Consider the following 72,089-nt stretch of genomic DNA (forward strand, 5'->3'; position numbering starts at 1 on the left):
GTGAAATAAATCAGTTAAGAACTTACTGTATAACTCTATACAAGTGATTTAAAAACCTCTCCTTGAGAAGCAGTAGCAAGAAGGAGAAGAAACTGCACAGGTAGTGTGAGCAGTTATGGTGATTGAATGTCGGAGTCTGAAGAGACTCTGGGAGAAGACGACGACTTTATTTCAAAGTATTTATGGCATGCTTACATGTGCCGAGGACTATTTTTTGTTTGTTGTTTGTTTGTTGTTTGTTTGTTTCAGGAGGTACCAGGGATTAAACCTGGGACTTCATACAAGGGTAGCAGGCACTCAGCCACTGAGTTGCTTCTGCTCCCCATGGGGGCTGTTTTAAGTGCTTTATAAATAAATATTCATTTAATATCCATAAAAGCACTGTGCCATAGACACTATTTGGAACCCAAACTTGTAGATGAGAAATTCAGGCCATTAGCAGGTTTAACCAGATTGCTTATGGTCACATGACTTGTACATCGTTAAAACTGGATTTTAACCAAGAAATGGGATTCCAGAGTTTATGCTCCAAACCACTCGGCTGTTCTGTCCACCTAGGCTGGCTGCTAGTTTTCTGCTGTGGGAGATACTGGGAATCATGACGACACTGAAGGAAGAATGTTTGGAGAAGAAGGTGAGACTACTTTGGATAAGCTGCATTTGGGGGGCCTGTGAGTTATTCATGCAGAAATGTTTATGAAACTCATGGGTATTGGCATCTAAAGCTTTAGAGAAGGGTGAAGATAAAAACTGTGCCTGTCAGTGCACAGAATAAAATTGAACGAGTAGTTGAGATTCCTTTGGAAGGGCATATTGAGAAGGTCATTGGGGAGAATTCTGATAAACATCAACGTTTAAGAAACAAAGAAAGAATAAAAATCACACTAAGTTTAGCATTAGCAGAGTTTCTAATGTCCTTAGAATTAAAGGCCAGATTTTAGAACATGGGAAAGTAAATAAGGTCATGTGAAAATAGAGGGAAGATGGAGGGCAGGGCTTGGGCTAGAGAGAAAACATGAATAAAGTATCAGTTTTTAAATGAAAATGCAAAGTCTGATGGTAGTAGTGCCAAAGTAAGAGATGTCTTTTGTAACAAGATTGATGTATAATGGTTTGAGAAAGAGGGGGTGGTGACACAAAGCAGAATCAGTGTCACCACCCCCTCTTTCTCTGTGACCTGTGAATCACAGAAGTCTAGGGAGGGGAAAAATGGAAGAATCAATCAAGGAAAGGGAAGCATAGAGTAGCTTGGAGGCAAGACTTTCCATTATAAGTTCCTTTCTGGTGAGTCATTTGAAGGTTAGGGAATAAAGGAGTGATTTGTTCAGGGAGTAATCCTTAGGAGGATGTTTATGGCTGTGGATTGTTAAGAGCTGAAAGCAGACAAGAAATGTTTATAATGGTCTAAATCAGGAATTCTGAAAATGTGGTCCTCTAAGAATCTTTCAAGGAATCCACAAAGTCCAAACTCTTCATAATAATTCTGAAGTTACTGGGCATTTTCACTGTGTGGATGTTTGAACCAATGGTGCAGAAGGAACAGTGGGTAAAACTACTTGGACTTACTTTGCACGAATCAAGGCAGCGGCACCAATCTGTACTAGTCGTCATTGTATTCATCAGCACCCACAGCCACAGAAATTTTTTTATAAAATTTTATTGACATATATCATTCATATGTGAACATACATAAAGAATAAGTGTGTAGCAAAATCTGTGAACTTACAGAACAAACATGCATATCATCCTACAGGGCTCCCATCCATCACCCCTCCACCCACACATTGCATTGTTGTGAAACATTTTTTACAAACTCTGAAAGAGCATCATCAAAATATTACTAGTTACGATAGCTCGTCTCTTACATGTGGTGTATTTTTCCTCCAACCCACCTGATTATTAACATCCTGTATTAGTATTTTACATTTGTTATAGCTCATGAGACAATGTTCTCATATTTGTTCTGGTAACCACAGTCCATCTTCCACCACAGAACTCCCTGTGTTATACAGCCCCACACCTTGCAAAATCTATTCAAAGTGTACAGTCCGTAGCTCTCAATTTCAGAAAACTTTAAAATTCAGTTTCATTTTTAAAACGTCATTGATGAAGCAGTAAAAACCTTGGAAAACTTTTTGTCCACCATTGTGACTTTCTCAGCTTTCCAATAATTACTGACATTTCCTATAAGATCAGTGTTGATATTAACAAATGTGATTTTTTTCATACTATATAATGAAATGTTTTTGGCTCTTGGAAATTTGACATGTCAGTGAACAAATACTTTCAAAATGATAAATGCTTGCTATTACAAAATCATGCATGAGTGTCTGATTAATGAGTGGAGATAGAATGATGGATTTAATGTGACAGAGTACAAAAAATTTCAAATTTCACTTTCCAACTAGTTTTGAACAAACTATCACTTGCCAAGGTTGGATTTAGTATTAAAGAAAAATACCCACAATTATTTGCAAAGGGCATTCTAATACTCTTCCCTTTTCCAACTACTTATCTATCTTATCTAAGTAAGGCCATAGTTTCTTCATAGACTGAAACCAAAAGAACATATTGCAAATGATTGAAAGCAGAGCATATATGTGAGTCCAGCCATCTTCTAAACCAGACATTAAAAGGAATTGCAAATATAAAACAATGCCGCTTTTCCCTTTTCACTAAATATTTTCTTGTTCTGCAATTTAAAGAGTTTTTTCCCTTAGAAATACATCCATGAGTTTATTTTTGTTATTTTAAGCGAATTAAAAGTTTTTTAAATTTATCCCCAGTTTTAGTGTCTAACATAGTAACCCACAAAAACAAGAGCTCCTTGGATGTCTCAGTAATTTTTAAATATGTAAGTGTCCAGAGACCAAGAAATCTGACAACTGTTGGTCTAAATATAAAATAATGACAGACAGTACTTTGATAAGTACTGGTCCTCTGTAACTAGGAGCTGAAGAGCAATACTCAAACAGAAACGAGGTTACAGATTTTAGGAAAGAGGTTTGAATGACTTAATCAAAAAGGTTGATTTAGTTGGGCCTGTCAACTCTGCCTTCAGATTCTCAAAAAAGCAGATTTTTAATGAGACCTATGTTATTAACTATAGTGATATAAGTCCAGTTATTACTCTTGCTACTTTCTAGGTCACATAAACAAAATGTAAGTGCCACAATGCAAAGGATAAGTTATTTTTTATATATGTAATCCTACAAAACCCCTTTGAAGTTGTCATATTATTATTTTACAGAAGAGGAAACTAAATCAGGAACCATAAGTAATTTAACTAAGACACGAGGAAGTAAATAGCAGAAACTGGATTTTGAGATGCTTTCTGATTAAAAGTTCAGGGCTTTCCCCACCTTTATTCTAGATGACTCTCTCTTAGAGGTTGTATTTTTATACAACCTCTTATAAGGTTGTATTAGGACTTTTTTTTTCCTATCTGTTTGTTTGTCCCATGTAGATAAAGGGTGCCTTTTCCTCTTCAATGGATGTTTACCCAACACTCCAGCGATCAAGGAGGATATTGTCATAATGCGTTTACATTCTCATTAGCTGCATACATTTAGATGTTAGATGGCACAGAAAATTTCTGCAAACAAATACATAAAATGTCCTTCCAATGAAACCTTGAATGCCCCTGTTTTTCTATACATCAAGTCACTGTAATAGTTTCTTGCATAGTATTTATGTCTGTTCCTGATTAATAGCTATTAATCATGTGTTCCATTAACAGCCACTCTAAAAAAATCAGGGCTATTAAAATAAATGTAGGATGATGGCAATTATATGAATAACTAAAACCAATATATCTAGCAATTCAAAGAGGATTGGTTTTTAGCACTTGCCTGCAATCCATCTGTGCTATGACTAAATGCATTTCTTTGAAACAAATAATTTTATGAAAAATGTTGTGTGATATCAGTTTGAAACCCTTGTTAAATCTAGACAGATAGATGATATTTTTCCTTGCTCCAAATAGCAAATCTATTTTAAATTTAGAAATATTTTTAAAAGACAGATATTCCTGGTTTACAGGCAACACATTAAAACTCAAAGAAATTAAAAGTTGAATGGCTAAAATCCATGTTATATAAAATGATTAGGTTTGTAACAAATTGATTCATTTACTTATGGTCAATCTTCTTTCACAAGAGACCAAAGATCTTTTCAGCTTAATATACATGAATTGATATATTAGTTCATGAAAGAATATGCAGTAAGGTATTTCTATTAGTTTCTAGAAGATCTCTGCAGCATTGTAGTTCTGAAAATTATCGCTTTTAATGTAAAAGGATAGAAATAATGCTGAACATTGGGAAAATAACCTAACATTAGTATTCAGCCTATGAGTTACCTGTTTTCAAGGCAAATCATCATGGAATTAAATGTTCCTTCTAAAGGCTACCCTCTTGCTCTTCTCTGAGTATGCGGCTAAATTTCTACAACCAATTAGGGCTGTAGAAATTTCTAATGCTTTGGGTTGAAAAATGTGTACATGTATACAAATATATACAGACATAAATACACACATACAGGAATGAGAATTACTCCAAAATTAGTGTTAACATTACCCCCAAAAAATAACATGACTCCTGGGTCATGCCTCTTATAGAAGCATTTGCAGACTCAGAAAAAATGTACAAAGTTCAAAAATGTACCAGTGTTCATCAAGGACCTAGCTTGAGGACCCTGCTACTTCCAAACATCTGTGTAGCTCCCCCCTGGAATTTCCAAACCAGAAAACAGACTGAAGAAATGCACATTTTGTTTGGTTTTGACAGCCTTCTTCTCAGAAGCGTGTGTCCATGTAGTGAATCTAGGGAAAAGGTAAATAAATAATAATTTCGAAATGGCCCGAGAGATTTGAAATGTAGAGGATCAGTTGACTTCCCTGGATGTCACAACCGCCTGATTTCTGCAACCACTTGAGGCTTTCCCCTACCAGGACAGAAATCAGAATGGACTAAAACTTCTACTGTAGGAAAAATTGGGGAAATGGGGAGCAAAGGGAGCACGTTTCTTCCACCAAAGTTTATCATCTCTTTTCAGAGAAAGGATCACTCTTATTTCAGGTAGATTTGAAGAGTTGAAAATTCTCATTTAGGGACGTGAAATACATCCTTCCCTCTTCGTGGACAGTCGTACTGAGGGCTACAGAAGAGGACTGCGTGTCTCCTGCCAAAATGATTGCGGGAGGCGTAAGGGCGAACAGCGTTGGGATGTCAGGGTTGTAAGGCCAATGCTTTCCCCGCCAGATTATCAAGAGGAAACGGCGCTGGAAACAGAGAATGATGTCAGCGCCCTTTCTTCTGCTCTTCCTCTGCCAAAAACTAACTCCCGGTCTGTCTCCCTCCCCACCACTTCCTTTCTTCTCCCTCCCGTCCTCCCCTCTGCCCCTCCTTAGACTTAGAAGTGTTTGCACAAAGAGTGCCTAGCTGGAAGACCGACTCCTCGGATCGCTTTGCGCAAAATCCACCCCGCGTCTGCTCCCCGCCTCCAGCCCGCGGGGCGCCCCGGCCTCCCTCCCCGCCCCACGGCGGTATTGGCTCGGGGACGCGGCTCCGCGTACTACTAAGGCGGGAGGGGGCTCCGAGCAGAAGACACTGCCAGAGGCTGCGCTCTGCCTCCTGCCTGCCGCTCTCCTGCGGCTCCGCCGGCGTTGCTCGGAAAGGACGGGCGCCGAGGACGCGCGGGGAGCCGGCAGAGTCGCGGGGCTCGCGCGGACCGCCCCGCGCGCGCCCCAGCCGGGCGTTCAGCACCATGGACAGCGGCGCCGGCCCCGCCGCTGGCAGCAACTGCACCGCGCCCTCGGCGCTCTCGGCCGGCTGCCCCCCGGCTCCCAGCCCCGGCTCCTGGGCCAACCTGTCCCACTTTGACCGCAACCTTTCCGACCCCTGCGGTCCGAACCGCACCGAGCCGGGCGGGAGCGACAGCCTGTGCCCTTCGGCGGGCAGTCCATCCATGATCACGGCCGTGACCATTATGGCCCTCTACTCCATCGTGTGCGTGGTGGGTCTCTTCGGAAACTTCCTGGTCATGTACGTGATTGTCAGGTAAGGAGGGCGCCGGGGACGACGAGGGGCAGGGAGGGACACCTGAGCGCCAGGGCAGAGTGTCTGGAGGGAGCGGGAGAGCGGGCAGGTGAGTAGGGTAGGCTCTGGAGACACGGGGGATGGAGTGGCTGCAGTTGGCGAGAGGACGTCTACTTTTCTGTTTTTCCCACCATTGAGGAAGAAAGGACCCAAATTTTCAGGAACAGAGAAGTTGCTTTGGTAAAAGCCATAAAGCTCTGACAAAAAAAAAAAAAAATCCTCTAGTTTATTCCACTTTTAAGGAATTGGGAGAGGGTTCTTGGGCACAGTGTCACAGTGCTTTTGCCAGAGCTGTGGAACCAATAATTCAGGGGTCTGTGAGCTTGAATTGAAATTAAAAAGAACATTATTCTTGGGACGTCTTGGTGCGGGTGTGATATATTTTATTAAATACCACACAGTATTTAATAAATGCTGTGGTTTTCACCTGACTGGCAAAGGGGTCCATGGAACAACAAAAAAGGTTAAGAACCCCTGAAATTTGAGAATAAGGGGAGAGCAATTCTAGCCAATGGGCTCAAGGCTCACTCTGAGTTCTCTTAGTAGGCAAACCTTGGCAATTTCCTACTCCTGCTGATTTAGGAGAGCCTCACCTTACCATGGCCCCACCTTTTCTGTTTTTTGTTTTTGTTTTTGTCGTAGTATCCTTTATCCCACTCTTCTTTCCTAGGGCCACATTTAGTAGAGGAAGCTTTTCCTGGTGTCTCTCTCCAGCAAACGGTATTGCTTTGTTGTAACCAGCCTGACAGTGTGTTGCCTAGATCCCGTCACAGCTAGCATCTGTGGATGTACCAGGAAAGTCACAACTGGTGTCTGGAATTGGGAGGGTGGTTCAGGAGAACCGGAAGACATAAGTGTTTTTCAGTGCCTACAAAAGTTGGAACCAATTAGAAGTGACCCAAAGCAGCATAATTCTGCACCGTAAATGATGGTATAGGAAGTTGTAGTAGGTGCTCTGAAAAAAATTGTGACTTTATCCAATGCAATTATTTCTAAAGGAGTTTGCAGTCTCCTCTCTGTTTACCCAGATGTTTTAGGTTTATTTGGCAAGGAGTATGACAGTTCTTACTATTGATTGAGACTGATGTAGATCGTGTTGGTGTTGATGTGTGCATCCGAATCCCACATGTGAACATGAAAATACTGTAGTTTAGAAATTAAGAGCATATATTCACTTTTTAAAAAGTAGTTAGCTATTTTAGCACTTCAAAATGGCTTCTGATTTGGGGTTTACTTCTTATCAGGGTTATATGTATGTCAAGAACATGGCATTTTCATATTTAGTTGCAGTATTTCCTTCACCTATTCAGCACATGTTGCAGGTTTCAGTGAGCTCTTTAATCATTTAACAACCTTTCTGTCCATTATGTTTTCATTACCAAGGTGCTGCAAATTGCTTGTTATCAATTCTTTCTACTTATACGACTGATTTCTTTAATTAATGGTTGTTAAAGAGTAAAACTAATTTTCCTGGTATTTTGATAAGGAATAAGATGAGTAGTGTCTCTGAGAAAAGAGCACCATCTATTGAAAGGAAGGTTAACAACAGAAGGAAGAATCCAGCAAGGAAAGGAAGGGAAGAATTTACCTCTAAAAGCATTTACTTTACAAATCCAATACAAATATTCAAAACAGAGATAAAAGCCAAGTCTTATTCTGCAGCTAGGATCACAAAAAGCATGAAGGCCTGCCTTGAGAAAGGAGTTTCCCATTTTCCTGGGTTAATTATAGATTCATAAACTGGTAGAGTTAGAAGGGACCCCAGAAATTACCTATGCTAGATGAGTAAACTGAAGCACTTGGAATATAAATGGATTCTCTAAAGACAGATTAGTTTATAAGTTCAATACCACTGAATCTTTCTTAGTCAATATAATTTTCTGTTTATTAGAGTGGCAAATCATGATTTGAGTTAATTCAACTATTAGATTGGCAGAGCAGATTTAATTACTAGCGATCAGTTTGATAATTTGGGAATAACTGATTACATTTGTGTCTGGAAACTTGGAGGGAAAAAAGGCTAAGGAGAAATTCCCAAAGCATCTAGAAATCTTGCCATAGAAAACATCATTTTCATTCCCTTCCACTGGTTTTCCTTGGTATTTTCTTTCTTCATTTTTCCTCCCTCTTGTTTGTGCTTTTCTATGAAGATAGAGCAACAGCTAACTGTGAAATAAGCAGGCTGGTCTTCTCTTATTCTAGAGTTTAAGGGGATCCTGGGTAGGTAAGTTTGTTTTAATGGTATTACTTCTGACTGCCTGTTGACTTGAAAAAGGACGGTGGCATCGCACCTTACTGAGAATATATTATATGTTCAGAACATCTTTGCACCAAAAGATCTAACAAAATGCAGTGCTGTTTGAAAGGTCACCCCAAACACCCACCTGTGGCAGAGTGGGTGCTTAATTACAAGGCTAAATATCATTTTGGGAATATGACTGTGAAACCAACAAAACAGACATTTCAGTGACAGACGAAAGTGATGGGGAAATTGGGGAGGGAAGGAAGTTTGTTTAGCACAGAATATTAACTGAATTGTCTCCAGGCTCTGGAGTTCTAAACCAGAGGATATTATTGCACTTGTTAAAAAGAAGGGTATGATGTTGCTGCTATTAAAGTATTGAAATGAAATGCTCACTTCCTGGTGCTATTTAAAACTCTACAAATGTTAAAACTTTTGAATGGTTAAGTAATTGCAGGCTTCTGAGCAGATTAAGGTGGCAATTATTATAACATCTTAACATTGAATGAATCATGAGATTCATGTGACCATGGCAACAGCAACAACAACACACTGGTAACACAAATGCTGAGTTACATGCTTGCCTGTCCTGTGTCTCCTCACACCACCATCACCAATCATCATCAGGCTTCATGAGCAACATTGTAAAATAGTACCTCTTAGAGATGGTTCTTATACAGTAGTATTCTAAGTAATATAAGGAAGGGAAATACTGCCATATGATCTATAGTTTAGAACCCAGATATTAAACGACTGAAATGGTGAAAGCATTCATCATTTGGAAGCCTTTAGGTTTTAAAGAAAAAAATAATAATTGCAAGAGAGTAATATAAAATCACCACAAAGCATCTAGAAATATGATAATTAAAACTTGCAAACAGTAGCAGTCATTTTAAATGAGGAACGGAGTATACTAGTGCCCAAAATTTTTCAAAAGGAAAAATATCAATCAACATAATACATGAAATTAGAGCCACTATGGGTCTTTCATTTACTGGAAATATTGGACGAATATAAAGAATTAACCATAACTGTAAAAACTGATATAGTTCCTGACGTGGTTACCTTGTGATTTTTTTCCCCCAAATGTTTGTCCTTTAGTTATGAATATGTCTCTGAAGACACTGCTGAAAGAAGTGGAAGGCTAGAAATTGTTAGGTTTCCTCAGTTTGGATAAGCCATCTTTCCAGATAATAATGAGTGACAAATTATATTGTCTTAATTCTCAAGATAAGTTCTTAATTTACCTAGATAAATGCTTAATATTACTATTTATCAGAGAAGAGCTTTTAAATATATGCAAGATGCTACTGTCATTATTTCTTTCACTAAGAAGTATTTCTGATTATAGAACAATCCTATGAGCTTATTTCTACTTGCTCAACTGTTAAATACTTGACTTAGGAATAAACTGAAAAGTGATAAGTCATGTCTGAATGGACAGAAATATGAGATATTATACTTAATTCAGATTTAGATAACTGAGAGAATAAAGAATGCTCAAATATTTATCTAATTTAGGAATAAATGTATATATTTGAACTGATTTGAAAGAATAGATCACTGAATATGGGTACACTAGTACTTTTCATAAAATAAAAGTAACTTATTTAGAAAACTCAAATATTAATAAGGCTCACTTTTTTAAACAATAAAATATCCTAATTGCAGGATAAACTTAAAGGCAAAATGCCTTCTAAATAAATTTCTGTCCTTAATATAATTGTTGACAACACAGTATAGCAATATAATTGTATGCCTTTCTTTTAGCAATCGAGAGCTACTGGTATCATCTAGTACAATTTATACTTTAACTGTGATTTCCTATACAAGGGCAAATTCTGCCTTGAGCACCTCTTTCTCTGTGTGTCCTAAAAGCACACAAGTTGCTTTTAGTTTCTTCTGTTGTAAGATGCCCTCTGTCTTGGCATTGAGTTATCATTTGAGTTTCTTTCCCTCTTCTCTTCGTCCCTTCACTCCTGAAAGAATTAGCTAGCTCATATTTTATGAAAAATTTCCAACCTACAAGAAAGTATAGAGAATAATATAAGGAAAACCATGCTCCCATCATCAATACTTTTAAAATCCTAACATTTTGCAAACTGTCTTCAGATCCTTTTCTTTCATAAGTTATATAATAATAGAAGTAAAACATGATGCCTATTATAATAATTGTATACACTTTTGGGAATATATACTATATATGTATTTATATAGTATACATCTCTATCTATCAAATATTACTGCTGCAATTGATGAACAGAGATGAACACCATCAAGAATTTGGCAGTTACTTGGCACACACATATTCCAAAAATTTTATTATATATGTGTGTTTCCACAAACAAGCTATAGCCTTTTTGTATGCTCTTTCAACTTCGAATAATTGGTGTCATACTGTACTTTAAAGTTTCTGCACATAAGTTCACTATTTTTATTTCCAGAAGGTCAGTACTAGAACTAGATGTCAGACAATACAAACATACAAACAAACAAACAGAAACTCTGACCATTGAGTGTCCTGAATACTTTTAACTGATCCCTCTAAGAAAAATACATATGCTAAAAATTGTTATAAAGATTTCTTAGAGTTTTGTATTAATACTATGCTAATAGTACTATAGTAATATTAATATGTTACTAGCCATTATTAATTATATTAATCCAATATAATATTAAATATGCAATATCATAGACAATTATTTCAGCTATTACTGCAACAAATAAATCTGTTCATGAATGTATAAACCCAGCATAGTTTCTTTACATCCAAGAAGGAAATAAAAATCGTTGGTTTCCAACTATGTCAAAATGTCATCCAAATGGCAAATGTTAGCATCCATTACTTTGATAATTTAAACATCTTGGAGGATTCCTCACACATAAAAGATAAAAATGTTGCTTCTGATATTCCATTTTAGGTATTAATTGAAATAGAATTTTGTAAGACCCTTAGGAAAATTTAAGCTAACTTTGAAAAATAAATAATATGAAACATTTTGACATTTAAAAAACATTAGTGATAAATATCAAGAAAACATCTTCTGTGAAATTACCAAATATAAGAATTAAAATCTAATTCTTCCAAAGTTTGATGTATATTTAACTGAAATAATGGTTCATGAAAGTGATTTTCAAACTTGTTTTTCTTTGTAGACATTTATTTCAAGAGCGTGGAAGCCGATATATAAACCAGATCAAATCAGATCTGTTCTGGTCAGGCTTACCACGCTTGGGGCTCTGAAATCACTGGTTAAATGCCACCCCACTAATCCCCATCTAGAGAAAAAACTAGTCATCTCAAAATTAAACAATCTTAGCTCCAATTTCATCCCACCTCAATGGGTTCAACTTAAACTCAAATGGGGCATCTCTCTCTCTCTTGCTTGCTCTCTCTCTCTGCCTCCCCCCACCTATGTGTGTGTGGCTGTGCTTTTGTTTGCATCTTTCGTTCTCTCTTTACTTTAATATTTAAGTATTTACTATTTCATATTAAAGATAACTTTAATATTTACCTTCAAAAATTAATCATACTAATGCAGAGAGATGTTGGTTCCACCGAACCTAATCAAATGAAACTGCCAAAGATGCATTGGCTTTTTACTGGTGGTGGAACACGTGATGGGTTCCAATGGGAGAAAGACACTTTGGTCTGGATTTAAGTTTCTGTCCAGGCAAGAATATTGTCAAGTACAGTTTTGTTTTGTTTTTCAATCATGTGTCAGCTTACCAGTTGCATATAAGTGGGTGTCCTAAAATGATTCTAATTATAAGCATTCTGATAAACTAAAAAGTATCAGTCTAACTTAAAAGGAATGTTTGAATAAATTAAACCAAACTGTTCCAAGCACTGTCTTCAAATATGCATATTTTCCCCTTTATACTTTTTTCTCTATGTTTTCTCCACTTCTTTTTTCCTCTACTTCTTACTTCCTCTAGTTGAGGAAGTATCTCTCTACTTCCTTTCTTATCAAAATCCTCCTTATTCTTCAAATTCCAACATAATCTGTTCCTCTTTGCATCTTCCCCAAGTTACTCTTACAGTTAACTTTCCTGCACTGAAATCCATAATATATGCTGTTACTCTGAAAACTATGTGCATTTTCTCCTAGCCTTGCAAAATGTCACTTGATCATTCCTGAAGACATGATGCACAACCATCTCTCTGCATCTGCTGAGAAAGTCAACATTTCAGATTTGTGCAACAGAATTTTACATTTTACAAATACTGTGTAATATGAAGTTTTCAGCAATTTAGATTAACCTCAGATTATTCAAAGCTAATTCTAATTCAGACAATTCCTTCAATTCACTGCTTTCTTCATGCATATTTAGCTTTTAGAATTTGAGTTGTGAAAGGTGATCTGTACCAGTGGATTAATATCAGCAAAGCACAAACTCAAACACATATCTCTCTGTATATTTATACACACATAAATCTGCTAACTTTGAATAGGGAATAGATTGCTACTGATAATAGAAATGTAGAAAGTAGAATTTAAAGATGTAAAAAAAAAGTTAATACAATATTTTCCTAGAAAATATTTTTTAAAACTCAGCTGAAGAAGAAAATCAGCAAACTATGTTCTATATTAAATACTGCAGTAAATTTATTCTTGAAGATGAATTTTGTGGTTTCATTATCATTTATTATACTCAGAGGGAATGGAATCATTTGACAACAAAATGGACTGCCATCCGATTCAATAATTGCTCTGTCACCAGATATCTCGGCAAGCCATACAAATAGGAAAACATACATGGCACACTTTGCAGTGCATATTGAAATAAAATTCTCAAAGTAAAATCGATTGCTTGTGTTTTCAAAGATAGAGTTTAAATAAAATTGGGGTTATGTAATGTAAGTAAGAGAATATCTGGATTATATTGCCATTTTGCATTCAGCTCTGTTGTCTAGAATCTGATGCTCTCTTATCTTTAGTAAACCTTTAAATTACAGAAAGGAAACTTTCACCTAATAAATAACATCAAACTACACTAGAGTTCTACAGTCACAAAAATCACTTGATTCTTAGAGTTGGCAAATTTTGGAATAATTTGAAGGCCATGAAATCCTCACTCTAGTTTTTCATAAGAAACTAAGAAGGGCCCTGCCTATAACTTAATTCACTGGAGTGAATTGATCTGAGGATGGCAAGAAGGCACAACTGAAATATGAATACAATCAGTACAAAAGCATCTATTTATACTACGATACTTTCAGAAGCAAAGTAAAGTTGAATTTAAAAGATCTGAGGTTTTGGCCCTGTTTACACACACGACTCACTTCCGTTGGATGAAGGGTGCTCACTTTACTTGGTCTGCCTACCTCTGCTCTCAAGGGCCGGGGAGAAAATAAGGTGCTCTTGGCAGGTGGCCCACGCTGCAGCTCCTCAGCTCTGCTGTTGTAGCACAAACCAGCCCTAGACCACACGTAAACAAGTGGGCGAGGCTGCGTTCCAATAAAATTTTATTTATGAACCACCAAATCTGAATCTCCATGTAATTTTCCCATCTCAAAATATTCTTCTTCTTTTGACTTTTTTTCAATCATATTGAAATGTTTAAAAACAGTCTGAGCAGGTCTGCCATACAAAAGGAAGTGGTGAACTGGGCTGGGCCCAGTTTGCCAACCTCGGGAACAGGGCATGCCAAATAAAATTATGTTTATTCTTGCAATGGTCGTGAAGTAAGTACCTATTGCTTTCTTTGGCCAAATTGATTACACATTGTTTAATAGATGGAGACCATGTATTTTGTTAAAATAATCTGGTTCCGACTTGCAGTATTTTTCTTCATCAGAAAGTGGCACTACAAATATGAAGATTAATGCAAATTGGCACAGTTGCTATGAATTGCCACAACAGAGAGTACTGCTCTTCTGGAACACAGTTGAAGTTGGAGTATAATGGCAATCACACGGGATGTCCCTAGTTTACTCCAGGCCCCATTCTCCTACTACAATACCCAATACATTTGATCTCTACAGCACTGCCCATTAACACCCATCACCAGTGGTTAGGGAGTCAGCGCTCTGTAAAAAATAACATTTCTGAAGAATTTCCCTCTGCTGGATATGCTTTGTGGTTATCTTAAGTTAGTACAATTTTCTAGGCTTTCTCACTGTCTTTTCATTGTCAATCATTCGGAAGCTTTCAGGAAAAATTGAAACTGTCACCTGTGAATTCAGATGAACATCTTAGCAACTAGAAAGTTTGTCCTCGATGACACACGCCTGCCCACCAGCCACATGCACCCACCCCCAGCAACCAGCTTTCAGGGGCAGCTTCATTTCACGCGCTCTCATTGTTTGCCTTTCCAGGCACAGAAACTCATTGCTTGGATTTTTTTCCCTTTTCTTTCTGACTTATACACCTTGCTCAATTAAAAAAATACATAATGTTTTCTGCAAGGTTGCAAACTGTTGCTCTGTGTGCTTTAGAAGCGAGACTGTGTACCTGAATGAAAAAGGGGCACTGTGGTGGACAGGATGACCTGTTCCTTAGTTTTGTTCAATGATTACCTAAAGATTCCCTGAAATTTCCTTCCTGTCCAACTCCACATCTCAAACGGCTCTCCCGTTGATTTGTGTGCACAGAGAAAACTGCTTGGCGTGTATTGGAATTCTGTGGATTAGGCCATATGACCATCAGGCAGAATTGTGCAAGGAGTACTAAGCTGAAGGAGGGTTTTAAAACTCGGTGACCCTGAGTCCAACTGAAACAATCTCTGTTTCTCAGAATCTTTTGTGTGAGAATTGGATCTAGAGTCTAGCAAGGAAACCATAAAAGATAAAATGAAGAAGAAAATTTAAGGGGCCTTCAAATTAGCTCATGGAACGTGAGCAGTTACATTACTCCTTACCGGACATGTGGACACATGGAAAGAGAAGGCCCTGCATCTTCCAGTGCCATAGCTCTCAATCCCCGTTGCACAACATTGTAATTAGCAGAACTGACATTTGTCTGAATATGACTAAAAGGGGGAAATGTTAGATTGTGTATATGAAAACCTAATAAAAATTTAAAAATAAAATCCATGGAAGGACACTACACAGTAAACCATGGGTTTAATTACTATACATTTATAAACATGCGCTATCATTAATTGTACCAAATGTTCCACCCCAGTGCGAGATGTTGGTGGTGGGGTGGTATGTAGAAATCCTACATTTTCTTTATTTTATTATTATTTTTTAAGAGGTACTGGGGATTGAACGCAAGACCTCGTAGCTCGGAAGCAGGTGCTCAACCACCCAGCTGCACCCTGTGTTTTATGCATGATTGCTCTGTAAACCCACAACTTCTCTAATAAAGGGAGGAAAAAAGAATCAATTGGGAAACTTTTAAAAGCCCCTTTTATGGCTAATTAAATCAAATCTCTGGGGAAAGCTCCTGGGCATAGGTATTTCTAAAAGGTCCCCAGGTGATTCCAATGTGAAGCTTAGGTTAAGGTCACAGATCGGGTCCCATGTATCCATTTTTTTGGCTGAAAAACTGAGTCCCAGTTTTCAAAGGGAGTTAAGAGTTTTGTCCGTGTGTTTTACTTCTCTGCACTATAAGAAGCTACTTATAGAATAAGTAGTAAAGGAAATTACCTCACAAAAACTGAGGCTCAGGATATTTTAAAATTTTCCCTAATGCTAACCAATCAGCTCCCTTATTAGAACACTAAATTCCATACGAGCAGACTCCTGTTTGAATCTCGGTCCCTTGTGGGTTGCACACATCGCTGGACTCCCTGAGTCTCTTTTGTTAACCTCTGATAAAGGAATCACAAGCACCTTCAATTTCACTTGGGTTTTAGGTCCAACTTAGATAAGATGTGTGAAAGTGTGTGGTAAGCTACGAAGAGCTGAACAGAAGGAAGGAGCTTTGTTACTCACTCCCAGTTCAGCTCCTCCCCGCCGCCCAGCTCCACCATCAGCCTGTGGCAACTCAACGCTCATCCAGTGCTTGTGGCTTCCCCTAAGTCAAGTATACTACCCATTATCATAGTGCAAAATATAGTTTCTCTCTTTAGAATTAAAATTTCTGAATAGACTGAAGAGCTATTTTCTCTGCAGAGACAAGGCAAGGAGTCCCTGGCCCGGGTCTCTCTGGTTCACTTTGTTCTTCCCAAACCAGCCAACTCTTTTCCAGGGCACAGGGTCTTTTCAAAACCATCTTATGGATGACATGATGATGTGAAGACAAATCTAAGGACAGATCCGGAAACTTCTTTGGTTCCCTATTGATAGGTCTTTTATGTTATCTAATAAATTCAGTGGGACAAAAAAAAAATGTCAAAGCCATTCATTTTGTTAACAAAACAGCTATTTTTTAAGCAAGTGTATCACATTTAAATTAGTGTCACAGCCAAAGAGTCTAAAGCAGAATCTAAGGCAGCCTGTGATGAAACTCCATTTTACCCAGCAGAGTTGTTCGTTTGAAATAGATGAAATAGCATAACAGTGGTGTTCTCTGAACATTAGATCTGGAAATTCTGGCATTTAATATGCCACCCCTGTGAAGGGTCCTGACCCGTGATAGAAATCAGATGCTCTAAGCACAGTGTTGTTGGTTCAGAGATGGAGCTCTTCATAAGGATGTATCTGATAATTCAGTGAGTCTGTGGAAATGTCTGCCTGTCCCTAACACCTCCATGATGATGCGAAAAGATATCTGTCGCCTTCGGAAATCGGGGTGGTAAACCCTATGCATAAAGCAAGCACAGGGCATAGTGTAGAATAGCATTCTCGAGGCTTACATAGTCCTTGGGAGCTAAGTCTGCCCCAAGCTGACTCTGGTAAACAAGATCAATGAAAGCGAAGGCCTTCTCTGTTTCAGAGCATTTTTTCACTGAAACACTGGGTTCAGTGCCAGCAAAGAGGTTGAGCATTTTGTGGGGGAGTATTAAATGTTAATTGAAAAATGTTGCCGGCAGTATAACCTGAAGAGCAGAACCTGGCTGTGCCTGCCAAGAAGAACAAGGGGAGTTATTAACGACATTATAATTTTGTACTTATTCAGCCCCCATCAATTCTGGAAAGGAAACTGCATGAGCGGAATAAATTAAATAGGAGCATGTTTCTGATGATGTTGGTGATCCAAAGCCACTAAAGGAAGAGTTCCTATTAAAAGGTGACAAGTTGAGATCCTTCTTTCCTTCTGATGACAAAATGTATCTTATTTAATTTCTTTGTAAAATAAACAAAACTATGTCTAAGGAATAAAAATCATGCCTTAAAATTTTGTAGGACTTTACATTTTTCTTTTTGAGTAATTTGATTCTCATAAAATTATTGTGATTTTTAGACCAGGAAGGAATTGTTAACTGAACTAATATTAAAGAAGATGAAACTGAGGCTCATATATCTATTTGATATATTTGTAGAGCACTATGTGCAAAGCACTCTCCTAGGAGCTCAAGATACACGAGTGAGTAAGACAGGCTCAGCCCTAACTCTCCCCAAATGTACAGTTGAGTGGGGAAGAAAATTCAGTCAGTTCACCAGCTAATTAATGCCAAGGATAGGACTATACTAACTAACTGTGAGTTTTTTTCAACCATACCATTGAATGCTGTTCCCAAGGTTTACTACAGTTAATTCCTGCAGTCCATCTTCCTCCATTATAAAGCCTACCCATGGGATGACGTCTGAGGTAAGTCTACTGAACTGTTCAAATTTCGTTGGCGGTATGATTGATGTCACAGAACAAGAGAAAGAAAAGAGAGTGAGTAGAACGAGCCTTAGTCAACCTTCATAAAACAATGAAAGAGAACATAGTTGACTATAACATACGAGTGCTTCTCAAAGTAAATATTTTAAACCTTTGACAAATACTGAGGCTATTACAAGGGAAATGTACAGTCCTGGATGAGGGGGATTGGCAGGAAGAAAGTCATGGGAATCATTGCTTCCTGGCATCCAGAATCTGTACTAAAGCCACTCTACTTGGGAATACCTCATCACATGAGCAAAGGCAAAAGAAAGTTCAAGTCAAAAGTCAGAACTGAAAGTTCTGTTCTTAAAGTAACTCTGTTTTCTGTGGAATTTAGGACAGAAGTATCAAAGGAGAAATTGGTGCCATCCTTAAAAGTAGAATTATTGTTCTGAACAAAGGAGAAATTGCTTGTGTATAAACAAACACGCCACATTTCCACAGAAGACATTGGGTACATGAGTCAATGCCACAAAGTATATCTTAAAACACACACACACGAATCATCATTTCCACACTAAAAAAGTATTATTTTCTCAGCATTTTAGAAAAGCAAAATAATAACATATGAACAAAGGAATTAGTATGTCTGCTATGCACCCTTGCCTTTCTTAATACAGTTTGTGTAAAGACATATATTTTCTGCCCTAAAAATAATTTTCTCTACCTCTAGTGTAATGATAATACATTCTTGTACAATGAAATCATGCTTTGATATAGTTGAGATTTTTTGTTTTCATAAGTGTTTGAGGTTAAGTTGATAACTGAAACATAAAATATTAGCATTCTAATTGAAATAGATGACGATATGAAAGTTAATAAATCGTTTTCTGGAACAATTGGTCAAAAGCCCTTTGAAAATGGTTGGGTTTTCAGAACAATCCTAGGTCAGGATGCATCAGTTCTCTAAGACTTGAATCAATTCTCTAAGATTTGAATCAAGCTCTATCTACTCTGTAATTTTAGCTTCTCGATACTGCTACATTTAATTGCATCAAAAGAGATTTTTAAGCCAGTTGTTGAGGCTTCACTTGGATGGCTGATAGGCCCATTATCCTAGCTTCCTGTATCTTACTTGCCAGAATGTTCACTAATTGGAAACCCGCTCATGACTTTTCCTTTATTGGCAGGCTCTGGCCCAATGAAATGGGAAAGAAGGAAATAGGAAGCCTGTCTCCAAACCTGGAGTTTTCCTTCATTCTAGACTGTGGCAGTTTGAATTGATCTTATGTCTCTAGACTAACTAGATCTATATCTCTAATTGAGTCAGTCTTTCAGCCTGGAAAAAGTAGAATCCATTAATTATTTGTGGAAGTTCTACTTACAAAAGTTAAATTGTGATCTAAAGCTGCTCTCATACTCTATCTTCGACAGTATAATTACTTACGCTGTGCTCAGTGGATACTAACAACTTGAATCAACAAATGTATGTCCAGAGACCATAAGTGTGTCAGACTCAGTGAAGGCAGCTGTAGACCTAGTCAATATTTCTTGATCTATTATTCCACCAAGCACCAGGCCAATTTCACCTTTCCATTTACATCAGTGATAATGGTTTACATTTTGGGGAGAAGGAAATTTCCACTTCGGAGAACGCAAATTCCTAGAACACAGAAGCTTTCTGTTTTCTTCACTCCTTTATCTCAGAACCCAACAGAGCAATGAATTGTCATAAGACATGTGCCATAACTGAAATCTTCCAATTTAACTGTCATGTGTTTATGCTAGATTTATTTCAGCCCTCTATGCTTCATTCTCCCACTTGCGTTTGTGAAAATAGGTTTTATTTATTTATTTTTTTAAGATTTATTTATTTATTTATTTATTTATTTCTCTCCCCTCCCTCCCCCACTCCGGTTGTCTGTTCTCTGTGTCTATTTGCTGCGTCTTTGTCCGCTTCTGTTGTCGTCAGGGGCACGGGAATCTGAGTTTCTTTTCGTTGCGTCATCTTGTTGTGTCAGCTCTCCGTGTGTGTGCAGCACCATTCCTGGGTAGTCTGCACTTTCTTTCGCGCTGGGTGGCTCTCCTTATGGGACACACCCCTTGCGCTTGGGGCACCCTACGCGGGGGACACCCCTGGGTGGCACGGCACTCCTTGCGTGCATCAGCACTGCGCATGGGTCAGCTGCACATGGGTCAAGGAGGCCTGGGGTTTGAACCGTGGACCTCCCATGTGGTAGACAGACGCCCTAACCACTGAGTCAAGTCTGCCGCCGTGAAAATAGGTTTTAGATCATAGTTCCTCTCTCTCTGGGAGTTCAGTGATAAAAGAAAATTATAATTCTCAAGAGTAAAATTCTTGTAATAGGAGTGACTATTCTTATAATAGGAGGAAGGAGAATTTACAAAGGTTAGAAACTCAAATGGGACAGGACAATGAGAAGATAATAATGACTGAGGAAAATTCTGGAAGAAAAACTGAAATCAATATTATAATGGGTAATGTACTTTGAAAGGAATCAATGCAGAAGAAGTATAGTTACATATGTACACAAGTACTTTGCTAAGGAATCCAATTACTAAATTCAAGGAGAGGCATCCCACTCTTCAGCACAAACACCAGATGGACAGGCTAGGAGCAAGTTAACTGGAATTACTGCCAAGTCAAAGTAAGCATGCATGCCAGTGTTACTACACAGAGCCTAAATAAAGTAAAAAGTATTAGGAAACTTCCTTCTAACTTAGAGCTCTAACTCATGACTCCATGTTCTGGCTGACAGGGGCCACTCAGTGAAAAGGATGAATGCCTCATCTGTTCAACACCCATGCCAAATTCTTCTCAGAATATTCTATTCTATTCCAGTTCACACCCCACTCCATGATTTAGAAGCAGATTGGAGATGGGAAATGAACACGAGGTGTCTGTAGAAATTACTGGTAAATGGCATTTTGCTTCTGGCATCAATGTAACAGAAAACTGACAAAAATGAGGAGCAGAGTCATTTGCAGTGATATTTTTCCCCTGAAAAGACCATGGACGTGTGCTTCCCCAGGGGAAGGAGGATGAGGAACCAATGGCCATAATCCCAGGAGAACAATAGGAGTGAGATTCTTCCCCAGTGTGGGGGGAAAGGTAGGCTCAAGGCAATGTTGTGTCTAAGGAATCCAGATTCATCTTAGACATGAATTATACAAGGGGCTTACATTGGGTGAGCAAATAAAATTTTCTGCCCCCTACTATTCATTCACAGACATTTGAAAGAGCAAAATTGAGGTCAAGAAAAGGAAGTCCTACTTCATAGAGTAGGAAATAAATGTAATAAAATGTGATAGGTAGTAAAAGTTGATTATTTAAATTTATTTAATGGAGGTTTGTTTCTGGAAAACGGATGTGTGACAGGCTAATTGGAGAACCTAGATTTAGACTTGTTTCTCATACAATTTGGGGTCAACCCTAAACTAATCCCTTCCTACCACCATTAGAGACAGAATCCTTGATAGAATGAGTGGAGCATGTAACCTGGGACACAAAAGTAGTATTCTCATGGGAATTCCACATATAAAGAGGCAAGTGTGAAGTTGAAACCTTTTTGTGACCTAAATTTAAGTTAGGTACTTAACTCAACATTGACTTACCATCCCTTACCTTGCCATAATATATGACATACTGCTTTGAAATCACCTGGATCTGATCTCTCACTGGCCTGAAAGTCCTTTCCAGACAAGAGGGACACATCTCATTTGAGAACCAGTCTGTCCCCAGTGCTTCCCACAGTGCTTGGCAAAAAAAAAGTGTTAAATGTATGTTGACTCAATGTTGACAATGGGAAGATTTTATGGTGAAAAAAGTAATTATGAAAATAGTTAATATTATAGCATTTCCTCTAGAAATACAAAGGTATTCCATTAAATTTAAAAGGTCCCTATAATTCTTAAGATATTTTATTTCATCCATAAAGCCCAATACAATTTTTTATTTTTAGCTAGGAGGTGTTATGAAAAAGGTATAACTTTGATCACAAAGAGTATTAAGTATAACAAAATGTTATTCGTGTTTGTCTCTTCAGGTTAAGTTTATGGTGGTTTCTGATTTACTTTTTATATATTTCAGCATTCTTTAGACTTTTAAAAATGTAATAGTATAATGAGGAAAAAATAATTAATTATATGAAAATAAATAAATAAAGGGGAGAACATATCAAAAGGAATAGATGTTCCTAAAAGGCAATAAAATTTCGCATTAATAGGTTTTTTCACTAAAGTATAAATCAAGGTCACGTTTGGAGTTTTCCTATTAAAGACACAATTACATATGCTAATTTGTAACTAGAAATGTGTTAATGCTAAATGAATTTATTCCAAGTTTAGAAGACAACTCTATATTGATTGAATAACCCTTGTTGCACCATAAGTCTAAAATTTTAGGCTTTAAAAACTAATGGAACTTATTTGCTCTGCCAAATTACTGGTTTATTCATGATTCATATTTTCTCCTAACAAGTGCTATTGAATTCTCCACAGGAGAAGGAAAATACCTTCCAAAAATCTCTCAGCCTGAAAATACTCAGAAAAAAATCTCAATAAACTGCTTTCTGTTTCCCGGAAAAGTCCCAAGTCAGCATGGTAACTAAATTATAAAGAATTGTATAATTCTTGAATGCAAACAGTCTCAATAAACACACAGTTTGTATAACTCAAGATCTACAGAAACTAATTGCCTTACCTTTCCTTTGCCTGCAATTGGTCCTGAAAATTTTTGGACAGCTACAGTTGTAGAAACTAATTAAATGCCCAAATATTTCCATATCAGCAGGTGCTATTCACTAAAAGGGATAAAGAGGGAATGCTCCTCAACAGTTTTGACAAATGAAATGTGAAATGAAGTCCTCATGGATCTTAATGAAATCTCTCTTTCTCAAAACTTAGGAGCATTGAGGACATTCCTATTTCATCTCCCCACATGATATTCTAAAATAATTCTCTCCAATATGTAGCACATTGAGCACTGCTAATGGTTATATCTACAGTACACACACACACTAAACTACAAGTAAAACAAAGCTTAATTATCCGGGTATTTTGCTTGTGTGATGGCAACAAAGACCCATGTATTTCAAGGCACAATGTTAAACATTTTTGGCTTTGCAAATTCTTCTAAATGTCAGTTCTCATCTCTTTAAAATAAAGACAATAATCAGAATTGTTTTAGCTGCTGACAGGGTTTGTGTGAGCATCAGTTTATAAAAATGTATGGAGAAAAGCTCGGTAACCTTACTGCACTTTATAAAGGTTATCTCTCACACAGCTAGCTTATGTTATAGGATGTGTATTATAACAGTGTAGTGTAATAGCGAAGACCCTAAACCCTATATAATAAACAGCAAAGATTTATGGCTTTAAATTCTGATTCTGCCATTGTTATTCTTAGTAAGTTATTTAATCTCATTGAACCTAAGTTTATTCACTTATAAAAGAAATAATAGTAATGTGTATAAGTCTGTTATGAAGATTAGGAAAACCAATTAAACCACTTAGAACAATGCCTAACACAACGTAAGCATGCCATAAATGCTGGCATGATTATTATGCTAAAAATAGCATTTATCCTCATTTAATTTGATTTAAAGGTAGATTTTAGTGGTAATACCATCACCTCTTTACAGATGAGGTGACAGAAGCACAGAAGGTTACAACACAACACTCATATCCATGTTTCTTAATTCCAAACACAACCAAACAATATGCTAGAGTGTTTTTACAATGCTCACTGTGAATGCTCCTATCTTAAAAGAGCTACTGCCACAGCCCCAGTTTTGTTTCTCAATCTCTTAACACCTAAGATTTTAATTAAGAGAACATTGGATGGTCCTTTCAAAATGCAAAATACAGCTGGAAGATATTGACAATAAGCATTATAAATATAAACCCTTTCATTACAACTGAACAAGGAGAGTTTCACTTTGATGATTTCTAGAACATAAAGACCGTGTTCAACTAGTGCGCAAAGGAATTGAATCATAATAGGAAAGAGAGTCAGCAGAGCACAGCCTAGGGCAAGTGAGAGGCTAGCTAAGGGAACACTGCAGGGTGGTAGGCCTTGAAAAGGGGAGGACTTGAGCTTTATTCACCCCACATTCCACCTCTAGTGAGTCCTGTCTATGATAGATCGACCTCGGGTGGGGACATATGCCAGGCGTTCTAGTGGGCAGGCAGCTGTTGTAGTTGTAAATCCCGTCCCCTAAGTAGCCTGACCTCATCTGTGGACATGATTGAAAAATTCCTAATGTTCCCCTCCAATTATTGCTTCCAGTTGGTCTGCTGGTACTGGTACAGCCTCCTGATTCTCATTGTTATCTCCAAGCACACTCTACTGTCAATGCCTGTGAGCAAAATGTCCCCAAGAATACACCTAGAGCCCAAGCAAAATTAGATTTATTAAGCTTGCCGCAGCAAAGGATACCTTAGGGGTTTTAGTTTGCTTGGTGATTTGAGCAAGGATTCAAGGAAACAGAGTTCCATCTGGATTGGGAGCTGTCACAAAACAAGGATAAGTTGATGAATGGGTATTCGTACATTTTGTTTTTGTTTTTTACCTAGGAGGCAGGATTAGAAGAGTGGGGTCGGGGCTGCCATTGAGTAAGTAGTGGCTCCCTGTGTTGACCAGGAGAGGGAGATGTTGGGCTTTTCTATATCTGTGGTATGATTTTGTTTTCATCCCTGTTCAGTCATGATAATAGAGCAGACTTGTTTTGCCTTGTTGCATTAGAGTCATGGAGAGCCCTCATCTGATGTTGATATTCTATGAAATCATGTTCAACAAAGGAATACAAATGCATGACTATTAGCAACAGGGCTAGCTCTCTGAAAGCTGTAAGGAATTTTTTATTTTGTCACTATTATGTGACCTCATTAATATTACATGGAAACCCTTCTTCTCTGGCAATAAGGGAAGGATAAAAATGGGGATTAATGGGGAATGGTAAAGTGACAAGGGATGGGAAGGCATGGTTTATACCTATAGAAAAAATCCCTTTAAGTTGAGGCCAAGAATATCATACTTAAGGAAGGCTAAAGATGTGGGTATTGGGGCCAGGAGAATCAATCATTTCTCTAGTGCACAGGAATTCAGAGAGTAGAGTAGAGACTAAACATGGTCCTTGTGGTGGGTTGAATTGTGTACCCCAGTTTGGACATGTTCTTGGTCTTAATCCACATTCTGTGGATGTTACTTCAGTTAAGGGGTAGCCCAACTGAATCAAGCTGAGCTTTAATCTGGATTATTAGAGTCCTTTATAAGCAGAGTGAAGGTCAGAGAGAAGCTAGGGGGAGCAGGCAGAACCTGGAAGTCAGTGGAACCCAGGTGAGAAAGAAGACGCTTCCATGTACATTGCCATGTGACAGAAAAGCCAAGGACCAAGTATCACCTGCAGCCATTCAGCCCCAGAATGACAAGCATCACTTTTCTGACACCTTGATTTTGGACCTCTCCTATCCTCAAATCCATGAGCCAATTAATTCCTGATGTTAAGCCAACACATTGTATAGTATTTATTTTAGCAACAAGGAAACGAAAACAGTCCTTATACTTCCAATACATAGAGACTAATAGATAAAATAGATAATATTGCTGCGATAGTCACATACATTTCACAGTACTAAGATTTCACGTGTAATCATGTAAATTTATTCTCAGGTTCATTAATAGCATATGATTTGCCTTTATTCAATACTCAAACTAAAATCTTCTTTAAAGTAAATGCAATCTTCCTTTTCAAGATGGCTAATTAAGAACTAACCCAGGACCCTCCTCCCTGCCTCCAACCAGCAGAAAGCCTTCGAAGTTATTTTTGAATAATACAAATTAAATCAATCAATAAATGAATTTATGAAAATGATAGAGAAGTTCTTAGTAGACAGTGTTGATAATTAAAGGGTCCTATTAAATGCCACTCTTACCTTCTTGGACCATATTTGAACCAACTGAAAGATAAGACAAAAAGATCAACAGATATAGGGGAAAAAATAGCCGTTTTATTACAGACAAATACTCTTCTGGATGATGTGGATTAGGTGTGTCATAATAATTGCATCCTAATTCTAACCCCAGAAGGAAACACATTAACCTACCCCATCACAGGCCTGGACTATTGGTGACCTCCCACATGGAAAACAGCCCCTTTAACATTTTGAACATAGGGTAGTGAAATATAGCACGTGTTTCCTTTGAGCAGGTGAATCTCAAAAAGAAAGAGAGAAGGTAAGGAGCAAGTAACACATATCCATTTTTTTACCCTAAGCATATAAATTGGATAAGCCACTTGTTCTCCTTTTGGAAGGAGAGAGTAATAGAATGAGAGAAGTCTGGGAACTGATGAAATATGAATTCAGGAGAAAGAAGTTTCTTCCACTCTAGATAATCCAAAACTTCTGAATAATCCTGAGACTAAAAACAGACACTATAAGCCTAAGGAATTCCAAAAAAAAGGTGGAGGAAACCTCAAAGGTACTCCATTAAGGGATGGATTTTCAGAGGTGTAGCAGCCAGACTGGCTGACTCTTGCATCTATCTATCTGTAGGCTAGACAGAAGCAGCAGTGTCAATTTTAAAATTGGGGTTTGGGGAAGAACCAGGCTTGGATACTGACAATGTCCTGGAGAATCAGAAAGCAGCCCAAACCGGAGGAGTAGCCACCAATGGAGTATATCTATCTCAAGTTTATCCCATCATCCATTCTTGTTGAAAGATGTACGGAGCACAAGTCTCCAGAAGTGATTCCAATATCTGCCCCGTGGACAGCTTCAGATGCAGAGGCAGTGAAGAGTCTAGCAAGGAATATTAATCTCAAAGATAATTTCAGAATGAATGGTCGTACTTTTTTATGACTGAATGCATCCTGAAAGAGATAGTGGTTGTGGTGTGGGAATCTAACAAACAGAAGAACTTACACTAGAGGAAACAGAATTAATAAAGTGACCATACAAATAATTTAAAATAAATTATATTTAATATCTTCAGAGAGATGAAGGAAAGTTTTACTTCCAAGAAAGAGTAAGAAGCAAAATGGAAATAATGAGGTAGTTATTAACAAGCAAATATTAGTGGCTAAGGGCTCAAACAACCTGGCTTCAAGTAAATGTATAGAGAAAAATGTTAACTATAAATCTTGACTCCATTGAAAATGATCCCTTTGGGCAATAGAAATGAGGCAGGCTGGGAGGGGCTGATGCTTTTCACTACAGGGATGAAATTATGTTCATGTATTACTTTGATAAAGATTAAATCTATTTTTTAGATAATCCAACAAAATAAGCACCTTTTGAGCACCTCCTCTGTGGGAGGTGCTAGGCTCAGAAGAATAGTGAGACTCAACTCCTGTCTTTGAAGGACTCCCTGCTTGTTAGAGGGAGGTAGGAAGAAAGAGTGAGAGGAAATGGCTTTTCTACCAGCAAACCCCGGGGTGAAATCCCAGCTCTTTCGTTTGTTGGGATTTCCTTTGGGTAAGTTGGCTGAGCACTCTGAGCCTTAGTTTTCTTGTCTGTAAAATGGGGAGGATAAAGTCCATCAACTTTGTAAATTACTTAGCACAGCACAAGGCATCTAGGAAGCATTGGTGCACATTCTTCTTCTTGTCATGTATAAGAAGATGTTTGGGAGGATGTTGACCATAACGCTATCTCCAAGTGGTAGGATTTCAGTGGGCTTTAATCTTTGTACCTTGTATTGTTTGATTTCTTTTTATAATAAGCATACATCATGTTTACAAGAACACTTCTAAACACTATGCTCTGAAAAAATATCAATATTTTAAAATTATTTAAAGAAAATTTCAGAAAATATTTTTAATAAACTCAGGATAAGGAACACCTTTATTGACAAGAGGCTCACACACAGATACCATAAAGAAAGTTAAGATTCAATACTTCTGAGGGACACGAAACACGCCACATATAATTAAATAAAAAGTCACAGTCTAAGAGTAAATATTTTTTTGGTTCTTACAGATCACTTTAAAAAGATTAACCGATAAACATGAGGACAAGAAAAATGAAAACAAATTCATAGACAAGGTCGTGTAATTGACCAAGAGATTCATGAAACCATGTTCACCGTCTATAGCAATCAGTGAAATCTTAATTTAAACAATAATGATCTATTGCATGTCACTCATCAAATTGGCAGCTATTTTGAAGTTTGTGAACATCAAACACTGGGAGGGTGTAGGAAACCAGAAACTATTATATACTGCATACAGATGGAAGTACAACCACTTTGCAGGGCAATTGGGAGACTCTCTCTAAATAGAAAATATGCATCTTCAGTGATCTGGCAATGCCAGAGAAAAACTTGCACATGAGCAGAAAGGGACAGGTGCAGCAATATCCTTTGCAGCTTTACTAACCATGTCGAAAAAATGAACATAAGTGCCAGTCAGCAGATAAGATAAATAAAACGAGGCATATTTATATAATATTATTACACAGCTATTAAAAAGAATGAATTTGGTATAGGTGTTAACGTGGAAGGTCCTCAAAATTAAATTGCCTACCAAAAAAAAAGATATTTGAATAGTGATACGTACAATATGGTGACAAGAGTATAAACAATGCAGCACTGTATATTTTAAGGGCATAGAAATTATTGTAAAGCCATATAACACACCAAGCTCATAACAGTGTGTGTGTGTGTGTGTGTGTATCTGAGGTTGGGGGAAGAGGAATATGATAGTGGAGTTGATGTGTAATGAGGCTTTTAGTTTTATATGGAATTTGCATATAATTTGCATTATCATAAATTAATTGAAATTAATCTAAAATGGAATAGGAAAACAGACAAGTTTCACACAATACTTGTTTTTTAAAGAATTACACTGTACTAAAGGAATGATCACAAAACCTAACTAAAATGCACAGCAGATGAACTGCTCGAGGAAGAGGAGAAGGACAGAAAAAGAAAAGAAGAAGAGGAGAGGGAAAGGAAGAAGAGGAAAAGAGGAAACGAAAGAAGATGAATAACAAGAGAAAGAGGCTCAGGATAAATAAGAGAAAAAGGTATAAACAAAGAAGTTGTATTATTTAAATAGCAGTTATGGCTATTTATTTATGAGCGGGAGTCGTTGCAGGGATTCGCAGTCTGAAATAAGTAGGCAGACAAGTCCTCAGCTAATCTTGAAACCTTTTCTCTATGGGTATCCATATTTTTAGTCTTATTACCAGTAAGAATGAAGAAGTGACCAGTCACTCCTGTGTGCTCTAAATCCCAACTCTTCTCTGTTTCTTAAGGATTTTGCTCATACGAATATGCTTTCTTTCTCCTGCTTCACCAATTTTCCTTTACTACAGAATGATTTCACAGTACACACACCCCTTCTCTGCCATATTACATCGTTTCACAAAAACCCTTCTTGAGCTTGCTTTCCCCTGTTCCTCCTCATAGCCGAATACAACAAAAAAGTTTTCTGCATCATCTGCCTCTATGTCCTTGACCCCCCATTCTTTTTTAAAGATATATTTTTTATTTCTCTCCCCTTCCCCCCCCCCAGTTGTCTGCTCTCTGTGTCCATTCGCTGTGTGTTCTTCTGTGTCCACTTATATTCTTGACAGCAGCACCGGGAAGCTGTGTCTCTTTTTGTTGTGTCATCTTGCTGCATCAGCTCTCCATGCGTGTGGTGCCACTCCTGGGCAGGCTGCACTTTTTTCATGTTGGGTGGCTCTTCTTACGGGGTGCACTCCTTGCTCATGGGGCTCTCTTATGTAGGGGCCATCCCTATGTGGAATGGCACTCTACTCAGGGGACACCCCTGCGAGGCACAGCACTCCTTGCGCACATCAGCATTGCACATGGGCCAGCTCATCACACAGGTCAGGAGGCCCTGGGTTTGAACCCTGGACCTCCCATGTGGTAGGTGGAAGCTCTATCCATTAAGCCAAATCTGCTCCCCCACCCCATTTATTTTTAACTCACTATCTATTTATCTTCCAACCACACTATGCCATGGTTGTTGTCAATCATTATTAGAGTCCATTGAGCTGAAGCCCATGGACATGCCTCTGTCCTCTTACTCAGCCTCTCTGCAACCTTCAGGAAAGTTGACCATTGATGTCATGATGCTCTTTCCTCTCTTGACTTCCTTAACCCTACTTTTTGAGTTTCTTGCTTAATTCTCTGGCTCTTCCTTGGTTCCTCCACCTTTATCAGAGCTTTTAACTTGACCCTCTTATCTTCTCTAAACTTTCTCCTGAAGTGCTTTTCACTCTCCCCTGCCTCTACCATTCCACTGCCCATGTGTCAACTAAGCCCAAGTTCACACCTTCAGGCTTGTCCTCTCTCTGTACTATGACTGCTTGTTTAATCCTTTTATCAGATATCTAATGGGCACTTAGCAAAACTATTGATTGAAATAATAGCCAATACATGTGTTCCCTGTCAAAAGATCCTTTTCCTCCTGCAGTTCTTTTATCCTTAAAACTAGACTCTCAGAATGAACCTTATTTTCCCTAGGATGGGAGGCTGTAAAAAAACAAAGGAGGACAAAAAAATAAATCAAATTTGTGGCTATGAATTCCAAAATAAGGTTCTGAAAGCCTTAGCTTTTAAATGAAAGACCAAGTAAATGAAAAGAGAAAATGTGGATGCATTCCAAAAGATCAGCCTTGATTATATAAACTCAGCCTAGAGGACAGAGAGAATAGAGTTTATATCACAAACCACAGGATAGTAAAGAAGAGCTCCTGAAGGAGAATGATCTTCCTGCCACACAGGAGGGATTAAGGATTACTTCCTTGGCTGGAGGGAGGCCATGTGAAAGTACAGGAAAAGGGAAGTGAGAACTGAGCTCTTCATGGCGGCCCCTGACTTTCACATGCGCCCTCTCTTCAGAGAGAAACCCTTTATGGAAGTGCAAATCAAAAAACATGATTGAAGGAAGCGGACTTGGCCCAGTGGTTAGGGCGTCTGCCTACCACATGGGAGGTTCCCGGTTCAAACCCCGGGCCTCCTTGACCCGTGTGGAGCTGGCCCACGCACAGTGCTGATGAGCACAAGGAGTGCCGTGCCACGCAGAGGTGTCCCCTGCATAGGGGAGCCCCACGCGCAAGGAGTGTGCCCCATAAGGAGATCCGACCAGCGTGAAAGAAAGTGCAGGCTGCCCAGGAATGGTGCCGCCCACACGGAGAGCTGACACAGCAAGATGACGCAACAAAAAGAAACACAGATTCCCGTGCTGCTGACAACAGAATCAGACAAAGAAGAAGATTCAGCAAATGGACACAGAGAACAGACAATCGGGGCAGGCAGGGAAGGGGGGGGAATAAATATAAATCTTTAAAAAGTTCCTAAGAAGTCATCATAAATCATTAATAAAAAAAAAACATGATTGAGGGAAGCAGATGTGGCTCAAGTGATAAGGCTTCCGCCTACCATATGGGAGGACCCAGGTTTGATCCCTGGGACCTCCTGGTGAAAAAGAAGAAGAGAAAGTGTGCCCACATGGCGAGCCAGTGCCCGTGTGAGTGCCGGCGTGGTGACTCAGTGTCCGCACAGCAAGCTGAGCACACGCGTGACAAGCCAGTGCCTGTGCAAGTGACTCACACACCAAGATGATGATGCATCAAAAGGAGAGACAAAGGGGAGAGCCTTGCACAGCAGAGACGGGGAACAGAGGTGGCACAATCGACAGGGAACCTCTCTTCACATCAGGGGTCCCCAGGATCGAATCCCACCGAATCTTAGAGGGGAAAAAATGAGAAGAGAAGACAAAAAGACAAATAGGTACAGACGATCACACGGCAAATGGACACAGACAGCAAAAATAGCAGGGTGGGAGGAGGGAAAGGGGGGGAAATAAATCTTTAAAAAAAAAAAACCAACATGATTGAGAATCCAAAACAATAAGAGAGTTGTCCCAGCACCTGACTGGAATTCTGGAATGAGACACCTCACAGAGTAACCCACGGTGCTGTTGAGTTGCTTCAGTGGAGTGGAAATTGTAGCAAAGGCATAGAGAGGGGCTGAGATGATCCTGTGGCTTACAGAGATCTACAATTGGAATGTAGGAGATTAATGCCACTGAGAACCATTGTGCTGTCCAAAGGCATCCCTGCCACCTGCATTAAGTGTCCTCCCCCACCCCCAGCTAACTAGGTGCCAGAAAGCCCAGGGCAGGGCCTGGAGAGAAAATGAGCTTGAGTCTCAGGAACAGCTGTGCATGGGAGCTGAGGTGTGTGCAGGCATAGACCCAGAATGTGCGGGGCTCGAAATGTATCCACTTTGGAAAATCATTTTTTTTTTAATTACCAATCAAAAAGAAAAATTAGAGCAGGCTGAATTTTTAATTCCAAAATTTAAAAATTTTAAAAATATCACAATCTTAACAAAATCCAGAAAAATAGTGTTTATGTTATAGTAACTCCTTGAGATATCTTTTTAATACTGTAAAAAAAAATGTTTATAAGTTTTACAAATTGATATTTGAATTGCCATGTAAAATGTTAAGATGGTCAAATTTGAAAAATTTCTATCAGGTTTCTTTCTTACGTGAGCAAGATACATCTATCAGGGAAATGTGTATCAGATATTTATCCTGATAGATAAGTCTATCAGGAAAATATGTATCTGATGCGTAAGATGTGATCCAATATTTTGGAATGACTAAAACACGAGACTTCACATATAGGCTTACTCACAGTTGTAGTACTGCTACAGCTTAATGGGGTTTTTTGTTTGGTTTTGTTCACCCCCCTCCACCCCTTGACATGGTTCCCTTGTCTGTTTGCTCACTGCCTTTTTTTTCTTTAGTAGGCACTGGGATCCATCCCAGGACCTCCCATGTGGGAGGCGGGCGCTCAACTGCTTGAGCCACGCCCACTCCAGCCTTATGTTTTTAAAATCAGATGTTTGATGACTTCTATTCTCAGTGATTTCCACCAAAAAGTCAGAGTCCATGAATAATTGCATTTACACTGTATAATCAAGTACAATCATGATAGAAAAGAACTTGAGTTTTGATCAGCTACTGGTAAGAACAAAATCTTCCACTTACAAAAACCTATGTCTAGTGCCCAGCAGACTTTTCCACAGACTGGTTTCTGGCTATAATACTTCAGACCGTGTTGCTCCCCAGTGTTCTCCCACTTCTGGGGCATCCTGTACAGCACATTCATGTCCTCATACATTTGTTAGCCCTGCACTTTCTTGTCCCAATACTGTACAAAATGACACTGTAAGTGGGAACAGTACTTCGGGAAGCAATTCCTAAACCAGGCTAGGTAGAAATAACCTATTCAATCCCACAAAGTGACTGCCAATCACGTAACTATATCCCAGTAAATTCAATGAAATAGACCCCTAATTTAACTTTCTCTTACCTAGATTCCTAATTATCTGCATTACCCCAACACCCCATTGCATGAGGGGGAAATAGAGCGGGAAATCAGAATGAAAAGAAGCCCTACTTCTTAGATGATCATGAGCATGATATCTTAACTTTGAAAAGGTTATAAAAATATATGGTCATTTGGCCTTGGATGGGACCAGATGATTGAGGAAACCTGAAGCTTAAGCTTCATTGACTACACAGTGGAGACCAATTTGATTAGGAGAGAGCAAGACAACAGGTGACAACAGGTGAACATTGCATCATCAGAAGGTGTCAAATGAACACAACCACTGGGCACATATCTCTTCCCAAATGAGAAGATGTAAAGTTGAATAAATATTTACGTGCAAAAACACTGAATTTTAAACCTGAACAGATTGTTGATCCTATGTGAGTAAGAATATATTTTCCACGGTCAGCAGAACTGGTGGCTTAAAAGCTAGACTGTTTAGTTACAGACCAATTTAGAAAGTTATGCCTTTTGCCACTCAAATTTGGAGGCTCTTGAAACAATGAAATTATATCAACACTGTCAATTAAAATTCTCCCCAACCATATTCTTTTTCCACACTTCACCATCTCATCAGATGGTACCACTCTCCTCCAAGATGCTCAAACCAGAAATTCTTCTCATTTGCTCCCTTTTTTTAAAAAAAATGTATTTTATTTATTTATTTCCCCTTCCCCGTCTCTGTGTCCATTCACTGTGTGTTTTTCTGCATCGGCTTGCATTGCCAGGCGGCGCTGGAAAACCGTCTCTTTTGTTGTGTCATCTTGCTGCGTCAGCTCTCCATGTATGTGGTGCCACTCTTGGGTGGGCTGCACTTTTATCACATGGGGCAGCTCTCCTTGCCGGGCGCACTCCTTGCATGTGGGGCACACCTACGCGGGGACACCCCTGCATGGCATGGCACTCCTTGCATGTGACAGCACTGCACATGGGCCAGCTTGCCACGCGGGTCGGGAGGCCCTGAGTTTGAACCCTGGACCCTCCATATGGTTGGCAGATACTCTATCAATTGAGCCACGTCCACTTCCCTGTTTAGTGTGTCAGGGATTATATGACAAACACCACATGCTGCTTGGCTTAAACAGGAGCTTATTATGCCACAGTTTCAAAGTCTAGAAGTCCAAAGTCATGTTACACTTTCCCCTGAAGTTTACAGAGTTCTGGAAGGCAGAGTATTGCTGAGACAAACTATAGCAGTATCAGTAGTGACCTCCCAGAAATATATATGGGGCCCACAGCAGGGTGTAGAAGGCACATTTAGGTCCATGATGAAGCACAAAGGTATGGGAAGTAAGTCTCAGATAATTTTGCCTCTCTGCACCTCAGTTCCTTTGCCATAAAATAAGGAGATTAGACAAGGCAGTCTCAAACCTACCAGTTTCTTTACCAAAAAGAAATATTTGTTTTTTCTGATTAAAAAAGCATTAAATTCTCATGGTAGTGTGGAAAATTCAGAAATTTATTAGATGCAGAGACAATAATGTCAACCCAGTTTATTTCCTTCTGGTCTTTTCCTAATATTTTTAATAACATAGAGAACACACTGAATTTAATTCTGTGCCCTGATTTATTTAGCATTATATTATAAATACTTATTATGTATAAAATTCTAAATAAATAATTTTCAATAGTTAAGGGGGAAAAAAATCATTTCTCGTCATTCCAGGACCTTCTATGACCAAAGTTCCTTTTCTTTTGACAATGAAATGATGAGGCAAAAAGGAACATTCTCTCCTCATTTTTACTTAAAAAATGATGGTTCCCTGAGAAAAGTTTGTTTTATCCTACCACAATAATATAAGATAACCCAAACCCTTCTTCTTTTACTCACTTCCATTGCCCACCTTGTGTTGATTTCTCTGTTGGATAATTTTCTTCTATTTTTATTTCTTTGAACTTTTCTATTCATGTTACTTTTCATATTTTACTTCTATTTATTTAAATATATGCACAGCATCATCACCAAAAGTATATAGAGGACCATATATTTGTTATACCACATGCAACAAAAATAATTTTACTTACAGGTTATGCCCTCTAAAATTTTATATTCTACAGCATATGTTAAGTTTGGCAAAAAAAAGCAATTCTCTTATATTGATATTGCTAGAATTTCTTGATCATATTTTGAAATTATTTTCTTTTTCGTCCTTTTAATATTAAAAACATATCAAGGGATAGTCCATTATTTGAAGTTGCCAGTAATACACACTGATTATTTCATAGGTACAAAATCCCAGGTCCTAAAGCATAAGAAATTTCCTTTTTCTCTTAAAACTTCCAAATTTGAAAGCTAGATATTTCTGAGCTCTAAAAACCAGGTCCTTAAAATAAAAATAAAACATAGTTATCTATGAACCAAAAAGCTCAATCTTTTGATTTGGATGTTCTGATGCTGTATTGAAAGTCATTTGGTCTAAAGAGATTTATTTTATGTATTTGCCAACAAAAGCCTAAAGTCAAAAATAAGAACAGTTCATACAATTAGAATTGTTTATGTACGTCAGAAAATTTAATATAGTAATACTTTTCTAGAATACATAAATTCTATTTATCACAAAATATAGAAATCAAAGAAGCAAAATATCAACTATTTTCATGTGTCTGATGATGTAAGCACTGTTCATGTCATAAGTAAAATTTTCAGAAATCAAAGAAACCAGGAAATTGGCAGTTCCAAAAAACCTAATCTGAGACTGTTATGCAGGGCCTCTCGGCCATAATGGAAAAATCTCCCTTCATATCTTTTCCTGGGCAGAGGAGAGGCACCTTAGCTTGGAGCTCTATTCTCTCCCCATCTTCCACCTCAGTTTCCAATTTTAAAAAGAAGATTCCAAGAGTCTTTTAAAAATACATATAGTAAAATCAGAGCAATAAGGAAGAAATTAGGCAACAAGGAAACCAAAAGAGAAGGAAAGGATGAAATTTGTAGGAAGTTAGCACAACAGAGAGACGTACACTTAGATTCGCTACACAGTTATTAAAAGGAAACACAAATTCTGCTCTGTGTTTTCTTAGTACCAAATGCCAGTTATTCAGTTCACATTTTCTATTTAAAAAGCATGTCAGTTGTTACCAGAAAGCCAAATTTTCCCTGATTGTCTGAAAGACCCTTTTCTCATGAATTATCATTAATGAGACATGGAAAAGGAAGAAAGTAGAGACGACAAAGGGAGAACAAAAAGGTAAAGAGGATGGGGTTGAAGAGAATAACACTCAGGCAAAGAGTCACTATCCACTTAGACACAGACAGAAAAAGTCAATTGACCCCTGGAAGCAGGTGCCTTTGTTTAATTTCTGCAAGCCACTCCTTGTTTTCTTCTAGGAGGCAAAGTAGCAAGCAATAGTCATGGAAGTTACTATTCCTTCCCTCTTCTTAGTTTTAGCTCTTTGGAAATTTGGTCATTGACCACTTTATATCCTTATGAAATAAATGTAGATCAGGGGTTCTTAACCTTTTTTGCTCCACAGACCCCTTTGTCAATCCTAAATCCACACTATACTGTTTAAGATTTAATAAATATATCACACCCACACCAACACATCCCCACAAAAATAATGTTTTTTTTTGAATTTCAATTCAAGCTCACAGACCCCTTGTTAAGAACCCCTGATGTAGAAGAAATATTTTAGAACACTTTATAGCCCAGTGAGAAATCCCCTGTTCCTTCCTTCACTAAGTTATTGGATAACATAACTGAATGTAACACACTAATAGCTGGTCTCTTTTTATGGTAATACCTCATGAGGTATGGTAATACCTCATGACAGTACAATGACTGCTTTTGGTTTTGGTTTCTTTAGAATCACCCCACCTTCTACACACACTTAGGCTCACACACCACTCAAAAGAGAATTTTAAGAAACTCATTTGACCCTCTTCTTGGCCTAATTAACAACCTGAAACCAAGAACAAGTGCTTTCATTTCACCGGATTTGCCCATTTAGTAATGAGTATTAAAAGATGACACTCTTAGGAAGTTTTTTCTATTAAAGATGTGGATTTAAAGAAATGTGAGGATAAGTGGACATAAAATTCATGTCAGATATGAAAAATGGATGTTTCTGAGTGCAGTGCTGAACATAAAAAAAAGGAGCTCATTGAATCTTTCCTGAATTAGGTATCTTTCTTCTTCCATTAGATTAACAAAAGGGAGAGAGGCTCCACTTGTGAGCTCTTGAACAAAAGGAGTTGTGAATGAGAGGGCGTGATGGTCATATAAAACTGATGAGCTGGATTCTAAAATGTGTTCTTCTTCTCATCAAACTTCCCAGTCATTGTCTGTGGGTCATTGTCGATTTTATTCTGGACTGAGATAGGGCCATCACTATTCGAAGAAAAAACTAAAAAAAAAATGATAAAAAAGGCTACAACATCCCCAGGTATACAAGAGTAATTACTCAGTGTGGTTTCATTTAGCACCATTCAGTCAAAATGTAAGTAAAAATAGTTGGGGAAACGCAGTGATGAGTGAGTCTGAAGATAAACAGGAATTATTTTCTAGGCACCCAAGAAAGAAAAGGCGTTTACAAACAATAGGTACACATACAGCATAGGAAGGTGAGCTGCCAGTGAAATGGGCCCCACAATGCGTGTTCCCCCACACAGTATCTGGATGCTCCATAAAATCACTCTAGCCGGTCAACAGTTGAAGGGGATAAGAACACAATTTTTTATAAAAACAGTTGCATGGTAATTTATTTGGAGATATTCAACAAATTAGCTCCTCAATCACCTAGAACAAACACATAGTAGGAAAATTTCAGTGGGATAGTTAGAAATTAAAAACAGCTTAGGCCACTAGCTAGAAGAGAAGACCCAATCCGGTTGGTCCAGTAGGAATGGACAATGGCAGGAGGTCCTGTGAGACCGGATGAGACACGCTAAAGACAAATACATACCCGGGTGCGCTTTGGCCACCTTCCCACGAAGCACATGGATAGCACAGTATGAAATGCAGGTGCAAAAGTTGGAGAAAGGAGCAAGTGTCAAAATCCAGGAATTCTACTTAGACTCAAGGGGGTAAGCTGAAGAGAAAAGAGAAGTCTTCCTTCAGGTCACCTCTTTGACTAACCCTGGTTTGTATCCTCCTATGGCTGATAGTGTGATTTCACTCACTCGGTTAACTTTTGTAGGTCAATATTCACGCCACCACGTCAGAACAGGGCAGAATGAGAAGCTCACATTTGTTAGACTAGGTTATTGCTCTTCTGGACAGACCATTCCTTCACATTAAATCTTTCCACGAATATGTTGGAGGTGACTGGAACCTGTAGTCTTGTATAATTCTTTTTTACATATTTAGGAAATTCGTGAACCCCTTTTCATATGTTTCTGTGATTCAAAGAGTGAGTAATTAGGATAAGAATACTAACTATCTTTAGAGGAAGCTTTCTTGGATAAATTGAGAAAAATTAAACAAGATCGTTTCTATAAAATGCCAACTAAACTAGCTTCTATAGGTAAATATGCAGTTCCATGATGTAGCACCCTAGATTAATTTTGTTTCATAAACACCTCATTGTGGGGAGAAAGTGATTTTTAAAAACTGAAACAAACGTAGCTCGATAACTACCTAGTGCTAAGATAAGCCTGAAGAAAAGGTTAGCAGTATGATGAGTCATAAAACTGACAGAAAGGAACCTGATTATTTAACATAAAACACATTATTAAAGGTAAGATATGACATGCAAGGTCTATGGGGTAGGAAAATGACTAACACAGTAGATCATGCCTTTAGAACCTGAAGGTCTATAATCAACGGTGTATCAAAAATGTTAAAGCTTCTTTAGCATCAAAGTCAGTTATTTCAAACCCTTAAAATCACAGTTTTAATTTTGTTTTCTGTCTGTTTGTTTCTGTAGTTTGTGGGATTGCCCTAAATTTTCTTTTTATACTTGCCATATTTAAAGGCTTAGCTAAAATCAAAATGTTTTATCACTTCAAGTTAAATGGCTTTCCTTACCCTTTCCCTTTAAAACCTTTCTAAGAGGTAAAATTTCTTAAGCAAATCAAAATGCCCTAAATCTGAAAACAGGGAGCCTTCTGGCAGCAATGCAACTTCTGCAATCATAAGCAGGTTGAATTGGGTCTTGGAATTTTAGAACTTAAGAGACAATTCAAACCCGTTAGCCCTGAGGAGGTTTTTGAAGTTTTCAGTTTCCCAAAGTAGCAGTTTGATATAGTTATGAATTCCAAAAAATAGATAGTGGATTGTAAACTGGTCTTTTCTTTTGGGCATATTAGAGTATATTGGATTCAGAGGTTTACTTGATTACTTCCTCTTATGCCAGAAGGGCATTGAGTTCCTGCCCTTTGGTGGGTGGGGACTCACAGATAAAAGGCATGGTAAGAGACAGAGTTGAGGGTTCTTAATGTTGAAGTTTTGATGTTGGAGTTTGATGCTGAAACCTTAAGCTGGAGCCCCAGGAAGCAAGTGCCAAGAGGAAAGAGAAGTAAGCCCCAGGAAGAAAGGAACCCTGAGCCTGGAAAGAAGCAAGCCCTGGGAAGAGAGGAACCCTGAGCCCAGAAAGAAGCAAGACCTGGGAAGAGGGGGACCCAGGAAGTCTGAACCCTGGCAGACATCAGCAGCCATTTTGCTTCAACATGTAGATAGACTTTGTTGAGGGAAGTAACTTATGCTTTATGTCCTGGTACCTGTAAACTCCTACCCCAAATAAATACCCTTTATAAAAGCCAGCAGGCTTCTGGTATTTTGCAGCAGCACCTCTTTGGCTGACTAATACACCCAGTGTTTATTGAAAAAAAAAACTTTCCTGCAATACTAAATAAAGGCCTTAACAAATGGGTGCTAATAGTATCCCCTCCAACCAACAACCACATTGACTGAATGAATTGGATTCCTAATTTTATATTGCTGAAAACAACAAACACAAACTTAAGTTTTTAAAGAATTCATTGCACCTTTTAAATGAAAAGTCCAAGGTAGATCTAGCTTCAGACAGACTCTCCCAGCAATCACATAATTTGTATCATCTCAGGTTTGGATCCTGGAAGAAAAATACCTCTTTCCTCAGGAGCAAAATCTCATTGGCTCAAGTTGAAACATGAAACCATCACTGATCATGCAGTTCGGCCCAATCACTTTATATTCTCATAGCCTGAAAAACCAATCAAACCCACTGCAAAGTACATGGACTGAGAGTGGGAAATGAGAGTTCTCCAGAGTGAAATTGAGGTACTCTTCCTAAACTTACTGTAAATAGATGTGGGGTGTCAAAAACAATAGATGTCCAATACTTGCAAGATACTCTTCTGCCACCAGATATAATTTATTATTTCATTTTAAGATTTATTTATTTATTCCCCCACCCCACCCCCCCTCTTCTTCCATTGTCCTCTGTGTCCATTCACTGTGTGTTCTTTGGCATCTACTTGTATTCTCATTAGGCAGCTCTGGGACCTTCCAGAGTAGGAGAGAGGCGATTATTCTCTTGAGTGGGAGAGAGGCGATCATTCTCTTGCACCACCTCAGCTCCCTGAAATGCTGCATCTCTTATTATCTCTCCTTTGTGTCTCTATTTTTTTGGTTGCATCATCTTGCTGCACCAGCACTCTCTGCATAAGGTAGCACTCCTGCATGGGGCAGCACTCCACACAGACCAGCACTCTGCATGGGCCAGCTTGCCTTCACCAGGAGGCCTGGGTATCGAGCCCTGGACCGCCTATGTGGTAGTCTGGAGCCCAGTTGGTTGATCTACATCTGCTTCCCTATTGTTGTCAGTGTGTTTGCTATCTCTTCTACTAGGTAGCTCTAATTTATGTGGGATTTGAAGGTGAAATAAGAGAAAGTAAGCTTTGAATATGCATGTGAGGTGATCCCCTAGGAGTGCTTTGCTCTATTGCTCATCAGAGGTAGTTTGACTTCTGCTCATTAGCTGTCAATTTTCCTTGAGGTTCTGCTCTGAGTCCAATTCTCTTATCACTTTACCCATAGCCAGTCATCCAGTTACAACTTCAGACTCCCATGTCAGTCTGCTAATGATCTCCAACCGGTGGTTGGTGCTCCAGGCCTGTTGTCACTAAATTCATGCTCATTTGGAGATATACAACTGAAACTTATCTGTAGCAATGGCTCTTTTAAAACCTTTCATTTGAGATTTCACTTCCAGCCAAGTTAGAGTAACAAGAACCATATTTCCACTCCTACCTAAAACAACTAGGAAACCAGAAAAAATGTGTTAAACTATGATATTCAAGACACTGGGTATCAGTCAATGAAAGACAGTGGTCCCTGATAGATGAGGGGAAAACAAAGTGAACTCTAATATTGTCCAAACAAGGTGAACTCTAATATTATCTGAGAAAGCAACTAGCAAAAGACACAAGGAAATGGAAACCTAGTTTGAGCCCAGCAGTCTCCCTCTGTTGAAGAAAAACCATGAGGCCAAGGCAGCTAAAGTTTACAGTGCAGAGATTAAAACAGAGAGAACTGCACAAAGAAGTCTGGAGAGCTGCAGGGGTTCGTACTCAAGTCTTCAGCTGAGTACCAATCACCATATGCATGTGATATTCCTTTGTGAAGCTGGGAAGAACTAACCCAAAAGGTTGAGAAGAAATAACCCACTGAACTCACACAGGGTCAGAAATATTTATGGTTTCCTCCAGACAGAATGGAAAACCACTTAAATTATGAGGCATTGGGTAGAGTAGTCATGAAAGTTTTGTCTCGAGTCAGAAAAGGGAACAGATGTGGTCCAAGCCATTGAGTGCCTGCTTCCCACATGGGAGGTCCCAGGTTTGGTTCCTGGTGCCTCCTAGAAACTAAAACAAAAAACAAGTGAACAAACGAAAAGCCTAACTCAGGGAAGCCAATGTGGCTCAGTGGTTGAGCATTGGCTTCCCACATACAAGGTCCTGGGTTCAATCCCCATTCCCAGTACCTAAAAAAAAAAAAAAGAGAGAGAGTCAGAAAAATATCATCCATAGCAAAACAGCTGCTCTAGGCCTGCCTACCTAAGCTTAAAAAGCAAGGCCCAAATGGATCAAACTCTTTCCAAATAACTTAGTTGTGTATTCCAGAATATGTATAAGAATACAATTATATTCAACAAGTTAAAAACAGTCTGGCATTCAATCAGAAATTAACAAGCTTCAAAGAGGCAGGGAAATGTGAATGATGGGGAAAAAATTAATCAATATGAATCAACTCTGAGATAATTCAGAGGACAGTTATAACAACTGCACTCTACACTTTAAAAAGCTAAACAAAAGATTGAACATATTGGGTAGGGATTTCAAATTTATATAAAATATAAAAATGACTAAAATTAAACTCCAAAAGATACTACTGCAAAGTCTGAGATGAAAAATACACTGATTAGTTGGAATTAATGGCAAATTACACATTGCAGAAAAAAAGATTTAGTAAACTTGAAGGCAAAGCAATCAAAACCATATAAAATGTAACAAAGCAAGAAAAATTTGAACAAAATTAACAAAGCATTAGTGAGCTGTACCCTAAAATATGGGTAATCAAGCCATTTAGAGGAGAGAGTAGACAAAAAATATTTTAAGAAATAGTAGCTGAAATGTTTTCAAATTAGATAAAAACTATAAATGCACAGATCCAAGAGGCTCACAAGTTCCAGCCTCAAGAAAAGAAACTGAATAAAGCTATCAACATGCATCAAATAACTTAAAGTGAGAAGAGAAAATCTTGAAGCAAAAGACACATATACAGAAGGGCAAAGACAAGGAAGACAGCAGATTTCTAGCTGAAGCAATGTGAGCTTTGAGACAGTGGAACAATATTTTTAAGATACAGAATGTAAAAATAAAATCTGTCGGCCTAGATTTCTATTTTCAGCAAAATGTTGTTCAAAATGAATGATAAAGTCCTTTACACAAATTCAAGAGATGAAAAAGATCATCACTAGTAGACCTGGACTACAAAAAAATATTAAAGAAAGTCCTTCAAGCAGAGGCAAAATAATCAGATAGAATTCTGGGTCTTCAAAAATAAGTGAAGAATGATAACATTTTTTTCTGATTTTTTCTGATTATTAAATCTATTTAATAGGTAATTGACTGTTTAAAACGAAAATAATCACAAATGCATCATCGACTTAAATGTATATAGAGCAACAATAGCACAATGGGCAAGAGGAAAGAAATGGAAGTAAACTGTTGTAAAGCCTTATATAAGACATGGAGTAGTGAAATACTTGGATTTAGAGTGATAAGCTAAAGATGTATACTATAAACATCTAGCATCCATTAAAATAACATATTAAAGAATTATAACTAGGAGGTCAACAAAACACGAAATGGAACCATAAGAAATATTCAATTGTTTAAATTAAGGCAAAAAAAAATCAGTAAAGGAAAAAACAGCAGGTGGGGCAAATTTTAAAAATTAGCGAGGTTGGTAGATTTAAAGCCAACTATAGCAGAGATCACATTCAAGGTACATGGTTTAAACACCTCAATTAAAGTCAGAGTGTGTCAATAAAAGAGCATAGGAAGTGATGTACTCAAATGGTTGAGTACCTACTTGCCATGTACAAGGTCCTGGGTTCAATCCTGGGCACCTCCTTAAAAAAAAAAAAAAAAAACACACAAAAATAAAAGAGCATGACCCAAAATTATGCTGTTTATAGTAAAACCAGTTTACTTATAAAGATTCAAATATGTGTAGAGTAAAATGATGAAAAAGATATACTGTGCTTATATTTATCAAAAGAAAACTGGAGTAGCTCTCTTAATATGTTAGCAAAGTAGATTTCAGAGAAAATCATATTATCAGGGTATTGAGGATCATTTCATACTATCAAAAAGGATAAAAAACCATCAACATTTATGCTCCTAATAAAAGAGCTTTGAAATACATAAAGTAAAACAGACAACTGTAAGCAGACAAATCATAGACAAAACAATTAAATAGAAAATTTAACACCTCTTCTCAATAATTGATATAACAAGTAGACAAAAAATCAGAAAGTATGTAGATAACTTGAACTACACTTTCAAACAAATTTATCTACGTGATGCTTGTAGAAGTCTCCACCCAGTAGCAGAATACACATTCTTTTGGTTATTAAAAAAATTAAAATCACAGGAAAGGGGATGTAGCTCAAGCATTCGAGCACCCACCTATCACATGGGAGGTCCCAGGTTCAGTTCCCAGTGCCTCCTAGAGAAGACGAGCAAGACAGCAAACTGGCATGATGGGCTGGCACAGTGAGCTGATGCAATAAGATGATGCAACAAGGAGACACAAAGAGGAATCACAAAGATGCAAGAAGGTGGGGAGTGGTGGTGGCTCAAAGTGATTGAGCGCCTCTCTCCCTCATGGGAGGTCCCAGGTTTGGTTCCTGGTGCCTCCTAAAGAGAAGATGAGCAGACACAGAGAGAGCACAATGCATGGGACACAGAGGACAGAGAGCACAAACAAGGAGGTGGGGGGGATACATAAATAAAACAAATCTTTTTAAAAATTAAAATCACAATAATAAATCACTGCATATTAGGGTTTCTAAAATTAAAAGACTCGAGGTTACAAGGTTGGCAGGATGTGGAGCAACCACAATTCTCATACAATGCCAGTAGGAATGTAAAATGTACAGCCATTTTGCAAATAGTTTGGCAATTTGTTGTAAAGTGAAATATAACTCTGTCATAGAACCTAGTTATCCCCTTCCTAGTCACCCAGGAGAAATAAAGTGCATCTGCACACAAAGGCTTACACATCAATGTTCACAGCAGCTTTATTAGTAATGGCCAAAACTGGAGGCAACTTCACTCCCATTGATAGGTGCGAGGATAAACAAATCTTACATATCCACACCATGGAATGCCACTTGTTAAGAAAAAGGAATGAACTATTGATAATGCAAAATCATGGATGTCTCACAATAATTATGCCAGTTGAAATAAGATGAGAAAGAGTGCATAATGATTGATTCTATTTACATAAAATTCTATAAAATGCAAAGTAGACTATATGACTGAAAGTAGGTAAAAATCAGTCATTGCCGGGGGGAAGGGTGGGGTGCAGGAGGGAGAGGCAGAAGGAAAATTTAAAGAGCTGTGAAGTGAAACTTTTGGGAGTGATTTATAGGTTTGTTACCTTAACAGAGGCTTTTCATTTCCCAAAGGGACATAGCAGATATTTTAGACTTTGTAAGTCATGTGGTCTATTACAAATACTTACCTTTGCCATTGTAGCATCAAATCAGCCACAGTAAATACATCAACAAATGTGTGTAGCTGTGTTCTAATACAACTTTACAAAAAACAGATGGTGGCCTGAGAGTTTGCCAATTCCTGATATTGATTACAGTGATGCTTTCGTGGGTCTAAACATATTGCAGACCTTATCGGACTGCACACTTTCATTTGTACAGTTTATTGTATGTCTTTTAATCCTCAATAAATCTATTTAAAAAATAAAAGCAAACCAAAAACCTTAGCTTCCCCATCATGGCTTGGACAAAGTCTCATCTTCTTACCATGGCATCAAGTCCCTCCATGGTCCAGCCTCTATATTCCTCCCTATCAGATCCATTGCCATTCCCTGCTGGGATACCACCTTTTAGCAGTACCAAACACACATCATGCTATTTCAACTCTGTGTATTTGTTTGGGATTTCTCTCTGCCTAGAATTACCTATCCCTACCAACTGGCTAACTCATAATCATACTTTGTGCTTTAAGATTCAGTTGGGGAACTTACACTTCCAGAAAGAATTTCATGTCTTACTCTTCCTATTCCCCTTGCCTTATGCTGGTTAGGTACCTCATGTCCATACCCCCATAATAATCTGTGTGTTCATATGTGTATGTATGTATGTGTGTGTATATTATATGTATGTATATAGATAGACGTATACATATATATGTACATACGTATACTCCTGCACTATGACATGGTTCCATAATTTTAACTATATCTATATACCTTGAATTTTCACCTGTATTTATAATTAAAATGAATTACTATCCAGTGTCTACCTTTACTAATTGGCTGTGACCCTTGCACCTACCACACTTATCACAGTGCCTAGCACATAAAAAGAACTCAATAAACCAGCATGGTGACTATTATAATGACCATTTTACAGACTATAAAACAGATAGCTAAAGAAATTATGTATTTAGCCCACAGGCATATGCCTATAAATAGCTAAGTTAGTGCTGGAAAAGAATCCCTCTACATCTAATTTCAAATGCTTTCCAATAATCCATATATTTTTTCATTGATGGGAGCTTATCTGTATTTCACACTGGTCCCTGTATTAGTCTGCAATGGCTGCTATGACAAATACCACACAATGGATGGCTTACACAACAAGCAATTGTTGTCTTGTTTGGAAGGTGAGAAGTTCAATGCCAAGGCCTTGATAGGTCATGCTTTTTCCCAGAGTTCATAGCATTCTGATGCTGGCTTGCCAAACAAAGTCCTTGGGGTTCCTTGGCTTGCATCTTTGCTTCCTGTCACATGGAGATGTCCTTGGTTGCCTCCTGTGACTTCCTCTCACTGACCGATCTGAATCAGGAGCACAGGTTAAGATTTTGTGGGGGTGCATGATTCAATCTACCATAGTCCTTTTACCTGACTCTGTCACTGCTCTACCATCATCTCTTAGATACACCAAAATGAAGACTGCCACCAACATCTATATTTTCAACCTAGCTCTGGCAGATGCCTTAGCAACCAGCACCCTGCCCTTCCAGAGTGTTAATTACCTGATGGGAACATGGCCATTTGGAACCATCCTCTGCAAGATTGTAATCTCCATAGATTATTACAATATGTTCACCAGCATTTTCACCCTTTGCACCATGAGTGTTGATCGTTACATCGCAGTCTGCCACCCTGTCAAGGCCCTGGATTTCCGTACTCCCCGCAATGCCAAAATTGTCAATGTTTGCAATTGGATCCTGTCTTCAGCCATCGGTCTGCCTGTGATGTTCATGGCAACAACAAAATACAGGCATGGTGAGTAATGGAGAGAGAGTTTCTGGCTCCATCATGGGTGATGTCATAAAGCCAAGAATTTATGGAGTGGTCCAATGTCTTAGACATTATAATTTCAATCATTCTTTTCCTAGCAAAGATGCCTTTGAATATTTTCAAGTCATGATTGTTTTCTCTATAATTTTGAACATTTTGAAGAGAACTTATAGTCTATTTGTTCCTTATTTCTCTGCACTAACATCATCAAAATAGTGTGTAAATAAGAACATAGTTCTCCCAAGTATAATTAGAACTTGAACCCAAAATTATTGTGTTCAGTATTGTTTTAAGCTTAAAATGGCTCAAGACATGACAAATTTCTTTCTAGACACCATCAGATTGATGAATTGAAGTGAAAATATCCATTAGCTGGAACCTCTACAGATCTTGGACAGGAGGCATATTTTTTATATCAACATAAACCCCACAGAGGGGGTGAGAGGTTCATAATGGTGGACTGAATAAAAGTTTAATGTGATCGAAGTCGACAGCTAAATGGGAAATTTAGAAAAATTTAAAGTAATGTTCTCTGATCATGATCACAGAGCTGAGTTTCACTCACAATTTCTTTAAATCTCCCCTTCCTGACTTGTGTAGTAATAGCCTTAAGTTAGCTCTGGTCAAGGCTATAAATTAGGAAGCAAAGTGTCAGTTTCAATGTCTAATGGCATAATGGAATGTTGCTACTAATCTTCTTCATAATCCTTTTCTTCTAGGTTCCATAGACTGTACACTAACATTCTCTCACCCAACTTGGTACTGGGAAAATCTGCTGAAAATCTGTGTCTTCATCTTTGCCTTCATCATGCCTGTCCTCATCATTACTGTGTGTTACGGGCTGATGATCCTACGTCTCAAGAGTGTCCGAATGCTCTCTGGCTCCAAAGAAAAGGACAGGAACCTTCGAAGGATCACCAGGATGGTGCTGGTGGTCGTGGCTGTGTTCATTGTCTGCTGGACCCCCATTCACATTTACGTCATCATCAAAGCCTTGATCACCATCCCAGAAACCACCTTCCAGACAGTCTCCTGGCACTTCTGCATTGCTCTCGGTTACACCAACAGTTGCCTGAACCCAGTGCTCTATGCATTTCTGGATGAAAACTTCAAACGATGCTTCAGAGAGTTCTGTATCCCAACTTCCTCCACCATTGAGCAACAAAACTCTACTCGAATTCGCCAAAACACTAGAGATCATCCTTCCACAGCCAATACGGTAGACAGAACGAACCATCAGGTATGCAGTTTCTAGATTTAGGCTTCCCTACTGGGGAGGACATAAAAATTATAGTGCCTATTACTAATCTAAGACTTTAATTTTTAAGAGCGGATCCAGTACCTAGCAGATTGAGGGCCAGCATGAGAATAGAGGAAGGAGGGGAGCAAATTGTGATCTTTAGTGTCAGAGAGGAGCTTTGATATGTAAATAGAGCTCTACATTTTTTACTACGACCTCCTCTAGCTATAGAGATATGCCAACAGAAAACCATCAAGCTGTTGAGAATCCCTATTTTCACTATCTTCTCTCCTATGCAAAATTAATTATTTTAACACTTGTAGAAGTGTTCCTGATCTATACTTTTTCTCGCTTTTCTCCAGGGATGTTATGTATTTTAGGGATATCATTCCAAGATCTCTATCACTTCTCTCCTGCCCTGGTTCTAAAGGTTAAAGATAAAAGTTTAGCACCCAACCCACTGTGGTGATTGGTATAAAATGCTGCTGCCAGATCAGTGTCATGGCAAAAGAGAACAGAGAAAACTTGGCTATCTCTAGTTTTGTTAAGCTATTGGTTTGTAAATTTTAGCAAACATCACACATATTAGCTATTAGAATTAAGTTAATTGTTTAACAATCATCATACAATTGGACACAATGCCATTTATTGGAAGATGTGTTCCTATACACAGAGAGTACATATGGAGGTCTGCATGGGAGATTCAAGATTTGCACCCAATATTAGAATGTGAGAAATCCAAAAAAGGGAGAGAGAAAAAGTGGTCTACAATTTAACATTACCCCTGTTAAGTCACTGGTTTGCAAAACTTGGAATTTGGCATGTAAAATAAATCAAACCTATTAATTCCTAATTTAATTAAGGAAGTAAAATTTTAAATGTTGGTGCCAGCAGCTAAAAGTGACATCTTGCATCCTGTGAAATAAATCCTTGAGTCAGACCTTGAATAAAGTTTCCTAGAGTCAGGAGCAAACTTCTGGGGCAGAGATCCTCTGTAATGAGGACAAAGAAGCAAAATGACCAGGGGCCAGAGGGAAGGCTTGGCTACCACAGGGTGGGCTCTTGTTTCACCCTCTCTTCTCCAGGCTCCATCTCACTGCCCCTTCCTGGTCCCATTACCACCACCAACCCCAGCTCAGGCTCCCCTTTCCCTCGTACACCAGGCCTAACAGCCCAGATGGATCTGTCACAAAGAACCTTAATCCTCTTAGTCCTGGTATTAAATAATGCACAAAGGAAAACTCTGAAACTCACAGCCCCAAAGAATATGCGGTAGTCATAACAGACCACTTCCAACCAACGGGAAATTTCTAGCATATTACATCCCACATTTAAATCCATTATGGATATAAAAGCCAGAAAGAAGTATTTGTTCACTCTGCCTTTTTCCTCTAATTTGTCTTTTTACTCTTTATTTTTTGCCATATCGAGACCCTACATCTAATCTGTTACTAAGCTCTTTTCAGCAGCTACTAAAATCTTGTGAGTCACTTAGAGGGGAGAGAATTAAGTGGATTTTCTCAAATCTGAAGACAGCATATTAAAGAAGTTAAAATCCCCAGTCCTAAACTAGAGTTAAAGTAGTTTAATCCACTAGAGTCAAATCATTTAAAGGATTGATTCTTTCTCCATAAACACCTGTCCAGGCCTCCCCTTTGACTCAGGTGTTTGGCGGTGACCCCTGGACCTCTCCGCCATTCCTTTGCTCAACTGGCACGTAAACATGGCTCCCAGCCAGTCTGGTGGGGCACTTGTGACTTGAGTAGGATTGTCCTTCGGTGGCCCTGTCCCTTGCCCTTGGCTCCCAAATTCAGCATTTTCACATTAGTGTGGCTATTGCACAGCCAAACAGAGGAGAAAAGAAGCTAATTGGGGCAGTTCTGTTCTAAGTAACTAAAAGGTTTGCTTTAAAAATATATCCAATTAGGGCTTATCTTCCCTGCTTCCTCCACGGAGCAACATCAGTGTCCGATAACAGCAGAGGCACATTAGCCTCAGAGTTGGCTGTTTTCCCAAAATGCTCAGCTGGCAGAGCTAGACAGAGAAGAGAGGCTGCCAGGAAAAGAGGAAAAGACACTGACATATTTGAAAATTAAGATAGCTCAAAGATACCTTTAATCTCCACTGATTATCATTGATAGAATTAAGGCAGTCCCACCCAGGCATCTACAACTATTACATAAATTTTGGTGATAATCTCAATAATATTATATCAAAATAGTAAAATGACTCTTAGAATAAATCAGAGACTTTATGACGGTGTCTTATAGGGCATATATGATTATGCAGAATATAACAAACGTCTTGATTTTTATTTTGGTTTTTCGACATCACAAGTGATCAAAGCTAAATAGACTTGCATTAACTTTTCAACTGATTGTTTGGAGTATGTACCAGTTATAGATGTTTATGTTGTGCCTATATATCTGTATTTTTTTCAAGAAATATATTATACTCTATATGTCTCATTCCAAGCATATTAGTCAACTTCATATTCTGCAGATCAGAGATCCAATATCAAACCTTCCCAAGGTGTCTGTGTTCTGACAACTGTACACTGAGAACATGTCCACACAGTGCAAAGTGAAGTGGAGATTTGGCGGTTATCAAGGTAATTTGATAAGCCATATGAGAAAACCCTGTGCCCAAAATTAACTTTGAGCCATACTTCCACAGTTAAGGCTGCTCAGTTAGCTTTTGTTGCCTACCAGACTATTCCAAAACGGAGCAGCTTGAAACAAGAATAATCACTGAGCTTACAGTTCTACAGATGACTCATTTGGACTGGTCTGGCCTAGACAGAGCTTCTGGTCTTAGCTGATCTTGGCTGTCGACTGGCTGATCTAGGATGGCCGCTGCAAGACGAGTTGGATCCCCATGGACTCAGCTCCAGAATATTAGAAATAAAGAAGTGAGTAAAGCTTCTTGAGGCGTAGGCTCAGAACCGGTACATCTTCACAGCCATGTGATATCCCATGTTGGTCAAATTGCCATGTCAGCCCAGGGCCAAGGAAAAAGACTCCACTTCTTGATGGGAAGAGTTACAGAGTCACATTGCAAAGGGGTGTCCATATAGGAAGGGGAGAATTGTGGCCACTTTTTGTGAACAATCCACAGTAGACATATAGCATGGGACAGGAAGGCCATAAGCTTCACCAGGGCAGGAACAACAGGATTCTTGAACCACATCTATCTTGTTCTTTCTTGTTACCAACAGCAGCACCTAGCACAGAGCCTGGCACTTCAAAAAGTATCCCGAAGATATCTGTTAAATGAATGCATCATTGGAGACCTCTCAATACTTCAAGAGATATGGCAGTTTTCAGATATGGAGCATTATGAGAGAATGATGCTTTTCTTGTGCAATATTGTAACATTATTTCAGGCTCGCCTTTCAGTAACAGGAAAATAAACCCTGATAGGGTTTATTCGTTTTCACTCCTCTAGCCTTTAAACCTTTGGTCAAAGGTTATATACTGCAAAATGTAGGTATGATTCATGCTTATCTTCTAATTTTATTTTTCACAAGTGCTTTTGATGAGGCTGCCCAGAGCTGAATTCAGTGCTCTAAAAAACGTTTGCCCTGTCTGAGTATGAAACAATAAAAGAAGAAGAGAGGCTTTGTTTTCTTTTCATGAATTTCAGGGCTCGCTCTGCTGCTGCAGCTGTGACACTCTATTTCCGCTTTATGTTTAGCTTGTTATCTTTCTGGATTCTTGGCCTTTATTAGGTTGACTAAGGCATAAGGCATTTATTTTCCATTTGCTCTTGGTGCAATTTAATTCCTCTGTAAATATACCACCCTTCTCCTGTCCTTATCAAACTCCACTTTGCCTCAGAGGGCTCATCCCATTTACTCAGGGCAATTCAAGGCCATGTAGACTGGGAGGCTGGCCTCTACCAAGCTGCCTTCACCCCTTGACTTCTACCCCAGGAGATGCAGTTTTTATTTTAACATTGGAATGATTTTTTTAAAAAACATTAAGCTACATGGGAAAAGGAACAACCTTATGGAATCAGTTGGATTATTTTTTAAGGAGTTTGTATTTACTACAATAATAATGTAATTAAAAAGTGCTTTCTTGTGCACTATGACATTTTCTTCCTATGACAGCTCCAGTGGGTAAAAGTGAGTAGATAAATGCTCAGGGAGGTTAAATGATTATACCAGGCCAAACAACCAGTAAGGGACCAAACCCAAACCGGCACCCATCTTCTAATTTCAATCTAAAGCTTTCCCCTGTTTGCCCACACAATGCCTGTTTGTGCTCCAAAATCGTTCAACAGTCTAAGCCAGAGTTTCTCAAGCTTTACTCTGAGCTAGCAAAGTCTTAAGATCTTAGGAACTCCTCTAAGAGATTCTGGTTCACAGGGTCGGGGTGGGGTCCCTGAATCTGCATTTTGAATAAAAAACACTGAACTGAAAAGCTCTAACTTAGACTGTAATTTCATCTCCAAACTCTGTTGAATTTGTTGTTTGGACTAACCTGGGTAGCCATTTCAGTTAAGGTGATTGGCATAATATTTTTCACCAAATCAATCATGTGCTTTGCTAAACAATGTAGTTAGCCTTAGACAAAGCCTTAGCCTTCTAATATAGATATGGTAAGTCTTATAGTGAGTAAAACAGTGATAAAGCTAACATTATGGTTCTTTTTCCGAGTTCTAACCCTCTGACTAATATTTTTAAGGCATTTTGTTGACATTTTAATGGAAGCAGCAGGTCAAGAAATTAAGAGATCATTTGCATTTGTATCAAACATAAAACTATATTACCCCTGACTAAACTAAAAACTAAAACTTAAGTTTTAAAATCAACTACATCATTCTCAAAGGCAGTATCTGGGGTTCTTACAAGACATCTGTGGAGGGTTAATTTGGGAAGGAAAGGGATTTTGATTCTGTGACAAAAACCCCAGATGAGAATGACTCCCAATATTACAGGGCTCAACTATATTGCTGCATATTTTGTGAATAAAATCAAAATGGCTATTCTTTTAATTCCATGGTTTATTAAAGAAGATGGTTCCAGTGGTAAGTATGCATTTGTGTGTGTGTGTGTGTGTGTGTGTGCATGATATGATATGGGTGTATATCTTGAAGCATGGCTGGTACTAGAGCATGTCTAGGTTTAAAATGAAACATATATTTCATAAACAGCAGAACTTGGTATGTTTCTATAAATTGGTTATAATCTGGGAGGAGAAAATATTGTTTAATTGCAAATGTTTTTTTCTCACAAAACATTTGGCTTTAAGATCATTAATAATAATATTTATTGACCACTTTGTGCCCAGTATATCTTATTCAGTATTTGAGTTTTATAATATTATCTCTACAGAAGAAGAAACTATTGTTTAAGGGAATAATTTGCCCAAGGTCATAGCTAAAAAGGAGTGGAGCTGAGACTTGAATATAGTTGAATTTGATTTTAAAATCATTGTGCCCAACTGCCATCCCCTTCTCCAATCTGTTTTACGCTTTTCTTGGAGGAGGTTCTTAGACCTGAATTTTAGCATTTTTATACTAATATTGTAAATTCAAAAAGGTCTTTATCTCATTTTGCTGACGTATTCGTAGTGTAATGTAATGTGTGTGTGTGTAGTTAAAGATTCAAGTAGATTAATGAATAGCATGGGGAATTAGAAAATTCAATATGGAGGATCCTGGTAACCATTATAGTGAAATCAAGCTATTTGTTTGAACTAAAATCTTCTGCATTCGCTAAGGCCATATTGACATAGCATTTGCTTTCCACAAGTTAAACATCCTCATTCATTTGACAGAGTTTCGTTGAGTATTTTCACAAGTTGACCTCCATGATCATGGAGTACAATCACACTCATCCAATTAGAGAAGACAGCTTGGTGGGATGGAAGGAACCAGAACAGGGAATTGGGACAGTACAATGTGTGATAGACCAAACACCATCATCTTGCAAGAACTCAGTTTTCTCAACCATCAGAAAATTGAACCAGAAAATTATTCTGCATAAGAGAACTACACAGTCAACATCAATATGTGAATTAGTCAGGGAAACTGAGTTTTAAAGACTGAATTAACATAACTTTAGTGCATTATTTTCTTATGTTTATTGTTCCAATTAAGGTAACCATCTGAAAAAATATAGCAACATATTTTCCTTTAATCGGACTTAAAAGTTTTGTTAAACTTAAGTTGGTATTGCTGTTTTATAACCATATATCATGGGAAAATTCTCATCTATTTAATTTTAGTGTTGTGGAACATGTCAATCTTTATTTTCTATCATATATGGGTTTGGGGTACTAAATATAGATGTTGTTTTTCTGTTTTAACTTTCTACAGCAACACATTTGGTTTTACTTCTGCATCTCTGATATGCAGTTTCATAGTACTTTTTGCTTTGCCTTGCTTTTCTCACACCACACAAAATGGTCATTTGAATTAATAAGACCCATAGAAAACCAATCATTCATTTTTGAACATCATCATGATTACTGTATCTTTCAGTAGGTGTGCAATAAATATTTGCAAATAGTTTCAATTAGAAAAAAAATTGCAAAATTGTTTTGAAGCAGACATTGTGAGAACTAAAAATGTCTAGAATAAAATATGTCTTACCCATAATTTTCCCTCTTCCTGGAGACTTTGAGGTGAATAGAATCTTTCCACAGTGGAAATAAATATTTGAACCATACAGTCAATGATTTCTACTCCTTACTGCAGTACATTCCCACATATTTATGGGAATTCTATATATAAGGAAAGCTAGAAACGGGATTTATTTCAAGTGCTATGTAATTGTAATAATACATTTTTAAAACATGAATAATTTTCATAATAAGCATCAAAAAACATCATAATGCTATTTCTCGTGACCCCATGAGAGTGGTGTGTACTGAAGGAATAAAGTCCCATAAATACTAACCACACCTGGGTGGGAGACAAAAATGAATTTGATGTAGTGCATCTTGCTTTGATGTATGTTAATCCAAAGGAAACAAACCATGTTTTCTTTCCACAACATCTGAAATACACAGGAACACATGTTAATAATTGGCCTGATAAATAGATTCCTTATAATTATCAGATATCAAGTAAATATAAACTGAAAGTTTCATCACAATCTAAAATAGACACCAGAAATCCTAGGGATACTGGAAATCCACAAACTCTACCGAGCCCTACCTAGACTGTTTTCCCTTTTTTTCTAGCCACATTATCGAATCACCAAAATAGTTAGGAAAAAGATACCTTTAGGTGAAAAAAATGTATATATGTGTATATATATCATACATACTTACATACATATATTATAAATCTAGAGTCCCCATCCTCAAATGGTATACCGTGCCCCTCATAGCCCAAGAAGAAAAGTTTTTTTCAATGTAATGAAACTGGAAAGCACTAATTAGAAAAGTGAAGTCTGTGGAAAACGAAAATAAGAAATAAAAGTATCTTCTTCAAATAAAGTCAAAGTATTTAAAAAAAAAAACCTTAACAGCAAGAAAATGCAATGTTATAATGGTTATAGAATGGATTATGACCATTTCACATTTGACATCTCTAACCCACCCCATAATTTACCAATTTAGCTAGATTATCTCATTCTTCCCACTCTTCCTTCTTCTCTGTCATATTAGCCAAAATGTCCTTATTTAAAAATCATCAAATATGATTAAATATAGACTCAATCATGTTCAAAAATCAACTTTAAAAAATATTCTCTATTGAGCTGCTCTTTGGATATGGAAGGGATCATGTCACTCTTCCACAGAATCTTAAATTCTGCTGATAGAGGCTTGGATTCTGGGTAGCAGATGAATTTAATGTTTTAACACCTGAAATTTTTTTTCTAGTTGCTTCAAAAATTCAACAGGACAACAGAATGTCAAATAGCTATACCCTAGGTAAATATCAATATTTGAATCCCAATAATGCAATTGGCTTTATCTAGCAGATTCAGAATAGTCACAGTTCTTTATATAATGGAACAAAGAAGACTTACAGACCATTTAGTCTAAATGTCCTCATTCTATGAATATCAAAACTACAGAAATGTATTTTTTAATCATATATTCTTTCTGTCTAAATGTAGAAGTCTTTTAAACACGTAGTTTCAAATAGAGTTTAAGGAAATTTAGTCACTAACGCAATGTCAGATAAGTATATTTTAATATTAATTCTAGTATATGTCAACTTAACTTGAACATTCAGCAGGTGGGGGAAACTTGAGAGTTAAGAACAGCAGTTATAATAGAAAGTCCTAGAAATTTATGCGACTTATTTATTTATCCAAATTCCACCATGGACCAGCTGAATGTCCTTTGGCAAGTTTCTCTTTCTGTGCCTCAGTTTCCTCATCTGTAAGATTGATAATAAGTATAACAGTTCATACTTAAGTTGGATGTGAGCACGAGATACAATTGTCCCTGCAAATTGCATAGCGCAGAAAACTGGATAAAATTATTCTGATTCTAAAATGCACTTAAATGAGGCTTTACTGTTTTCATCTCTTCCTTTCCCTTTCCCTCAAGAAACCGAATTACATCTTTGGGGAAGAAAGTTTTAAAGGAATGGAATAATGGAGCCAAAAGGGATCATAAACTTGATCTACCCCAAGTTTTCTCAACTTGGGCACTTTGTTGACTCTTTGGACTGGCTAACTTTTAGCTGTGGGAGGCTGTCCTGTGCACTGCAGGATGTTTAGCAGCATCATTGACCCAGTAGGAGTCCCCAGTTGTGACAGCCAAATACGTCTCCAGACGTTGCCAAATGCCCCTTGTTGAGACCCCCTGATCTAACCTCACCAATCTTATGTGACAGACAAAGAAACCTTGAGGTCCAAATTAGCTGCGATGCCTTTCAAGTACTGTCTGGAGGGCGTAGTTGGAACTAGATCCCCGATGTCCTGTCTTTTGTCTCATGTTCCTTTGAAATACCACGCTGATTTCTCAAGAGGAGCTTTTCTCCTGCACTGCTAACCAGTGGCAAAGAACATGGCTCAAAAATTATGGAACACAAGGAAACGCTTAATTCGGCACCCCTGTTTTATTTCAAGCTTCCCTTTCAGAGAAAATGAACTTCATCATAAAAAATGACTAAGAATTAAAGGCCATAAAAAAGTGAAGATGTCATTGGAGGCTTCAAATGAAGCCAAGTATCTTGGCCAGCTTAAACTATTAAGAGGATCTGTGGAACTCATAATCTCTGAAGCAAAGATGAATGGGAGGGGTCCTGGAAAACTAGGGGAAAGGAATAGAGTCTCCCTCTAAATGGAAATGTTGTAACTACTGAAAACCATGGTATGTTCAGCTTTACGCTATTTTCAGAACCTAGCTCAATTTATAGGAATGTGTTCTGCGAGCCCTTAGAAAAGAAAGCAGTAACTAACATCTAGAAGACAAGATAAGTTCTCTAAGAATTGGTTATGGTGAACAAACTTCATTTTCTTAGAGGATTACTGGACAGGAAAATCAGCATCTTTTAACAAGAGACCTGACAAGCACTTGTTAATTGCTGTAATGCCATACCATGTGAAACTGTGATCTGGATATAATGGTACAGTGAAGTAGGTTTATAAACTTTTAACTGACTCCCATGTTAAGATAGAAGAAAATATGGGAAAACAGATTTGGCTCAATGGATAGAGCATCTGCCTACCACGTGGGAGGTCCAAGGTTCAAACCCAGGGTCTCCTGACCCATGTGGTGAGCTGGCCCACTCACGGTGCTGACGCACACAAGGAGTGCCGTGCCACACAGGGGTGTCCCCCACGCAGGGAGCCCTACGTGCAAGGAGTGTGCCCCTCATGGAGAGCTGCCCAACATGAAAAAAGTGCAGCCTGCCCAGGAATAGCGCTGCACTGCACACATGGAGAGCTGATGCAGCAAGATGATGCAACATAAAGACACAGATTCCCAGTGCCACTGACAAGAAGAGTATAAGCAGACACAGAAGAACACACAGAGAATGGACACAGAGAGCAGACAACTGGGGGGGGGGGGGGTAAGGCAGGGAAGGGGAAAGAAATAAAAATAAATCTTTAAAAAAGAAAAAAAGAAAGAAAATATGCTAGTTGATAGATAAGCAATCAAACACATAAGAAAGGTAAGCCAAACTAAAAATACAGTAGTTACTAGAGAAAACTTTAGTCCAAAAATCCAAGTATAGAAACATAGAATGTGAAAATCCAAGTACAGCAGATATGAAAAAAAAAAGCATGGGGATTTTATTTTATTTCATGGATCAACATTATGATATAGGCTATCTAAATATCATAATCATGGACCACGTCGATGGTAGTCTAGCATCTAGACCCAAAGAAATGTTAGCCTCACTCTAATAGACAGCACACTTTTGGAATAAAATAAGCAAAGTAGATTGTGTTCAGAGAAAAGCAACCAAGGATGATGGGAGTAAAAAAAATCGCTAGCTATGGCACCTGGTTGAAATAACGTACTTGTTCACCCTGGCGATAGAAGACTCAGAGAGGACAAAATAGTTATCTCCATAATTTAAAGACATGTGAAAAGAGAATTAGACTTATTTCATAGCACCCCACAAATTACAGCTAAGGAAAGAATTCTGAGACCCATGGATTTCCTTGCCACTGAAAGCCTTTAATGATCAAGCACCAGCATTTTGCCTACATGACAAATATGTGAAGGAGATGAATTCAACTGCTATGATTTGAGGTTTAGGGATCCATGGGGAATGGTCTACTGAAGAAGGTTTGTAGTTTCTACAGGTCCTACCCCTTCATTGTAGAATACTACTGAGTGAAGCGCTAATATTTACTCCATGAAAAAACTGGCTTTCCAGGCAAATATTCAGAAGTAAGGCCAGAGGGAATAATGTTGTGTATTAACATTAAAAAGTTTTGAGAAACTCTATAAATCATAGGTACCGTTTAATTTAATTTCACATGTATAGATTTGCGTTTCATTTTTTCAAGCCAAAGATCTCAAATTTATCTGATCGCAAGCCCAGTTTCTCAAGGAATACTTTGTAATATCTCCCAGAATGCAGGATTCATGAAAGCCATTTAGAAAAGTTCCCTCTAGAACATTAGACCCAGTTAGCCACAAATCTATTCAAACTTCAGTGTTGTACTAGAGTAAATGGCAGTGTCCCATAAGCCAGCCATTAGGAATGATGCTAACATTGACTTTTAAATTCTTATTCTCACACATTTAGAACATATGGGCTTAATACTTAAGTGTACAAATAAGATACTGATACTTCGTACTTCTATTAGAACAGAGCAGATTGTGTTTCGTTTGGGTTTTCGTTTTTGTTTGCTTTGTTTTGAAGTTGGCCACTATCTGGTTTCAGTCATAAGGAAAACAGTCTAAGTAGATCTGGAACATGTTTTCACTGATTCAAACTAAGCATTGCTAAGAATCAGCCTTAGAACTGACCCATATTTTGTTTTGAATGAGGTATCTTTGCAGAAAATAGGTTCCTTTAAATGTCCTCTATACTCAACTGTGAGCAGCACACCAAAATTTGAATCATTACACTTTTCTCTTGTGAAAGGACACACAGTTGGAAGCCTAAGTTCTACTGTCAATGCCCTGGTCACCAGCTGTATGAGCTTGACATCCCATGCCAGTGGCTCCTTCAGGGATCTCAACCCGGTCTCAAGGCTCTTTTGAACTGCCAAGGAACTCAGACTCATATCTAGGTTTGATGGATTACCCCATTCCAGACCCTAAGGCCAGCTGCTCCTACTTGACACAAAAGTAACCACCAAAAGCTTCCTTTTCTAAGAGAGAACACTTCTTAGACTGAACAAAACTGATCTGTATTCACAGCAGGAGGGAGCACACAGGAGATAGAATCTGGAGCCTTCAGAACCGCCAGATTCTCCTGCCCCTCCTTGACTTCTCCTTGACTGAAGTTCAACCCCTTGTGCCCTAGATCCTAAAATGCCTGTTTCAGGAAATGGAGCTGAGAGGAAGGCATGAGTTCTTTGTTCCGTAGGAACACAGAGATCAATGCCCATGAGTCATCAACTCCAAAGGTTTTTTTTTTTTTTTTTTTTTTTTTGCACAGCTTTGTTTTTATGTTTGCTGTAATGAATGAGGTTTTGAAGTCCATCCCTGATCAGCTGCAAAAATAGCCAAGTCTGTGACTGGCTGCAATTGCGACCTTGGATGGAGTCACAAATAGGGAAGAGAAACGGAAGTGAAGGAGAGCAGTGATCAAAAGCAAATGGAATCTGCTTTGATAGCATTGTGTTTCAAGCAGGTCAGACAGCATATGGCCAGAGGGGACACAAAGGTAGCTGCCAGGGAAAAAGGAGCCACCAGGAAAATTGAACAAGAAGCTGGAGATGCGTGGTAGGTCCCTGCCTGTCCTGGTTCTCTCCAATACCTAGTGCTGGCAACCCCAGAGACAGACCACTTTCTGGAGCAAACGATAAATATTAAACCAGCTTCCTTCAATCAATACACTGAAACATTTCACTTCTTCTCTTTTTCCTTCCATATGTTGGTTAAAGCTAGAAAAATTAATCTCTTGAAATCCCCCCAGCTCCAAAACCATGGGAAACACAGAGTAATCATCACATGTATAGAGTTTAGAAGTGCCTTCAATAGCTCCACTTTGAGCATCAAAGGCTTTTCAAACACTATTTTTAAAAAATAGGACAAAAAAATAGTTTAAGGGGATTTGATAGCTAACTTCCTGGGAAAATAACAGTTTAAAAAACTTGACAAAATTGGAAAACTGATGATAGATCAAAGTAGCATATCTATGTTGAATTTACTGAAATGTATCACTGCACCATGGTCATCAGGAAAGAAAATGGCATGGAGTTACAAGACTCAAAAGGAGTTGTCCAAGCAAGTAAGCAGGTTGGCTAGCCACAGATGTACGGTGCCAAAAATAATCTATGAGATGCACTGGGTCAGAGGAAGACAGTGTGTTGCTCACAGCACAACAAACAGCAGGAGCATCCATGTGGCAGGGTTGAGTCCCTGACCCATATCAACCTGGCACAATGCAATGGGTCCAGGTTGCTGCTATGCCCCTAGCAGGATGCCCAAGGCTGAGAAGCCGAAGGCTTAGGGCTCAGCACCTTTGGTAGCAAGCGGTAAATAAGCCAACTGTCCTCTTCTTCCAAGAGCGAGCAGTCACATGGTGGTCCCCATGTGACCAGTCAGCAGAGGTTCTTAACTAACTCACTACAGAAGAGGGCTCAGGTTCAGAGGACACTTGGACCTTCTCATGTGACACAGTCATCAAGGACATGCAGGGTGCTCAGGCCCATGGCAGATGGCCTCTCTCAATATTTCCCCTCTCAGCCCTACTTATTCTTGGCCAATGTCAATTGTTCCTATGATTATGCCACCCCAATAAGAATTTGGATTGGACATATTGACAAGAGCTAAGACCAAATCTGCTCCATTCATCTCAATAAAGGCTTGGTTAGAACTGTTACCAACAGAATTTTAATCCCAGGATGAGTTCAACTTGCAGTGTTGGCCTTAGCCATTGTTTCATCTGATGGGTGGTATTAATCTAAAGATAACAGGAGGTGCTAACAATCATGCATTCTTCCCCCAATTCAGTCGGAATGTAGTCGAAGGTCAATCTATGATCCACTATGATCAGGACATTTGGTGTGACCTGCTCAACTGATCCTGACCATCCAGTACCAAAGGGATTGAGGAAAAGGCATTTCCAAAGTCCATGATGGAATACTAGGTGCCATCATCTTAGGCAATCAATTCAGCTATAGGCACAAAAGTCTGAAACAGCCCAGACAACAGTGGAAACAATTGAGTTCACGTAGCAATAATCCATCTGGAGCCTCCAGATCCAGTTAGCTTTTGTCACTGGCCACACAAGGCTGCTGTACTGAAAAACTGCATGTTTCCATAGTCTGAACCTTTAATCATGGCTGTGGTTTCCTTGTCTTCTAGAATTCTAGAATTTTTTCATTTATAACATGATAGCAAACTGGAAGCCAGGCCGTGATCTGTTGTATGTACATACTACTATGACTTCTCTACAAGTGGTCCTTCCAGACTGGGGGAAAAAAATCTCCCCTGGCTTTTATGAGCATTTGCAGAACAAGCATACATAGCATCAGTGCCAATTATACATTTAACTGAGCGAGCAATAGAAGCGGTGCATAGCAGGGTCCAAACTGCCCCACCCAATGGCTATAGTTCCTTCCACTCCCATTTTACTCTGTTTTGAATTGTGCTAATTGAATGTTCCAGAGAACCTCATAAGGTAGTCATCTGAGTACCAATATCCACAAGAGACATAAAAGTTTATACCCCCACCGAGGTCTTTTCCTCTACCCCACTGTGCCCTTCTTAGGGTGAAAGCTCTCTGATACCTCCTGGGAATGAAGAGCCATCACCCCACTTCTTCTTAAAGATGTCAATTCAGGATACAGGAATGCAGAGTTGGGCAGTAGAGGTGATGAAGGAGCAATTTTCTCCAAGATCTAGCTTCTTAACTCCTCCATTAGAGAGGGATGACTCTCCATGAAGGGATCTGGTTCTACAGAGGCACATATCATTTCATTTGCCTGAACAACTGCCTGCTTGGGACCCACCATATCCTGATATCTGGACTGGATCTACTCGGTGCTTACCCCATCAATCACTTCTTTGGAAACACTTGTTTTAATAGCCATATCTACATGGTCTTACAGTTGGATTTCTTTGGCGGTTTTTGTTTCCCATTCTGGACTTTGCCTTGGATTGCAAGACTTTGCCTGGTTTAGAGTACTATTTTTATCCTGGGCATCTTAGGCCCCTTTTCTGTGCCCAGATCCCATGGGACAACACCATGGTACCAGATGGCAGCTACCTACATAGTGGCTTGTACCTCAGAGTTAAGACCTTGACTCCTTTTATTGCAGACTGCCTTTTATTGCAACAAGCCTCCCCTAGGACCAGTCACACAGTGCTCAAGGTTGTGGTCAGTTTGATCTACTTACCCTACAGAAATGACTCAGGGTCAGGACAGTCAGGTCTTGCACTTTGGCAGAGTTGGTGAGGATGTACGTGGGTGCTTGGGCCCATGCCAGATTGCCTCTCCCTGCAGTGATCTATTCTTTACTTTTAGAAAATAGATACCAAAATACTTAGTGATAAAGGGATAACTTAGTCTCAAATGGTTCAAAAAATAATTAGGGGTAGAAGGACTATAAACGGAGGGAAAGAAAGGAAGAGAAAGAGAAAACAAATAGAAAAACATATGACATAAAATGTTAACAGTAAGTGAATCTCGGTAAAGGAATACACATATTCTTTGTACTATTGTTATTGCTCAGCTTTTCTGAAGTTTTAAATTTATTAAAATATTTTTAAAAATAATCTTACCTTTCCTCCTCACCAAAAATTGTAATCAGCTTGATAGCAAAATTAATTATTAATATGTTATTAATTATAAAACATGTCCACTGTTGTCCTCCAATATTTAAAATATTGAGCCACGTTTTCATGGGTCTGAATAAATGTGAAGTAATTTTCTCAACGAACTTTGCTACTTTGCAAAGGAGATGGGAGTAGGGAAATACCAATATTTTGAATCTCTTTCTTCAGAAAAAAATACATTAATTCTGAGAATTGAGTGAAAAGTAAAATCTCTTTATCTAGAAATAAAGAATGCAAAAAATACCACAGAAAGACACATGGCTTTTCTTCTGAAATTTTGATAAAGACTTGCATGATTTAAGAATAAGAAGGGAAGAAGAGGAGGGGGGAAGAGAAAGAGTCTGGGTTAAAATGTAGTTTTCCCAGGAATCCATCAGTAATATGACTCAGTACAACTCTTCCTCTGTGTCTATACGGAAATGCAAGAGCATGTTCATAGTCACCCAAGAGGGTACTGTCTTGACTGTTCAGAAAAACTCAGAGGCGTGTAGGTGAAAGTAGACGTGCAGGTCCTCAATACAGTTCTGAAACACCAAAGATGCTCAACAAATGTTGCGGCAAACGAATCTGAATGCTCACCGCTTTGCTCTTTCTTTCCTTCCAGCTAGAAAATCTGGAAGCAGAAACTGCTCCATTACCATAACTGGGTCTCGTGCCATTAAGGTCCTCATTGAGTTCCGAAGCCACCATCTACGCGGAGGCAGCTTGCTGTGACCATGTGTAGGAGGCTTCTGAGTCTTCAAAGCTCTTTCCTCTCGGGGAACTCCACCCTGCACATAAGAGGGGCATCCGAACTAAATCAAACACTCAGAAGGAAGGGACCCCTCCACTGGTGGGTACAGCTGTGTACATAACCACAGGGAAGGCACCCTATGGGACCAAATCTTAAAGTGGTATTGGAATTGAGGTCATCGGAGAAGATGACCCTTGTATATGTAATATTTTGCTTTCAAGACAAGATTTATGACCTCATCAAGAAAAACTATCAATTGTTAAGTCCACCTTAGCATCACATAAAGTAAATGCTACCTCTGACCAAAGCACCTTGTTGTGGAAAGGCCAAATCTTTCCAGTCTTCTGTGAGGGAATACATTACGCTATTTTTGACCTTTAATGTTCACCTTAAAATTATCGTCTGGTTCAGAGATTATTTCCATCTCCATTTCTTGGTTTTGTACTTTTTAAAAGAATAACTAGCATCTCTCTCACCTATCTCCATAACCGCATGGGAAGACACTAACATAAATGTAATCTGAAATACAGTACAGGCAGGTGCAGAAAGGTCAATTCCAGCGCGTTTTGCAAGGACTTTGCAAGAGTCACAATGGGAGATTTTCCATGCGTAGGCTTTCCATGGTTTGCTCCCGACTTCTAACAGCTATTCCTTTGTGCCCAAGAGTGTGTCAGTGAGCTCATGGCTCCTCCATGCAGGAACTGAAGCATTTAAATGTGCTCTTCATTTCTCTGGAGTTTCTGCACACTGCATGTTCCCTTGTATATAGCATTCTCCTTTCTCAAACTCAGCCCAGAATTCTTATGTCTTTTGAACCACTGAGATAAAATGACAGATACCTTTGTTGGTTATCAGCACAGCTTAAACTTTTTTAAAAAAAATATGGACGCAATAGGCTTAATCTCAAGACAGACTCCAATGACCATGTGGAAAAAATTGTGATCGACTTTTCCATCCTGGGGAATTACAGTGACATGAAATAATAACAATGTTCCAAAAATATTTCCCTGAAGATTATGTCACCATCAATATTTTGGGATGATTAATCTCTACCAAATGCCAAGATTCCCTTTGTAAAATAGCATTCTTGTAAGTAGTTTCTCAAAGACAATTCTCCTCTCTGTCTGGTTTTCTTTAGTGTAAAATTCAGAAAAGATTTGGCAAACACCCATTTAATTTGATCCCTGTAGACAGCCAAGTCATGTAGTCCATGCCAGAAAGCTCTCCACTTTGAACTTTTGTCCGTGTTGATTAAAGGAATCAGGGGCATTGTATTTATCTACAATGACATGAACAGAATACAGGGTGCCAGTTCTCTTACAAGAACATCCCTGAGTCTACAAGCTGCCAGTAGACTCAACCATAAAATTTGTATCCCTTCTTCAATCTAACAAGGCACAAATATGCAATGGATATCCAAAGGCAATGTTTCAGGAAGACAGTTGCTCTGAATCAGAATAACTGAATTTACCATCTCAGATCCGAATAGCTGCAGGTATGTGGATTCAACTTACATATCCATTGGATAGGAATAAAAAGCCAAGATAAGTGCTTTAGTGTTTCCTTCTGATGAAGGCTCATGTTTGCCTCTACTAATCACCATATCTCAAACATTATGTCTCAGAGTGGATGTGCATTGTTTATTTTTTTACATTTCCAGTCAAGGTAATTAAAGACCTTAAAAAGATTTCGATGTTAAACTTATGCTATATTTACCTACATACAAATACACACATATGTATTTCCTATTAGAGCTTCCAGAAGTAAAATGGATAATTTAAATGAAATACAATGAAGGAGAATGAAATATTTGTATATAAATCATGGGGGAGAGAACATTATTGCGCTTAATGGACTATGAGAGCATGAGTTCTCTCAAGGGTTCACATAGTACTGTTTTCTGCTCATAAGGCTGTTTCTCAACAACCATTATTTATGCCTAACGACCTGCTCTTAGTATGAATTATCAGGCATGTGATTGAGAGCAGCTTTGTCTTGATGTGAGACCCATCTTTTCCCATAAATGCCCTGTGCCTGAACCACACTCTGCCATTCTACTGTCTAGACTCTGTGTAGAATACACAAGGAAGGTGTTCATTCAAAAAATATGACCTTCTAAAGTAAATAATAAATAAATGCACTTTCTACATTTTTCATTCAAAACCAATTTTTCCTGTAAATTGGCTAAGAATTACCTTGGCATCTCTTGGCAAATAGAGGGTGGCAGTGCTGACCCAGTCAGGTGGGCTACTGTTTCTTATGGAATCTGAAGATTAAGAAACTAGACTGCTCTAATTTTGTTCTTCTCTCTTCTTTCACCTTATGCATGTGATATCTTCCTGACTCAGGCATGTCCATTGTGCAGATGGTAGATGTGAAGTGGAAATGTTGCTCCTTCATCTGGTCATTGCTTGTGGACATTCTAGCTTACTGCATTGCAAGTAGGGAGTTGCCTTCCCTGTTCTTTGGCTTCTACATCCTTCTTTTCATGCCAATCACTAGAAAGAAAATAAGAAGGGAGATGGGACTCGGCTGGGACAAGAGTGGGCCAACAGTCCCTCTGGGAGTTCTCAGAAGGGGATCCGAACACACTTTGACTTTCAACCTTCTGCTCTAGTATTTTGGATCCACCTAAACAATTTGATGTTGTTGAATAAAAGAATTTGATGAAGAGAATCGAAGCCTGAGCTTTGAGGTCTTACAGATCTGTGTCTAAATCCATAGTTGTGACCCCTTTTGACTTTGTGACTTTGAGCAACATATATTACCTCTCCTAACTTCTCTTTTCTCCTCTGAAAATTTCAGATAATAATGGTAGCCTTATTGAGTTTTGATCAGGACTAAATGAGATAATGTATCTAAAGAGCTTGGCCTACCATGTTGTGAATGGTCCCTATTCATGGTTCAATTATAGATATTTTATCAAAATAAAAACAAAACAGGAAACTTGGTGAATTTCGTGGGAACCTCTCATCACCTTCGGCACAAAACCCTGAGACCCAAGTAGCCATGAACCAAGAAACAGCTTCCCAAACAGACAGAAGGAGATACATGCTCTTTAGAGAAGACAGAACACCTCTAAAGTGGGAGCCCCATGTCATAGGCTGCCATTCCAACAGTGTCATCAGAAGGGGCAGGACACTTAATTAAGTCATTCAAAACATTTTTTGATGTTGAAATAGACAGTCGACTGTTGTAAAATAAGCTCTTCTAGAAAAACAGCTTGGAGTTGTTGAGGAGATATTTATTTCTTTGGATATTATGACTTGTATTTCTAAAATGGTATCCATTCACTTTGCAAATTTTATTATTGAGAAAGTACCCTTAGTGTATTCAATGTCCCCTCAAAGATGCAATCAAAATTCTGTTCCCAGAGCTACCACAGCATGCTCTTTACTCCTTAGGGTCCAAGAAAAGTCTAAATCCATAACTATAGATACAGAGCCCAGGAAGGAAAATGTAACTATGGCACAAATTCAGTACCTCTAAAAAGGTTCTGTCTGACCACTCTTGAACATTTATCACAAAGCCCTGAAATCGTTCAGTCCTTACCTAAGTCAAGTCTGTTTATATGTTTGAAAGTTAAAAATGAGATTTCTTTTGGTAATGCTCAGAATAAATGTTTCATTTAAAAGTGCATGTATGAACTGTACCTGCATTAAAGATAATCCCTTTCTACAGACATATTTACCAAGATGAGACTTTTCCAGCCTCATTTAGGAATACCAAAGAGGCTGATAGTATCCCTTGGGTTTTATAAGCTCTGGAGAGTTCTAGTCAAAGCAAACTGGAATCCTAGCTTCTTGACTGTTAAGCTTCCACAGAACATGGTAGCCTGGCCTTCTCTAATATCTCCAAATACCCCTCCTGGAGCAATATAATTCTCAACCTTGATCATCACCAAAGGATGGTTGCTGGAAGAAACACTATCTTCTTCATAGAAACTTCCACCAACAGAAAATGCGCTTCTTGAGGAATCCTTACTGCTATCGCAGAAACATCAAGATTCGTGCCTAGATTCTCAACACACTTCTTCTTTCATGTGCCATCTTTCTTAGGCTAGAGAAAAGGGTGGGCACAAACATGAAGCTTTATCCATATCTGGGCTACTGTATTTTCACCATTTTGAAATTCTTCAGGCTCCACAGTCACAGAATAAGTGTATTTAAGATCACTGTCATTAGGGCCTGTAAGTCAAAGCAAAACATCAATTAAAAAGTCCAGCTTTGGGGTAGACACTGAGGAGCCGGTTGAATTTCCTTAGAAATAATCTCAACCCAGAATCACTGTTTTACACTGAGATAGAAATAGTTTTTTAAAGTGTAAGGAATTATGTATACTTTTTCAACTGGTCAAGAATTAAGAAAAACCAAATGTCAAAGTTGTTTTGCTCCAGTGTCTGGTATATTTCCCAGCTGAAGTCATATAATGCTGTGGCATCTCTTAGAGGAGCAAGCAGATGGGTCAAGTTCAATTTAACTCAGCCAGCACTATAGTGTCCTCAGCACCAGCCTGGGCACTTGGGAAATAAACAAAAGGACTGTTGACACTGAGCTCTGAGGATCATGGAAAGTGGGTTGAGGGTGGTTGAAGTTTCACCTGTAACAACCAGATACTTTTCAAATGGCACTGGACCACTGCACATGCATTTTAAAGGGTCTCTCGGGGCTGAGAAATCAACCTGTGAAAGCATCTCTTTACTCAAATAGATGAAAAGGTGATTCTAGACCCTGGACACATATTCAGAGAAAGATCAATTTTCCACAATTCTTCCCGGCATGCATTTAATACAAATGTAGTAGTGCACTTTCTCAAGTCACTTTGCACTTTCTATAAGATGGTAGGAAGTGAGAACTCCATTAATATCTGCACTTGGAATTGCACTTAAGTTTTACAAAGTTGTAGAGAAGTTCAGAGAGTTACAGCTTTAAAAGAGGTTCAGATTGCATTTCAGACTCAACCCACTGGGAAACTAATGCTTAGAGCTTCCATGTCTCCAAGTCACAGATCCCATACCGTGTATGAACGGTCTTATGTTCTCACGCGATACAAGGGGTGAGCGCCTTCCTTCTCTTTCAACCTCCAGAACTTTAGTATGGATATGTAAATCATTAAGTTCCAAAAGAACTCTGTATATCTGAAAATAAAATGAAACTCTATGGCAACAGATTAAGATGTTCTTAGAGCAAACTATTACGTCTGCAACAATGCATGAGGTTTATTATCATTTGGGAAAAGTGAGTTTCAAATCAAGTAGAACCAATATAGGAAGGAGAGGGCTTACTCATCTTTATCAGTTTATATTAGATTTATTTAGTACACCTCATTGCCCATCAGAGGAAGCAGTTAACATCACTAGTCTAATCCAAAGAAACTAACTCTAAAACATGTCCAGCTGTCTTGCAGAGCACACAGCAATCAATTCAAAGTTGCAAAGGTTTTATAGAATCTATGAGGCCAGAAATAGGAGCTACCAAAAGCCAACAACTTAGCGCAGGTAGCGCTGCAAGATAGTTTTGAGGTTTGGTGTTCCGGTAAGACTTCTGTCCTTGGGGGCACACTACAAAAGCCGTACTGGTCTTGTGTTAGCACTAAAGATTGCCTGATACTAATGAGAATGGTCCCAAATAAGACATTCTTTTCTGATGTAAGCATAGATATGCTTGTATTTTTCAGATGACATGGCTTCATTTTCATTTTTGAAAAAAGTGACAATATTAATTATCTCAACAGTCAAGAATATGTGTTCACATAAGGAGGTTATTCACAATTTTCACAGGAACTGAAGATTCCTTTGCCTGAATATCTCAGTAATTTGTTGTCATTCAAAACTATTTCCTGAATCTAATGTAGTTTGCTCTTATGCCACCACAGTATGCATGAAAACCAAACCGAGGGAGTAAAAAAGAGGTCTGCTGCTATTACCAATACTTAGCAATATATATATATATATATATCCTTTTTAAAAATGTGTGTTTGTTTGATAGTTTCAGAGAGGAGACACCGCTGCACTATAATATGGTCAAATGCACCACAATAAAAATGTTTAGCAGCAATACTTTTTCAGGAAATGGCAGTATTAAACATTGCTTATAGTTTCCTCCTTCTTGTCTTGCAATTTGATTTTTGAAAGGACCCAAATCTTGAGAACAGGCTGTCACATTCGCTTTCAAATCTCTTCAAAAAAATTCTCTGTGATTTTGTTTCTAATCGTAAATGCTTGATTTAATTAGCATCACCCGTCAATGTTGGAAAATTGTCAGTGGAGACACAGGATTACAAAATGCCAAGTGGAAATGAGAGGAGAGGTGGTGTGAACTGAGGAAGATATTAACAGAAGAGAAGGAAGAACATAAAGGAGACAGCCATTTTCCTAAGAGTCTGGGAAGAACCAAACTTAGTCAACAGAAACTGAACACGAGCGAGCGTCATTAACTTCAGCCCAGGAAAATTGCCTTGATTAATGACTGCTGGAGAGGACGGAGAGGTGATTTCATTTGTGTGCCTGATGATGGTGATTTCACCACCCAACATGGAGAACGAAGCAGTAGCATCTCTAGAAAGGAGATCAGCAACAATTGTTCCTCCATTTCAAAGAAGGCAGAAATGCCCCAGCACGGCATGAGGCTTGCAAAACTCAGATGCCTCATAGGCTGTTGGTAATGTCACCACCCCACCCTGCCCTGACGCTAAACAACTGAGCCTGGAACTCAGCTGGTACCCCTTCCAGTCCGGAGGTAGCTTTGAAGACCTGGCATCCACAGTTCGTCCCAGCTCTGGGGTCAGAAGTCCCCATCACAGGTCCACAGTCCAGAAAGGACCTCCAATCAGAGGTGACACTGTGGATCCTCTTGGGTTTTTGAGTGACATATTAGAGTTCTTACTTTCCCCAAAAAAGAAAATGTGATTTTCATGAAGTTTCCTTTTTAGGGCATAAACTTGAGATGCAGCATTCCATTCTATAGGCTTCTGGGCAGAGTAGCTCATGGGACTTTTCTCTTGCCATGTTCCAAGTCATCATGTTTTGAAATCAGTGGATATTATCATATAAGGATTCTGATGTCAGAGTCCTGCAAAAGTGAAGCATGTCCATTTATAAAGAGAATTTGGATAAAATGGCCAATCGTGTTTCAAAATGCCTTGTCACCATTTGTCTACTCCCTGAGGTTTTTTTATTTGTCACTTGGTTTTTGATGTGGGGTTTCATGTTGTTGTTCTGTTTTCTTTCCACTGCTCCCTGGAATTTTATCATCAGGCAGATACGCTCTTCGTAGAATAAAGACAATCCTCCCTTCCTCTATTTTCTCAACCGAATGGATTGCCTTTTGTAGTGTCCAAGGTAGAAGGTCAGCACTAAGAAATGGAGTGGAAAATGAGACG

General features: G+C 38.5%; 1 protein-coding gene across 1 annotated transcript; it reads left to right on the plus strand.

Annotated features, from left to right (window-relative positions):
* The first annotated feature begins 5,522 nt into the window (after positions 1–5,522).
* OPRM1 (opioid receptor mu 1) lies at positions 5,523–51,061 on the plus strand. The gene is made up of 3 exons (XM_004477801.3): positions 5,523–6,059; positions 46,980–47,332; positions 48,067–51,061. The coding sequence occupies exons 1-3, from the start codon at positions 5,767–5,769 to the stop codon at positions 48,600–48,602; spliced, it is 1,182 nt and encodes a 393-aa protein (XP_004477858.2). The 5' UTR covers positions 5,523–5,766; the 3' UTR covers positions 48,603–51,061.
* The last annotated feature ends 21,028 nt before the right edge of the window (positions 51,062–72,089 follow it).

Source organism: Dasypus novemcinctus, chromosome 28 (assembly GCF_030445035.2).
Source record: "Dasypus novemcinctus isolate mDasNov1 chromosome 28, mDasNov1.1.hap2, whole genome shotgun sequence".
NCBI classification, from domain to species: Eukaryota; Metazoa; Chordata; class Mammalia; order Cingulata; family Dasypodidae; genus Dasypus; species Dasypus novemcinctus.

Excerpts from the sequence above, each read along its gene's own strand:
- OPRM1 (XM_004477801.3), top strand. The coding sequence starts at position 5,767 with ATGGACAGCGGCGCCGGCCCCGCCGCTGGCAGCAACTGCACCGCGCCC. Across the intron at positions 6,060-46,979 it reads GTCATGTACGTGATTGTCAG|ATACACCAAAATGAAGACTG; the intron begins GTAAGGAGGGCG and ends ATCATCTCTTAG. Across the intron at positions 47,333-48,066 it reads AACAACAAAATACAGGCATG|GTTCCATAGACTGTACACTA; the intron begins GTGAGTAATGGA and ends CTTTTCTTCTAG.